General features: G+C 46.8%; 1 protein-coding gene, 2 long non-coding RNA genes and 2 pseudogenes across 3 annotated transcripts in view; 3 read left to right on the top strand and 2 right to left on the bottom strand.

Annotated features, from left to right (window-relative positions):
- The window catches only part of DLX3 (distal-less homeobox 3), a 3378-nt gene extending 2570 nt beyond the window's left edge, over window positions 1–808 (bottom strand). Inside the window, exon 1 of the mRNA XM_037807879.1 lies at window positions 484–808. Within this exon, the coding sequence (XP_037663807.1) occupies window positions 484–808 (325 nt within the window). The remainder of the gene's footprint in view (window positions 1–483) is intronic.
- Window positions 809–7729: 6921 nt separating this feature from the next.
- LOC119514739 lies at window positions 7730–10270 on the top strand (annotated as a pseudogene).
- A 7219-nt stretch (window positions 10271–17489) lies between these two features.
- Window positions 17490–18298, top strand: LOC119514343 (annotated as a pseudogene).
- Window positions 18299–43800: 25502 nt separating this feature from the next.
- On the bottom strand, window positions 43801–50007 carry LOC119514091. The gene is made up of 3 exons (XR_005212749.1): window positions 49817–50007; window positions 47336–47595; window positions 43801–44732 (listed from the first exon to the last, which is right to left on the bottom strand). It is a non-coding gene; the product is annotated as an uncharacterized LOC119514091 (long non-coding RNA).
- Window positions 50008–63294: 13287 nt separating this feature from the next.
- LOC119513516 lies at window positions 63295–70872 on the top strand. The gene is made up of 3 exons (XR_005212653.1): window positions 63295–63372; window positions 70275–70344; window positions 70545–70872. It is a non-coding gene; the product is annotated as an uncharacterized LOC119513516 (long non-coding RNA).
- The last annotated feature ends 796 nt before the right edge of the window (window positions 70873–71668 follow it).

The following is a 71668-nucleotide window of genomic DNA, read 5'->3' as shown; positions in this document are numbered from 1 at the left end:
TTTTTCAGTGCCCCCATTTCTCAGTCGCTGCCTCCCTCCCTTTACCTGTAACCTCACCATGCCTCTCTCCATCGGACCCCTCATAACCCTCTCTAGCCCAGATCCAAGGTGGGTCCCTGCGGCCTCCAGTTCCTGTTGCCCACCCCCAAGCCCTCTGCAACACGAGTGAGGACTGCCTGCTGAAGTGCCAGCAAAGTCACCTCGATTAGGAGGTTCCCTGACACTGTCCAGCCCTCTCCTTCCTCGCCCAGCTCACCCTGATCCGCACCCGAGATCGGGTACACTGCTTCCCAAATGCACCCGGTCTGGAATCTGAAAGATCCTCTGTCCCTTCTAGGCTCATCTAGCCCACCGTCTTTAACTCCGAGCGGTAAATCTCTTATCTTCAAGTCTTCCCTAGACTTCAGCTGCGATTCCCTGTCTTCCCCTCCCGCAGGAACCTTCCAGTATCACCCACACTCCCCGCGACCCCGTGGTCCTAACCTGGATCCTGGGCGGGCAGCGGCTGCTCCCGGTACGCGCCGTATTGCCGGTAGGAGGCTCCATAGGTATATTCCGACTTGGGCGAGTAAGCGCCCGAGCCTGCAAGCCCGTTGAGATTGAACTGGTGGTGGTAGGTGTAGGGGTTCACGGTCTGGCCGTAGGGCTGGCCAGAGTAGTAGTCGTGCTGCGGAGCGCTGTAGTAGCCCAGGTCCGTGACGGAAGACTCGGGCAGGGTGGGCGAGTCTTTGGAGCCCGCGTGGCAGCTAAGCGAGCTGGAGATGTCCGTGAGGATGCTGCTAAGCTTGCGATCGAAGGAGCCACTCATCCTGGCGGACTACGCACCTCCCCCAGGCTGGCCTCGGCCGAGTAGAGCCGAAGCCGGCGAGAGAGCAGGGAGCGGCGGGGGAGACGAGGCGGGGGTGTGTGTCCGGAGAGCGACGGGAGGGTCTGGCAGCCTCTCAGGGAAGGGGGAGGCTGAAGGGCGCTCAGATCATCGCCGGCCGTCGGTCGTTTGCTGCGTGCCTCTCCTCGCGTCCCAAGCCACAGTCAAATGCTGCCAGCTCCGCCCGGCCAGCCGGTTATAGACTCAATAGTGGAGTCGGAGAGGGAGGCTCCAGCGCGCTGATTGGCTGCAAGTCTTGCCTTGGAGGCAAAACATGCTCTTGCGCTCTCTCTCTTTTCTTGTCTCTCTCCCCCATTCTTTGTTGCTACCTAAGACACACACACACACACCCCTCGCTCTTCCTTCTGTCGCTCCCTCCCCCAGTCCAGATAACCCCCTAGTGTCTCCATAGAGGGGGCTTGGGGGCGGATGGCTCTGCAGAGCCCCCAGGGTTCCTCAGTCTGCCTCCCTGGCTGGGACGGGGTGGGGGTGAGGGGCTCAGGTGCGAAGGGGGAGAAAGGGAATTTGCCCACTGGGTGTTTGTGGAGGGAGGTGGTCCAAGGTGGTATGTGTGTGTTGTGCAAATGACAGGCAGATGAGCATGCCCAGGGCCCCATTTAGCCATTAGGACAGTAAACAGGTGCCCGGTGCCCATAATGCTTTTAGGGGCCCATGAAAATGTTCTAATTTCTTTTAAATCAGAAGGAAAAAAAAAACAAAAAACACAAACTTTTAGGTCAAATAAAATGTTTGAATATAAAATGTTAATATATTGTCTTAATACCAATGCAGCCGTAAAATATAATTTTAAAACTTTTTTTTTTTTTTAATGGAAGAAGGGGCCCACAAAGCAAAAGTGCCTGGAGCACATTAATTCGGCCCTGGGAGGATCCTGTTGGAGGGAGTCTGGGGGGACACTGTGTGGGTTTAGGGGCATATGGGGAGATACCAGAGCCAGCCCCACAACTATGTGTGTGCAGTTTCAGAGATTGCCCAGGCTTGCTGCAGTGAGTGGGGCACCTAGGGCCCCAGTGAGGTTGGGTGGGACACAGGCTGATGGTCTGACTGTGTGCTTCAGTAAGTTTGGGGGCAGATTCTGTGCCTTGTGGGACTGTGCTGGATGAGTGTGGGTATTTTTAGGGATCGGATGTATGGGCCGATTGTCTTTGGGATGTGAGACGTGAGGATTTCATGTTTCACAGTATACACCGATGTACGTGTGTTGGAGCATATGCATGAGTGAGACGGTGCAGGGGGGATGTGGGGCGGTGTGAGTGGACGGCCGAGAGAGTGACCCGACTCTGTGCCAGTGTGTAGCTGGATGCAGATGTTATGAAGCTCTTAACACCTTCCCACCCTCCAGTAGCTGGGAGCCCTGACGCTCCATTGAACCCCCTTCCCCCAAGAAAGTCCCGAAGAAGAGCCTCCTCTCCCTGAGGACCCCCAGCTCCTAGTCCTGTCCCATCCACAGACGGGATTCCTAAGTTATCCCCCTGCTCGCGTGACTCAGCCCGTCTCTTCGCTCCACCTCCAATGCTGCTCTCCCTTTTTCTTTGGGAGCGCTCCTGCAAATCTCAGGTACTAGCTCTCAGTGCTGCACAGAGTCCGGGCCCCCTCCATTCCCCTGTCCCTACCTAGCGGGCGAGCGCGTCCGAGGAAGGCGCAGTGCCAGCACGCCACCTTGTGGTCACTCGGGGGCTCGGCAGCGCCCCCCAGGCCGACGTCTCGCCGAGCCCGGGGGAGGAGTCCTCGCCGTAACCCCCTTTAGGCAGAGAAGTGCGCAGGGGGCTCTGTGCCCCTTTCCACAGGCAGACCCCCGGGACGGGCTGCCAGGGCTTCAAAGGGTGTTCCGAGCTGCAGTCGGAGGAGAGAGAGGGCCGCAGGCCGCTGGCCGGGGGGCAAGAGGGCTCGCTGGGTTTGGGCGGCGGCGGCCGCGTGGGAAAGGTGGGGGCGGGGGCGAGCGAGGGGAGCGCTATCTGTCTGTCTATCTCCGCGTCCCCCAAGCGCCTATCGCCCGCCGCTCCGAGCCCGTGGCGGGGCGAGTTGCCACCCGTTCTAGGTGCCCTCTGTTCTGCTGCCAAGAGGGCGCCAAGAGAGCCCGCGGCGGTGGGGGCAGGAAGGGCACTGGGTGGGTCCGACTCCCCCTCCCGGAAGGGGGGCGGGGTGGTGGGCACGACCCGCTTCGGAGCCCCCATCTCCCCACAAAGACGACCTCGGGTAAGCCCCTTCTCTGGGGTCTATTAATTCATGCATGTGCAGAGACCAGCAAGGGGCAGATGACTGCCCTCCCGAGAATCCTCACTCTCCTCCCTCCTCCTCCCCATTCCCCCCGGAGACTCCTGAGTAAAGTGAATGAGCACTGGACTGGGAGTCCAGAGTGCTGAACCTTGAAAGGGTGGTGGTGGTGCTGGGTTATATTAGGATAATTTCTACCCTCTGTTCTGCTCTGAAATTTGAAGCGCCCTAGAAATGGAATGAAATTGCCGCATTAGGGACTTAAGTGAGCAATGAAACAAGTGTTTGGTAATGGGAGGTTGAGCGTCTTGCCCCCACTGCACTGCCTGCCCCAAGACATTGGGGACCTCGTCCACCCAGTTCACTGCTATCTTCCAGATGTTCGGGACTGGTCCCTGCACACACAGCCTCAGTGCTTGAGACACGTTCACCGAGTGAATAAATGAAACTCCCTAAGACTGGGGAGGCACTGAATCACCTGGGCACTGCTCTGGTGGACCCCTGGCAGGCTGGGGGCTCGGCTGGCAGGATCAGGAAAAGGGAAGACAGGGAGCAGGCACGAGCATCACTCTGCCCCACTCGGGGTGGGAATAGGAGTGGCTTCCCAGATGGGGCTGTGAGTGGCCTTGAAGGGGCCCGTTGGGCCAGCAGGACTGGAGCCACCAGCCCCTGGGCGGGCACCTGCAGGATCAGGGTGGCGAGGTTGCTGAAGGATGCAGTGGGACCAGTGCCACCCACTGCACCTGGCCTGGACCAACAAGATGAACAGGTGTCAGCCTGGCCAGATTTCTGCCCCTAGTGGAGGCCTGTGTCGGGGGCTTCTAGAAGGCTGGTGGCAGGGATAAAGGGTCTGTGCTGGCAAATGCCCAGGTCAGGGTCCATGGCCCACCTCTCCTCGCCACTGAGGAAAGGAATCCTGTTGAAGCAAAGTGTTCCTTGGAGCCCGGGTACCAGGCCACCAGGGATTCACAGAGCTGGGCGGAGGGGAGGAGCTCAGGAAAAGGAGAGGTGAGCGGGTGGGGCCTGGCTTTCTCTGTTGCCTGGGGAACTGGCGCCATCTAGTGGTCACCGTAAGGAGGCCGGGGTTCAGCTCCACTGGGGAGATCCAGGAAGTGGGGGTCCCCACCCTGGCTGGTCAACATGTCCAGAATGAAATTACCTTTATTTATTTCAGGAGCCCTATCAGCACTAAATATTTACTTGTCATTATGTTTCTCATTTGCAAATCAAAAGGTGTCCTCTAAAATGCCTTCAAGCTCAGATGTTCTGTAATTCTAAATTCTAGGACTCTAGTCTCTCAAGGGGAAGTACCCTCTACACACTCACCAACTCTTTTGGAGATGCACTCCAAGCCTCTAGTGCTTTGGAGCCTGGGCATCCTTCTGGAGTCCATTCACTCAAGAAATCTTTCCTGAACCTTTACTATGTGCCAGACCCTATGCGAGGTGTTGGGGAATTGGTGATGAATGAGACAGACACAATGGCCTCTCTGTGGAGCCCAGGTCCAGCGGGGGAATGGACCTGCAAGTGGCCAGTGATAAGTGATATGTGCTGGGATGCTGTGACAGCCCAAGGGGCCTGACCCTTTCACAGACGCAGGAGCATATCTGAACTGAGACATGAAGGATGTGTGAGACTTGGCCAGAAAAAGCAGGGATGAGGGGAAGAGGAGGGGTCCTAGGCAAAGGAAATCCCATGCAAAGGCTCATACCTGGAGCATAGCATTGGGAGAGGGTTGGCTAAAGGGGAAGCTGGGGTGTAATCAGGGCCCCGGAGCAGGAGAATGGGCTTTATCTAGAGGCTTCGGGGAACCATTGAAAGATTATAAGCTAGGGAGAAACATGACCAGATTTTAGAAGGATCCCTCTAGCTTCTCTGTGGGAATAAGATTGGAGGCTGGAATGCCAGAGAGGAGGCTTCTCTGCAACCCAAGCAAGAGGGGAAATACGTTCTGGGTTAAGAAAGAGGCGGTGGGGGTGAAGAGAAGTGGGTGGATTCGAGAGATAGTAAGGAGGTCAGAATGTCAGCACTTGAGAAGGAATGGGATGTGAGTGGGGGGCGGGAATGGCCCCAGGCTTCTGATTTGGGCAACTGAATGGAAGGTTGGGACCATTCTGAGAGAACAGCAGAGGGAGGGATGCTTGATGGGGAAGAGGATGCATCCATTTTTAAAAAAACTTTTCTTCGGAGTATAACGTACATGCAGAAAAGGACAAAAATCCAGCTCAATGGATTTGCGCAAACCAAGCACAACCATATAACCAACACCCAGTTAAGAAACAGAACTTTACCAGCACTCAGGAACCCCCTCACGCTCCATTCCAGTTACTACTCTCTGCTAAGTAAACTCTGCCTTGACACCTAGCACCATATTTTTGAATATTTTTAACTTTTATAGAAATGGAATTATGCATTCTAGCATCTTTTGCTCAACATTGTTTGTGAAATCTATCCATATTTTTGTGTACATTGTTGATTGTTTTCATTGCTGTAGGCAAATATTCTATCATGAGCATACATCACCATTTATTTCACTGTGCTATTGTTGAGAGGTATTTGGGTAGTTTTCAGTTTAAGAGCAGTGCTGCTGTGAACACCCTCGTCCATGTCTTTTGGTGCATGTATGGACACTTTGCTGTTGGGTGCCTGAGTGGAATTGGGGGCCCAGGGTGTGCACATGTTCAGTTTTAGAAGATCCTGCCAAAAAAAGCTCTCCAAGGTGAGCTTTGATCATGTTGAGCTTGAGTGTCTTGGAGACTGCCAGGAGGAGCTGTCCAGCAGGTGGTTGGCTACATGGATCTGAAAAATCAGTAAAGAATCTAGGATGAGAAATGGAAATTGGGAGTCTTTGGCTTCATTTGGTAACTGAAACCCTGGGTGTGGATGAAATTGTCCAGGAAGGGAGGGAGGGACCAGACAGGTGAAGGAGGGCCCCAGGGCAGTATCCGGGAGAGACTAGTTGGAGAGGTGGGAGGCAAAGCAGAAGGAGGGGGTCCTGAGGTGGAGGAGGATGTTTCAAGGAGGAGGGAAAGTTCAACAGGGTCAAATGCTGCTGTGCCTGTAAGGTCCAGGTAAGATGAGGACTGAGATGTGCCCACAGGATCGTCTCAAGGAGGCCCTTAATGAAATCAGGAAGAGCGGGTTCATGGAGAGGTTGCTGGGAGGCTGTTTACAGCCACTGAGGAGCGAGTAGGAGGCGAAGAAGTGAAGAGAACAAGTGCAGGCAACTCTGTGGTGAGGTTTGGCTCTGAGAGGGGGGGAGGAAGGCAGAGAGGGCGGTCGCTGGGGGGTATTTGGCATATTAGAAAGAGGTGTAAAGGGGTTTTAAATAGGAGCAAGCTTGTTTAGATGTCAATTACAGCAGCCAGTAGAGGGGGGTTAATCAAGAGTGCTATCCTTGAGTAGGTGGGAGGGGAAACGATCTGGAATCTAGTCGAAGGATCAAGTTTAGAGCAGACCCTCTCTCCCATTGTGTCAGGATGGAATGATAAGAACTGGCGTTCCTTGAGCACTGTTTGATGTATTCTACATTTATGAGTTCACTCTCCACCACCCACCCCCAACAACCCTAGGATTTGGACCCTCCATTTCCACTTTTTGGCAGATGTGAAAACTGAAACCCAGAGAAGATAAGCAAAGGCTGGATTCAAGATTTGAACCCAGCAGTCTGACTCGTCACCTCCATGGGATGGGCAGTGTGCCAGTTTGGATGTATTATGTCCTCCAAAATGCCATTATCTTTGATGCAATCTTGTGTGGGCAGACGTTTTTGGTATTGATTAGATTGGAATTCTTTGATTGAGTGTTCCATGGAGATGTGCCCCACCCAACTGTAGGTGATAACTCTGATTAGATAATTTCCATGGAGGCGTGGCCCCGCCCATTCAGCATAGGCCTTGATTAGTTCACTGGAGCCCTATAAAGCTCAGACAGAAGGAGTGAGCTTGCTACAGCCAAGAGGGACACTTTGAAGAATGCACAGAAGCTGAGAGAGTATCTGCAGATGAGAGACAGTTTGAAGATGGCCGTTGGAAGCAGACTCTTGCTCTGGAGAAGCTAAGAGAGGACAAATGCCCCAAGAACAACTGAGAGTGACATTTTGAAGAGGAGCTGTGGCCTAGAGAGGAACATCCTGGGAGAAAGCCATTTTGAAACCAGAACTTGGAGCAGATGCCAGCCACGTGCCTTCCAGCTAACAGAGGTTTTCCGGACACCTTTGGACATCCTCCAGTGAAGGTACCCGATTGTTGATGCATTACCTTGGACACTTTACAGCCTTAAGACTGCAACTGTATAAGCAAATAATCCCCATTTTATAAAAGCCAATACATTTCTCGTGTTTTGCATCCCGGCAACATCAGCAAACCAGAACAGGCAGTATGCTGGCAGTTTGGGTGGTCAGAAGGAAATCCGATAGATTTCAGTATTGGACACATGGGTTGCTATGCATTTCAGAGTAAAAAGAAATATTAAAACTATTTGGGGGTTCCTGTCTAATGGAGTCTATATGTATGAGTGTGAGTGGAAAGTAGGTGGGATGTTAATAACTGAGAAGAAGAGAGGTGGTGGGACCAGAGGTTTAAGGAAAGTGGAAAAAGAAGAGCAAGACTAAAGTGTAGCCGTGGGACCATGAGGAAGGCTGATGAGGAGACAGAACTGGTGTCGGAGACTTCTGGTTGTAGGACATGATGAGGGTGTAGCAACCCCAGGCAGCCCGGTGAGGGCGACTCCAGGCGGGCAGGCTGCTCCCCAGCTGGGCCCAGCACCCTGCTGTGTGAGGACAGTTGGTTTGACCATGATGGGGGAAGGTTCCTTGAGAGGCAAGGGGGGAGCAGATGTTAGTGTAAGCGTTGTTCAAGTAGTTTCCAAGGGGATTCTAAGCTGAGTAGAGAAGGAAGCGAAGAGGGGCGCGCTTGGTGGAGAAGAAAGGAGAGATCCAGGCTAGAGGTCCCAAGGTCAGAGAGAGGCCGTAAGGGAATCACAGAGGGCTGTTTGGGGTCAGCAAGCAGGAGGGTGGAATTTTAGATTTCAGGTGGTGACCAGGTGATTGATGTGGCCAGAAGTGGATTTACGGTGAAGCTAACAAAACTTAAGCTTCAGGGCTTCTGGTCAACCAAGATAACAGTGTAAATTGCTCCAGGATGCCATTCCCCCACAGAATATTTGAACAATTAACAAAAAACTGGAAGTGCCATCTTCCCCAAACTCGAGAATATAGTTAAAGGGTTGCAGTAAGTGGGCAAGTGCCAAGTTGAGGAAACACAGCTTTAAAAAAATGGTAGGAGAAGCTCACAGCATCTTTGCTGGCCTCTCCCCCAACCTCTCCTGTTGCGTGGGACAACACTCGCAGTGTTTGTCCCTGGCCCTGTTCCAGAGGGAGCAGAGTAACCCCTGTGCACATACTGTGGTGCCTGTATGTCGGTGTCAATCTATTAGGTGGCAGCTTGAAAGGCTGACCCAGGAAACTCATCTCTGGCTGGCCGGCTCTGAACTTGCCCTGCAGGCAGAAGCAGCTTGTGGACGGCTAAAGCAGTATAAAAAAAATATTAAGTCAACGTGGCCTGGGCAAAGGATTAACTGCTTTAAGTTTAATGAGCACCTGGGAGGGGGAGAAAATCTATTTTCTAGGGAGTAGAGGGGGTATTCAAATTCCAGTAAACAGAAGAATTCCTAAGGCCTTGAACATGCACAAGTACAAGATGCAGGCTCAGAAAAGAGGGAGAGGACTCTGCATTTCACATTTGCTTCAGGCTGATCTTCTTGATAGGAAGGCCAAACTCAGAAGGACAGCATCAGCCAATGAAGAGCCAATTTGCAAAGACTGTGATAGGTGTTTTTTGTGTTAGTTGGTTTTTTTTTTTGTTAGCTCCTGGCACTCAAGGAAATCCCTGGCATATCACTAGCTGAAGACAAACTTAAACAGGTAGCTCAGGAACGGAATCCCAGAGTTAACACTTTAAAATATTAAAATGTACACTGTGCAACAAAGGATTATGAGACAAACACAAGACAGGAACAGGATAAAACTCCAGAAGCTATCAACAAAGAAGGCCAGACTTTGGACATACTGGACAAAGACATTTAAAAAAATGATCCTCCACAGGGCGTTTCCTCCCAGGTGGAAGCCCGGGGAGCGCATCCCTGGTGAGTGCGGATCACGCATTTTCTGCCCCCCAAGCTGTTTGTGAACTCACGGGGAGTAGGCCAGTCCAGGGCTCCCCAATCCTCTTGAGCTCTCAGTGGCGCCTGGCCTCAGAAGAGCTGCAAAAGACACAGACAGGGCCTGGTGACTGGGCTGTCTGTCCTTCCGTTCCTTGCCACTCTAGGGCTGGCTCCAGAAACCAGACATCAGCAAGGGTTGGCATCTGGGGTATGAGATCCATCCAAGAGGCCAACAGGGGGGCTGAGTTCTGAACCAGGTGGTGACAGTTGAGCTTCCTTCCCTCAAGGATCTCAGCCACAGCGCTAGGACGGGGAACGGTGCCCTCTGCGCTCATGTGGAAACGGTGCAGAAAACAGGTGTCTTTCAGATCAAGGACCGTGGGCTGACTGAGTTCTCTTCAGAGCTGCAGAAGCTGACGAGCAATCTCAGGACATCGACTTATCCAAAAACAAGATCGAGAACCTACCGCCTATGCTGATACGGAAGTTTACTCTGCTGAAGATCCTCTCCCTGAACAACAACAAACTGACTGTGCTACCTGATGAGTTATGCAATCTGAAAAAACTAGAGATGCTAAGCCTAAACAACAATCGCCTGACGGAGCTGCCATCTACCTTTGGGCAACTCTCTGCCCTCAAGACCCTGAGACTCTCTGGGAACCAACTCCGGACACTACCACCCCAACTTTGTAGCCTATGGCACCTGGATGCCATGGATCTCTCTAAGAACTAGATTTGGAGTATACCTGACATAGTGGGAGAGCTTCAGGTCATCGAATTCAACCTCAATCAGAACTAGATATCTCAGATCTCAGTGAAGATATCTTGCTGTCCTCACCTCAAAGTTCTTCTCCTGGAAGTATGCTTCCACAGAGTATCCTCATTGATTTCCAGATCTGTCTGCTTGCTGTGGAAAGCAATCTTTTTGAGATAAAGAACCTTTGAGAACTGGAAGGCTATGATAAGTACATGGAGAGGTTTACGGCTACCAAGAAGAAGCTTGCATGATGCTCTCCAGAAGTATGGGAAGTTTACATGACACCTACTTGAATCCTCTGTTGGAATCTGGCTGAATCAAAGTTTCCTGTCATTGTCAAGGATATCTGCAATAAGGAGGCAATACTCCAGGAGAGATTTTACTCAATGATCTTTTTCCTTTTCAGGGCACACCTCAAAGTGATAGGAAGAGCTAGGAAGAGTCCTCCATTTTGAACCACGGATAGAGCACTGGACAATCCTGATTTTTAAAACCATCATTAGTTTGGCTTTAAGAAACCAGTTGCCAGTTGCTTTTTATATGGTGAGGGGTTGCTGCCTGGTAACAATAATAGTTTCACACTACAGCTTTCAATTTCATGTTTAGTTTCAATGTGTGAGCATCCATAAAGTCAACTGCCATCCCACCTCTGTGTTAATACTTCATATTTTTATGAAATTCAAATAGTTGTGAGAGGCTGCTGTGGTTAATCAAAGGATTTGTGATTTTATTCCAGTTCATCAGTTCAACTGCAGTGTTTGTCTTGGAGTTTAGGATGTATATGACTGTCTTGATTAAAAGTGTGCTTTGTCAGAGAAGCACCAAAACAACACTAAAAGATGATCCCTAGGGATTGCAGTAGCAAATTCTTTATTATTGCAAGAGCCTAACTATCAAGATGTCTCTGAAGAGCTAAAACCATATATGCAACACTTGTAAGATAAAAGGAATTTTAATAATCAAGATTTTCCTGCAGCTTTGTTACAAATGATGTCTTATTTCTGGTAACCCTTTTCCTATTTTGTATTTATAACTCTACTGATCAAATTACCTACAAGAAACCATTGTGACAACATTTTAAAACAACCTATGTTTATCAAGTTTTTTCTCTGGCTGAGAAAATATGCTAAATAAAGAATTTTTAATGAAAAAAAATGATCCTTAATATGCTCAAGGGGATAAAGGAAAACACAGAGAAAGGATAAAGGAAAACACAGGAAAACAATGAATGATCAATATGAGAATCTTAATAAAAAGATAGGAATTCTGAAAAGGGACTATAGAGAAATACTGGAGTTGAAAACCAGAATAACTGAGATGAAAAATCCCCTAGAGGTTTTCAACAACAGTTTGGAGCTAGCAGAAGAAAGAATCAGTGAACTCAAAGACAAAACAATTGAGATGACTCAGGTTGAGGAGCAAAAAGAAAAACGAATGAAAAGAAGTGAACAGAGCCTAAGAGACCTGTGGGACACCATCAAGTGTACCAATATATGCATTATAGCAGTCCCAGAAGGAGAAGAAAGAGAGAATGGCACAGAGAGGAATATTCAAAGAAATAATGGCAGAAAACTTCCCACATTTAATGAAAGACAGCATAGGCAGTTTCAAGAATCCCAACAAATCTCAAGCAGGATAACTCAAAGGCAACCATGCTCAGATACATAGTAGTCAAACTGTCAAATGCCAAAGGCAGTATTTCAGTTTGCTAAAGCTGCCAAAATGCAATGTACCAGAAATGGTTTTTACAGTGGGGACTTATTAATTATAATTTGCAGTTCTGAGGTTGTGAAACTGTCCAACTCAAGGCATCAACTCTCCAACCCAGATGCCAGTAACTCTGAAGTCAGGTTACTGGCATCTGGGGCTCCTCTGTCACATGGTAAGGCACATGGTGATGTCTGCGGGTCCTTTTCTCCTGGGTTTCATTGCTTTCAGCTTCTGGCTTCAGTGGCTCCCTCTCTCTGCTTCTCTGGTGCTCTTCTTTGTGAGCTTCTTTTAATTTCATCTCTTCACTTTTATATGTATTTTATCCTCTTAAAAAGGCCCCCAGTAAGGAGATTAAGACTGAGCTTGAATGAGGTGGGTCACATCTTAATTGAAATAACATAATCAAAACATCCCACCTACAAGAGGTCTGCACCCACAGGAATGGATTGAAAGAACATGGCCTTTTCTGGAGGTACATAACAGCTTCAAACTACCACAGACAGAGTAATGAACGCTGCAGGAGAAAAGCAATGTGTTATGTACAAGGGAGTCTAAATAAGATTAAGTGCCAATTTCTCATCAGAAACCATGGAGGCAAGAGGGCAGTAGGACAAAATATTTAAAGTGCTGAAGGAAAACATTTGCAACCAAGAATTTTATACCCAGTGAGAGTGTCTTTCAAAAAATGAGGGAGAGATTAAGACATTCCCGGAAAAACAAAAGCTGAGGGAGTTGATCATTAGACCTGCCCTGCAAGCAATGCTAAAGAAAGTTCTTCAGATTGAAAGGAATGGGCACTAGACATTGGATTGAAGCAGCATAAAGAAATAAGGCCTCTTAAAGGTGAACATATGGATAATCACAAATGCCAGTACTATTGTATTGTATTTTTTGGTATGTAACTCCACTTATTACTTCTTATGGTTCTAAAATGCAAATGCATAAAAAGTAATGATAAGTCTATGGTTTTGGATAGACAATGTATAAAGACATAATTTGTAACAAGTACAGCAAAAAGGTGGGAAGATGGACGGGTATAGGCACAATGTGTATGGATGCTGTTGAAGTTAAGTTGTTATCAAATCAAATGTGACTGTTACAGATTTAGGATGTTAAATTTAAGCCCCATGGTAACCGCAAAGAAAGTACATGAAAAATGTATACAGAAAGAAATGAGAAGGGATTTAAAAAAATCAGATAAATAGTAGGCATTAACAAGAAGAATTGAGGGACCATGTCAGGAAAGTGAAAAGACAACCTATAGAGTGGGAGAAAATATTTGTAAATTATATATCTGATAAGGGATTTTATCTAGACTATAAAAAGAATTCTTACAACTCAATAATAGAAGACAAATAACACAATTTAAAAATGGGCAAAGGGACTCCCGCTATGTGGGACCTGACTCCCAGGGTTGTGAATCTCCCTGGCATTGTGGGACATGACTCCTGGGGATGAGCCTGGACCTGGCATTGTGGGATTGAGAAAATCTTCTTGACCAAAAGGGGGAAGTGAAATGAAACAAAATTTCAGTGGCTGAGAGATTTCAAATGGAGTCAAGAGGTCACTCTGGAGTGCATTTTTATGCCCTATATAGATATCCCTTTCCAGTTTTTAGTGTATTGGAATAACTAGAAGGAAATACCTGAAACTGTTGAATTGTAATCCAGTAGCCTTGATTCTTGAAGACGATTGTATAACTATATAACTTACACAGTGTGACAGTGTGATTGTGAAAACCTTGTGGCTCACATTCCCTTTATCCAGTGCATGGACAGATGAGTAGAAATATGGGGACAAAAAGTAAATGAATAATAGGGAGGGATGGGAAGGGTTGAGATGTTTTGGGTCTTCTTTTTTACTTTAAGTTTTATTCTTATTCTTTTTTCATGTGGTAATGAAAATGTTTAAAAATTGGGAGGATCTAAGATGGCGGCATAGAGAGGAGTGGAAGCTAAGTAGTCCCCCTGGAACAACTAAAAAAGACCAGAAACAACTAGTAAATAATCCGGAATAACTACAGGGGGACAGACGTGACCGTCCACTCATCATACACCAACCTGAATTGGGAGGAATGCCAGAGATCACAGCATAAAATCTGTAAGTAAAAACTGCAGATCCAAATCGGGGGACCCCTCCCCCACAGCCCGAGCTACAAAGCCTCATGGTGCCAGAGAGAAGCTTTCTCCCAGCAAGCGAATATAGCTCAGCTGAGCTCCAACTGGGGTTTTAAGTAGCGAGTGTGAACTGCTCACTACAGGTACGCATCCCCAAAAAACAGACAGAGGCTTTGGGTGACGACTGACCTTGGAGAGCCGGAGGGTCGCCTCGGACTAGCTCTGTTCCTTTTTTGACCCAGTGGAGAAAGCCTCAGCCATTTTCAGTTCCCAGTTCTGTGACCTAGACAAGGGCATAGCACAGGCAGAGAGAGACCACTGAAATGCTAATGACCTCCCCCTAGGGGGTCTATCTTCTCTAAGAGGAAAGGGGTGGGGCCAGCTCTACTACCTGCCTTCCATTCAGAACTTACACCAGTCAAGAATTATAGGCTAACAGGCGCCATCTGCTGGGCAGAAAAGCACAGTGACCGGAGGCATCAGAGGGTGTACCAATTTTCTAAGACACACCCTCAGGGAAACTGGATACTGAATATTTCTTCCTTCTGGGACCTGAGCCCATTCTGGTCTGGGGAGGCCTGATTGGGGTAACCAAGGAAACCATGCCTAGACAACAGAAAACCACAACCTACACCAAGAAAAATGAGGTTATGGCCCGGTCAGGGGAACAAACTTGTACTTCAACTGTGATGCAGGAATTGAAACAACCAATAATAACTGAATTCAAAAAGTTTAGGGAAGATATGGCAAAAGAGATGAACCATACAATGAAAACACAGGACATACATAAGGTAGGAATTGAAAGCTCAAAAAACCAACTGGCGAATCTATGGAAATGAAAGGCACAACACAAGAGATGAAAGACACACTGGAAACATACAACAGCAGATCTCAAGAAGCAGAAGAAAACACTCAGGAACTGGAGAACAAGGCACCTGAAAGCCTGCACACCAAAGAACAGATAGAGAAAAGAATGGAAAAATATGAGCATCATCTCTGGGAACTTAAAGACAAAATGAAAAGCAATAATTTATGTGTCATTGGTGTCCCAGAAGGAGAAGAGAAGGGAAAAAGGGCAGAAGCAATAATAGAGGAAATAATTAATGAAAATTTTCCATCTCTTATGAAAGACATAAAATTATGGATCCAAGAAGCACAGCGTATCCCAAACAGAATAGATCTGAATAGGCCTACGCCAAGACACTTAATAATCAGATTATCAAACATCAAAGATAAAGAGAGAATCCTGAAAGCAGCAAGAGAGAAATGATCTATCACATACAAAGGAAGCTTGATAAGACCATGTGTGGATTTCTTAATAGAAACCATGGAGGCAAGAAGGAAGTGGGGTGATATATTTAAGATACGGAAAGAGAAAAACCACGAACCAAGAATCCTATATCCGGCAAAACCATCCTTCAGATATGAGGGAAAGCTTAAAATATTCTCTGACAAACAGACAATGACTGAGTTTGTGAACAAGATGCCTGCTCTACAGGAAACACTAAAGGAAGCACTGCAGACAGAAAGGAAAAGACAGGAGTGAGAGGTTTGGAAAACAATTTTGGGAGATAGTAGCACAGCAACCTAAGTACGCTGAACAAAGATGACTGTGAATATGATTGAAAGAGGAAGGCTGGGATCATGTGGGACACCAGAACAAAAGACAGACGATAAAGACTGGGACTGTGTAACTCAGGGAAACCTAGGGTGCTCAACAATTGTGATAAAAGGTACAAATATGTTTTTACATGAGGTAGAACAAATGAATATCAACATTGCAAGGTGTTAAAAATAGGGTGGGATTGGGGGGGGGAAATATAATCAATGCAAACTAGAGGCTAGAATTAACAGAAACATTGTATTATGCTTCCTTTAATGTAACAAAAGCAATATAGCAAAGCTAAATGCATGGTGGGGGTGGGGGGTGGAATAGGGGAAGGGTATGGGACTCCAGGCATCAGTGATGTTGTCTCACTCTTTACTTTAGGTTAATGCTATCTTTCCTTTTGTCACCTTCTAGCTATCAAGTTTTTGTTTGTTTGTTTTTCTCTCTTTCTCTTGCCTTTTTCTTTTGCCTCTCTGCCTTCTTTGACTCTTCCTCCGTCTTTGTGGAAATGTCTTCATATAGAGAGTGGCGATGGTGCTCATTACACAAATACGTGACTATACGGGGAACCAACGACTGTTTACTTAGAATGTATAGTGTTTGAACAAAACCATCTTAAAAGAAATGGGTTGATGAAGAAAACTTGAGGGCACTATATTGAGTAAAATAAGACAGACACATAAAGGCAAATAATGCAGGGTCTCACTGGTATGAACTAATTATAATATGTAAACTCATAGACATGAAATATAAGTTACCAGGATATAGACATGAAATATAAGTTACCAGGATATAGAATGAGGCTTAAGTATGGGGAGCGGTTGCTTATTATGAGCAGAATGTTCAACTAGGGTGAACTTAAATATTTGGAAATGGACAGGGGTGATGGTAGCACATTGTGAGAATAACCAACAGTTCTGAATGGCGTGTGAAGGTGGTGGAAAGGGGAAACTCAGAGTCATGCATGTCACCAGAAGGAAAGTTGGAGGTTAAAAGGTGGGAATGTATAAAACAGTGAATCTTGTGGTGGACAATGTCCATTATTAACTATACAAATATTAGAAATCTCTCTCACGAACTAGAACAAATGTATGTCACTGTAACTAGAGGTTAATAATAGAGAGACGTATCTTTCATCAACAGTAACAAATGTACTATACCAAAACTATGAATCAATAATGGAGGGGGGAGCGTGGTTAGGGGTATGGGAGGATGTGAGTTTCCTTTTTTTTGTCTTTGTTTCTTTTCTGGAGTAGTGAAAATGTTCTAAAAATTGAAAAAAAAAATGTTCTAAAAATGTTCTAAAAATTGAAAAAAAAATAATTGTGTTGATGGATGCACAGCTGTATGGTGGTGATGTGGGCAATTGATTGTACACTTTGGATCTTTGGATAGCTGTATGGTATCTGAACAATCTCAATAAAAAAATTAAAAAAAAATTTTAAAAGCTTTAAATAAACAGCAGTCATCTTGGACAATACAAAAAAAATTAATTGTTGTGATGCATGCACAACTATGTAATGGTACTGTGAACAAGTGATTGTATGCTTTGGATAGATTGTATGGTATGTGAATATATCTCAATAAAATTGAATTAAAAATTTAAAAAAAGAAAAAAATGGGCAAAGGGAGAGGGGGAGGAGGAGGACGAGGAGAAAGGCGCAGGGGTGGGAGCTGTTGCTGGAGCTGCCACTGCAAAAGTTCTCCCCGTCCCCCCTTCCCCTCCTCCCAAGGCCCCTAGAAAGCTGGGAGCTGCCGCTGCCTGCACTCAGTGACCACATGATTAGGCACTTGCTGGCAGATAGAGGGAGGAATCAGCAGCTTGGAAATTCAACTAAGTGATCTGGCGGGGTGGGCATTTTCCTGACATACCTTATAGAGGAATTTGATGGCACAAGTGATTAAGGGGATAATTGTGGCGTTTTGAAGCCTATGAAAGGTGGCAACTCAACCATGATTTCTTTTTTAACTCTACAGCATTTCTGTCCTTGAAGTCTTGTTTTTTATCTTAGTCTCAGGCAGTGATACTTAAGCATGAACATTGATGACAACTGGAAGGATTGTTCATTAAATGTGGTGGCACAGACCAAATACAGTCTTCCAGGGCAATGGTTGTAGTGGGTGGAGTGTCTGGCCAGTCTGCCGTGTCTGGGGAACTGCAGGAATCAGTGCTTCAAGGTTGGAGAATGCCTCACCAGGAGATCCTTGCGGCAGATGAAGTGTTACAAGAAAGTGAAATGTGACAGCAAGACATCATATCACATGACGAACTCATGGTCCATGAGGAGACAGTGACGAATGATGAAGAGCAGATGGAAACACATGAAAGACCTCCTCAAAGACCCCAGTATGCACTAAATGCCCCTATAAGTGTAAAGCAGGAAATTACTTTTACTGATGTAACTGAGCCACTGATGAGAGGGAAAAAAAAAAAAATCAGAGAGCCGGTAGACTTACAGAGAAAGAAGTGGAAACAATGTTCTCCTGCAAAAATCCTTACAATCAATGAGGATGGATCACTTGGTTTGAAAACCCTTAAATCTTCTGTTTGTGAGCACTGCAGTACTGCCTTTAGAATGAACCATCACAGAGACATGCCTTCACTCAGACAGTGGGAAAACCATCTTAACGTAGTCGATGTGACATGCGTTTCTTACAGGAGTGCCTGCTAAAGAGACACGAGAAGAGTCACGCTGGTGAGAAACCATTTTGCTGTGATGAATGTGGTATGTGATTTATTAAAAAGTATCATATGGAAAGACATAAGAGAGCTCATAGTGGAGAAAAACCTTACCAGCTTGAATACTGTTTACAGTATTTTTCCAGAACATATTGTGTACTGAAACATAAACGTATGTGCCATGAAAATCATGACAAGAAACTAAACAGATATGCCATCAACGTTGGCTTTCTGACATCTGAGGAAGATTCTGGCTTTTCTACATCATCAAAAGATAACTCACTGCCGGAAAAGAAAAGGCAGAAAACAGAAAAAAAATGAGCTGGGATGAACAAAGAGAGTGCTATGGACAAATCTGACTTGAAAAAAAGACAAAAATGATTACTTGCCTCTTTATTCTTTAAGTACTAAAGTAAAAGATGAGTATACGGTAGCAGAATATGCTATTGAAATGCCACCTTCTTCTGCTGGGGGATCACATTTAGAAGATGCATCAGGAGAAATACACCCACCTAAGTTGGTTCGCAAAATCAATTAATAGGAAGAGGAGTCTAAAACAGCCACTGGAACAAAATCAAACAATTTCACCTTTATCCACATATGAAGAGAGCAAAGTTTCAAAATATGCTTTTGAACTTGTGCATAAACAAGCTTTACTGGCCTCAGAAGGCAATGCTGACATGGATCAGGTTGATAATTTGCAAGAGGGGCCCAGTAAAACTGTGCATCATAGTACTAATTACGATGATGCCATGCAATTGGAAATGAAGCGGCATCTTCAAGAAGCAAGTAACAACAGCAAGGAGCATGTGCTGAATGTGGGTACCATAGCTTCTCAGGCTTCTGTAACACAAGCAGCTGTGGCTAGGTCATTGATTAAAGTACCACAGCATCCATATTAGAGTCACAGGCTCTGAATGTGGGAATTAAGAGTAATCATGACAAAAATGTCGTTCCAGATGAGGTACTGCAGGCTCTGTTGGATCCTTATTCCCATGAAGCTAATGGACAGCACGGGATATCATTCAGTGTTGCTGACATTGAGGTGACTTCTAGCATATCAATAAATTCTTCAGAAGTATCTGAGGTCACCCAGAGAATGTTGGATCAAGCTCCCAAGCATCCTCATCAGGTAAAGCCAACATGTTGTAGGAATACTCAAAGTTTCTACAGCAGGCTTGGGACAGAACTAGCCAAAATGGTGCCTATTTGAATAGCCCGAGCCTTAACTTTGTGACTGATAACCAGAACCTTCCAAATCAGCCGGCATTCTCCTCCATAGACAAGCAAGTCTATGAAGCCATGCCCATCAATAGCTTTCGATCAGGAGTAAATTCTCCGCTAAGAACAGCTCCAGGTAAGTCCTACTTTGGACTAATAGTTGGTGATTCACAACACTCATTTCCCTTTTCAGGTGATGAGACAAACCAAGCTTCGACACAGGACTTTTTGGATCAGTGACTTCTCGGAAGAAAGCTGAGGCTCAGTCTGTCCACCAAGCTTACCAAATGAGCTCCTTTGAACAGCCTTTCCGTGCTCCGTATCATGGATCGAGAGCTGGAATAGCTGCTCAGTCTAGCACTGCCAATGGACAGGTGAACTGGGGACTAGGGACAAGTGCTGAATTTCCAGAATTTCCCTTGGTGAATGTAAGTGATAATAGATCCAGAATGACAGCTTCACCTGATGCCACAACTGTCCAGACTTTTGGCTAAAAAAAAAAAAAAAAAAAAAAAAATGTGTAACTAATACTGTCACTTTAGAACAGATTAATCAAGAGTGGGGATACTCTGTATAAGAGGGAGTACTGTACAGATTTAAGAGCAACGAGTTGTAACAAGTTAAGCTGATATGAATAGCAAGGTTAATCCAATAACTGCATTTTGTTTGGTTAGTCAGCATTTTTTGAACAGCCTTACATGCCTTTTGAAAGGCCTTACCTTTACAGAAGCAATGCATTGCTTGTTTTAGATCAGAAACTTGCTGTTTTTCCTATATCATATTAAAAAGGAAAAGAAAAAAGACTTTCACTCAATTGTTTCCTAATTGATACCATTGTAGTAATTGTGTGAAATTTGCTCATACTGTTTCTGTGTTTTTCAGCATGGTCGTTGCACTTGAGCAGGGAATCAGTATATTTTACAGAGTGAACTTAAAAGTTTAAATGTCAAGAGATTATGGCTTAAATAAATTAGTGTGTCCTATAGGGGGAAAAAGAGATCAAGAAACCACCTTTTAAAAAGAATAATATGCCATATACCCTTGATTTTCACTTTGCATTATATTGACATGGTTTTTGTTTTTGGAAGAAAAAAAGTAATAAAAATCTGATAGTCTAAGACTCCGCTATTTAAAACCTAATTATTTAAAAAATATGCATATTTTTTACATTTGTTGTAATTAATTTATTTCTATATTTTGTTTCACATAGAGAGAAGTAGCTGTAAATAATAAATGTTTTCATACTACTCATCAAGAGGAAGTGTTGTAAGACACTTCCTCTTGATTCAACTAATCCAGGAACTTAAAGTGGAGCAACAGTTAATGCTATATCACGTAACTATTCTTTAAACCTTACTTTCCCAATAAATCATCATTATGATATTTACTGAGTTCTCCAAATTTTCTATTTTTTTTGTTCCTGTTTTTCATCAGCAAACCAGATGCTACTACTACTGCTATTACTGCCTTCACTACCAGCAGCAGCTAACATTTACCTAGTACTCAGTACATACCAGGAACTATTCTAAGCTGTGTACAGGTATTAACTATTTAATCCTCACAACAACTCTATAAGATAGGTACTATTATTATCTTCCAATTTATAGATGGAGAAGCTGAGGCAAAGAGTGATCAAGTAATTTGCCCATGATCACCAGCTGAGTGGCAGAGAGTGGATTTGAAGCTAAGTAGTCTGGTTCCAGAGTCTGTGCTCTTAACAATTACACTAAACTTTCTCCAGATGCAATCAAGACTGAAAGAACAGCAAATTAAATTGAAATAATCTGCTTATTGGTTCATTTATAGGTGTAATCTCCAAGTAGTCGCTCTGATTTGGTAAGTAGCTTGATCTTCAGAATAGTAGTTCAGAAATAAGGGAGGTGTAAATACAAAATAGAAAGTATTAAAAACCATTAAATAAGTATTTTGAAGGAAGAAGAAAGAGAAACCAATATGACTGCAAGATCTTGATAAACCAAGATCTAAAAAAGAACATGTACTATCTATAGAAATAGGAGCATATAATCAATCAAGGACAAAGACAAAAGTTCTACAATAACAATGCCTGAAAGAAGGTGAAGTCATTAAGATATGAAAATCTTAAATAAGTGATGAGAGGAAAAAAGTAAGTTTTTCATAAGTCATAAGTAAGTTTAAGTTCACAGAGTTGGGAAGACTTATAAAAAGAACAAAAATAACCCATCCATACAGAACAGTGTCTCTGCGCTAAAAATCCCGTTTACCCTTCTCCCTGAAACTCTGGCAAAACTGAACTTTTTCACTATCTCTATGGTTTTGCCTTTCCCAGAACGCCATACTGTTGGAGTATTACTTATGAACTCTTTTTGAACTAGCTTATTTCACTTTAAGTTTCCTCAAAGTCTTTTTTGTTTTAATGGTAGTTAAAAATAATGCTGCTATAAACGTTTATGTCCAGATTTTTATGTGCACATAAGTTTTCAACTCCTTTGGGTAAAACCCGAGGAGCGTGATTGCTGGATCATATGGTAACCCTATGTTTCGCTTTGTAAGAAGGTGCCTAACTATCTTCCAAAGTAGCTGAACCATTTTGCATTCCCACCAGCATGAATGAGAGTTCCTGTTGCTCTACATCCTTGCCATCATTTGGTGTTGTCAATGTTTTGGATTTTAGCCATTCTAATAGGTGTGTAGTGGTAACTTGTGTTTTAATTTGCAATTCCCTAATGATGTAGGATGTTAAGCAAATTTTCATATGCTTATTTGCCGTCTGTATTTCTCCTTTGGTGAGGTGTCTATTCAGATCTTTTGCCCTTTTTTTAATTGGGTTTTAAGAATTTTTTTTTGTATGTTTTAGATACAAGTCCTTTACCAGATGTGTTTTGCTAATATTTTCTCCTAGCCTGTGGCTTGTCTTTTCATTCTCAATGCCTTTCTCAGAGCAGAAGTTTTTATAATTAAGTCTAACTTATCAAAAAATTTTTTTTCATGGATCATGCTTTCAGTGTTACATCTAAAAACTCATCACCAAACCCAAGGTTACCTAGATTTTCTCCTATGTTATCTTCTAGAAGTTCTATACTATTGTGTTTTACATTTAGGTCTGTGATCCATTTTGACTTAATTTTTGTGAAAAGTGTAAGGTCTGTGTATAAGTTTTTTTTAGAATGAACTTTATGCTTCTAGCTATCAAAGCCTAAATTTAGCCACTTCATCTTCTTCATCCTTGGACAGACCTTTTCGGTTTCAAATTGTGCTTCTTCCTGACAGCATCCTCTGCAGTTAGGATCCCCCTGAAGCAGGTTGAACTGTCCAAGAAGATCACAGGCGCTGCAGAGCAAGCTTCTGGAGAAGCCTAACTCTCTGCATGCTTCCAATGAAAACCCTGCCCCAAATGCACATACCACTAGAAGCACCATCGCTACCAGTAACCTCAGTCCAAACGCTGGCCCAAACCAGCCACTTGGCCCAGACGCCATTGCCACCATCTTCCATAGGGCTCTCAAATATGCATATTTTTGCCAAAATACACAACTGTTGAAGCATTTCTCTATGGAAGTATGCATATCAGTGTCAGTTTTCTTTGTACAGTTTTTAAAGATTTTTCATGTGCAGGTATAAAGGTTTTGAAGTTTAAGTAAAAAAAATTCTGAAGATTACATTCCCAAGAACACAATGCTTACACAAAATGTATATTCCACATTTTAAAGCTTAATTTTATTTTACTGTACATGTATACTTCATTTAACATGGAGCACTTAGAATCTATTTGGTATTTTTGATTTCTCAGCATAAAAAGTTTAGATTTTTAGGTTTGGTACAGTTGTGTCATAATCATCTCATAATTGACAATTTTAATTTGGGGTAATAAAAGGTAATTGGGGTAACTTGCAGCTATAAAACCTGGTTTAATCCTTCTCTTTTTAGAATCCTGATAACTTGAATAATTAACAGTATCCAGAGAAACTAAATAAATGGGCATTTTAATTGCTTATTTTATTTTGAGTTACTTTTTAATGAACACTGCTCACTACAAACCAAAAGTGTTTACTAATTCTAGTAACTACAATTTCTTTTTCAGCTATATGAGTGATCAGAAACTTTTTGTTGCCTTTGAAAATCTTAAATAAACTACAGACTTTATCCTTTGAAAAAAAATGGGCAAAGGCTCTGAATAGACATTTCTCCAAAGAAGATGTACAAACGGTCAATAAGCACATGAAAATATGATGAATGTTATTAGCCATTAGGGAAAGGCAAGTCAAAACCACAATGAGATACCACTTCATACTCACTAGGATGGCTATAATTATTAAAAAAAAAAAAAACCTAAAATAACAAGTTCTGGTGAGGATACAGCAAAATAGGGACACTTATACATTGACAGTGGGAATGTAAAATGATACAGCTGCTGTGGGAAATAGTTTAGCAGTTTCTTAAACAACTAAACTTACGCATAACATACCATAGGACCCAACAATCTCAGTCCTGGGCATTTATCCCAAAGAAATGAAACTTATGTCTTCCCAAAAGCCTGGACATGATTGTTCTTAGCAGCTTTATTTGTAGTAGCCCAAAACTGGAAACAACCAAAATGTCCTACAATAGATAAAAAGATAAACAAACTGTGGTTCATCCACACCACAGAACTCTACTCAGCAATAAAAAGAAATCAACTACTAATACACATGACAACTTGGATGTGTCTCGAGGGCATTAAGCTGATGGGGGAAAAAAAGCCAATCTCAAAAGGTCACATACTATGTGATTCCATGTATATTATGTTCTCAGAATTACACAAAGATAAAGATGGAGAACAGATTAGTGGTTGCCAGGGGTTAGGGATGGTGGGTGTTCCAGTTTGCTAATGCTGCTGTTAATACAAAATACCAGAATTGGATTGGCTTTTATAAAGGGGGCTTATCTGGTTACAAATTTTTAGTCTTAAGACCATAAAAGTGTCCAAACTAAGGCATCAACAAGAGGATACCTTCACTGAAGAATGGCATCTGGAACACCTCTGTCCACTGGGAAGGCACATGGCTGTTGTCTGCTGGTCCTTTGCTCCTGGGTTGCATTTCAGCTCCTCTGTCTCGGCTCCTGTGTGTCCTGGCTTCTTTCTCACAGGGCATTTCTCTCTAAGAGACTGGGGGTCCTCGCTTAGCTTCTCCAGGGCAAACTCTGAGCTTCATCTCTTAGCTTAGCATCTCCAAACATCCTTCTGTCTGCATCTCCAACCATCTCCAAGCATCAGGGACTGTGTTGGCTCTTAGCTCCTCTTAAGTACTCCAGTGAACCAATCAAGACCCACCCAGAATGGGTAGGGCCACACTTCCATGGAAATAATTTAATCAGAATTCTCATCCACAATTGAGTGGATCACATCTCCATGGAATCATTCAATCTAAAGGTTACACTCTAATCAAGACTAATAAGTTTGGCCCCCCAAGAGTGCATTAAAGAACTTGGTGGAGTAGGTAAGGTGGAAACAGCTTCTCCTCTGTGAAAAAAACTAGAGAGAGGGGCCAGAGGACACCCAGGACTGCAGTATCAGGGTGTGACCCACCATAGAGGGTCCCCCACGGTACCTGAGGGGACACTGACAAAAATGCAAGTGAGATGGCAGTTCCAGGGACTCAGTGAGTGTGTTCCTATTGGACCACCTCCTGGCCAGCAGCAATAAAACCACTGCCAGAAAAGGGAGTGAGCAGTGGCTATCCACTCCTGTGCACTTACTTTGACAGTTTGTGGGGGGTGATCCTCCACAACCAGATGGTGGGGAGCTCCTGAGAGAGAACTCGGTGGGCAGTGTTTGCTTTTCTCCCAAGGAAGTCCGGGGGGTGCAGTGGTGAGAAGCGGGGAAGGGAGAGGTGCCATACTGATGACCAGCAGCCCTTCCCACACTCCAGAGACTCATGGGTGCACAGCAGGCAGGGAGCAGGCAGGCAGGACCCATGTTCCATCACTGGGGTTCCCTTGAGTAGATTCCCTGCCTACCTGCTCAGGGCCCGCATTGCAGCCCCAAGGCGAGCAGTCCCCAGTGCACACTGAGAACCAGTGCACTGATTGTTCTCCAGCTGGTTTGGACTCTGCCCACCATATAGGAGAAGTTTGGCTTGACAGTGCCACCTGCTGGTAGGATTGGGAATCTGCACTCCAGCAAGCGGTAGCTTTACCAAATTATATATAAATGCTCAAATAATCCTGCATTTCCAAAAATAACCTTATCAAGATAAGCAAATGCTCTGAAGCCAACGGAAAATTACAGAGCACTCGAAGAATCCTGAAGATATGGACAAGCCAAAGGAACAAATTAAAAAGCTGGAAGAGACACAAAATTTGAAGCAATTAAAGAAGTACAAACAAATCTCCAAAACAACTTCAATGAGATGGCTAAAGACATAAAGGAAATCAAGAAGACTCTACAAAAACGTAAAGAAGAATTTGAGAGTGAATTAAAAAATAGCAGAACTTATGGAAATAAAAGACACTGTGGATCAAATTAAAAATATGCTAGAGACACACAATAACAGATTTGAAGAGGCAGAAGAAAGGATAAGTGAACTTGAGGACAGAGTAATAGAATGTGAGCACACAAAAGAACAAATAGGAAAAAAATCAAAAAATTTGAAATGTATCTCAGAGAAATGATGGATAAAATGAAGTGAACCAATAAAAGAATCATTGGTGTCCCATAAGGAGAAGGGCAGGGTAAAGGGTTAGGAAGAGTTTTTCAAGACATAGTTGAGGAAAACTTCCCAACCCTTCTAAATGACATAAATATACAAATTAAAGATGCCCAATGAACCCTAAATAAACTAAATCCAAATAAACCTACTCCAAGACATACACTGATTAGATGGTCAAATCCAATCAGCCGAAGAGGGGAAACTTCTGAAAGCAGCAAGAGAGAAGTGACTCACCACATACAAGGGAAACAACAAAGACTAATGTGCTGGTTTGAATGTATTATGTCCCCCAGAAAAAGCCATATTCTTTGAGGCAATCTTGTGGGGCAGACAGAATAGTGGGGATTAAGTTGGAATGTTTGGATTAGGTTGTTTGCATGGAGATGTGCCCCACCCAGCTGTGGAGGTGACTCTGGTGGGATACTCCCATGGAGGTGTGGCCCCACCCATTCGGGGTGGGCCTTGATCAGTGGAGCCACTCAAGGGGCTGGCTCAAGGAGAGGAAACGGAGTGCAGCTGTGAGTGACGTTTTGAAGAAGAGCAAGCTTGCTAGAGAAGAATGTCCTGGGAGAAAGCCATTTTGAAACCAGAACTTTGGAGCAGATGCCAGCCACGTGCCTTCCCAGCTAACAGAGGTTTTCTGGACGCCATTGGCCATCCTCCAGTGAAGGTACCCGATTACTGATGTGTTACTTTGGATACTTTATGGCCTTAAGACTGTAACTGTATAGCCAAATAAACCCCCTTTTTATAAAAGCCAATCCATCTCTGGTGTTTTGCATTCTGCAGCATTAGCAAACTAAGACAGATTTTGGTACCAGAGAAGTGGGGTGATTTTGCTGCTGAGTTTGCAAATACCAAACATGTTGGAACAGCTTTTTAAATGGATAAGGGGGAATTTCTGGAAGAGTTGTGAGGAGCTTGATAGAAAAGGCCAAAACTGCTTTAAAGAGACTGTTTGTGGAAATATGGACTCTAAAGATACTTCTGATGAGGCCTTGAACAGAGATGATCAATGTGTTGTTGCAAACTGGAAGAAAGGTGATCCTTGTTTTAAAGTGGCAGAGAATTTGGCAAAATTGAGTCCTGGTGTCAGATGGAAGGAAGAATCTGGAAGCAACAACCTGGAATACTTAGCTGAGGAGATCTCCAGACTACATGTGGAGGATGTATCCTGGCTTCTCCTTGCAGCTTATGGCAAAATGCGAGCAGAGAGAGATAAACTTAGAACTGAACTCTTGGGTTCAAAGAAACCAGAAGTTGATGGCTTGGAAAATTACAGGCTTCCAGGGGGTGGAATCCCAGAAGCTACAGCCCAACATGAGGATGTAACCAAACATGGAACCCAGCCGCCATTTCAGTACAAGCCAAGATTGGAAAAGGAGTTAAGCAGAAAGGATTTGTGGAAAGTCCTATTGTCTGATGGCTTTGACCCCTGCATGCTTCATGCAAAGCCAACAGAATTTTTGCGAGATCTTTATAGACAGAGCCATTGCCGGTCTGGACTGGAGGAGACAGACAAGGAAAAAATTAAAGGAAAAATCTCTTCAAAGACAGAGCCTTGGAGGTTGAGGTCTGGAGTCAGGAGGTCTCGGGCTGGGAGAGCGGAGCAGCCCACATGCATGGAAAGGGTGAGTTTGCCCTGGAGGTCGAGGGCGGGCTTTCCGCCTCGATGCTCTGGAAGAGTTTTGCCACCTCAGGTCCCAAAGAGGGTGGAGCACATTTCCAGGGAATTGAGGAGAGCCTGGCTGCCACCCCACTGTTCTGAAGGGGTTGAGCGTGTGCCCCGGAGATGGAAGGGAATCCGGGAGCTGCCCCGAGGTTTGAGGAGGGTGGAGCCGAGAAGGTGGTCTCCCCAATGTGTGGAAGTGTTGGAGCACTCACCCAAGCGTTTGGAGAGGAAAGGGCTGCCAGAAAGGCCCTTAGGAAGGGTTAGACTCCCGCTCTCTCAAGCCCCAAGGATGCAACGTTATTCTGTAAATGACTCTCAGACTTTGAAATCTAATGGAGTTTGTCCTGCGGGTTTTAAGAAATGTTTTGGTCCTGTTAACCCTGTTTTCCTTCCTGTTTTTCCTTATGGCAATGGGAATGTTTATCCTATCAATGTCCCTCCTTTGTATATTGGGAGCACATAACTTGTTCTAAGTTCACAGATGCAAAGCTAAAGGAAAAGTATGCCTTAGGACTGACCACGCCTATATTTGATTTTGATGGAATCTTGTTCTTAACTATTGTTACTGAAATGATTTAAGTTTCTGTGGTATTGTGGGATGAATGTATTTTGTATTTGGAAAGAATATGTTTCTCTGGGGTCCAGGGGGTGGAATGTGCTGGTTTGAATGTATTATGTCCCCCAGAAAAAGCCATATTCTTTGAGGCAATCTTGTGGGGCAGACAGAATAGTGGGGATTAAGTTGGAATGTTTGGATTAGGTTGTTTGCATGGAGATGTGCCCCACCCAGCTGTGGAGGTGACTCTGGTGGGATACTCCCATGGAGGTGTGGCCCCACCCATTCGGGGTGGGCCTTGATCAGTGGAGCCATATAAATGAGCTGGCTCAAGGAGAGGAAACGGAGTGCAGCTGTGAGTGACGTTTTGAAGAAGAGCAAGCTTGCTAGAGAAGAATGTCCTGGGAGAAAGCCATTTTGAAACCAGAACTTTGGAGCAGACGCCAGCCACGTGCCTTCCCAGCTAACAGAGGTTTTCCGGATGCCATTGGCCATCCTCCAGTGAAGGTACCCGATTACTGATGTGTTACTTTGGATACTTTATGGCCTTAAGACTGTAACTGTATAGCAAAATAAACCCCCTTTTTATAAAAGCCAATCCATCTCTGGTGTTTTGCATTCTGCAGCATTAGCAAACTAGAACAACTAAGTACTGACTTCCCAGCGGGCACCATGGAGGTGAGAAGACAGTGGTATGGCATAGTTAAGTTTCTGAAAGAGAAAAATTGCCAACCAAGAATTCTTTATCCAGCAAAGCTCTCCTTCAAAATTGACAAATGCTGAGAGAATTTGTTAACAAGAGACCTCCCCTTCAAGAAACACTAAAAGTTGCTCTAAAGATGAGAAAAAAAGAATGGAGAGAGAGGTCTGGAGAAGAGCACAGAAATGAAGATTATTCATAAGGGTAACTTAAAGGGAAAAAAAGAGAGAGAGAGGAAATAAAATCTAACAACTAAAAACCAAAGGATAAGATGGCTGATTCAAGAACTCCCTTCACAGCAATAACTTTGAATGTGAATGGATTAAACTCTCCAATTAAAAGATACAGATGGTATAATGGATTAAAAAGTAAGATCCATCAATATGCTGTTTACAAGAGACTCACCTTATACCCTGCGACACAAAGAGACTGAAAGTGAAAGGATGGAAGAAAATATTCTACACAAACTACAACCGAAAGAAAGCTGGGGTAGCTATACTACTATGGACAAAACAGACTTTAAATGCAAAGATGTCGTAAGAGACAAAGAAGGACACTATATATTAATAAAAGGGACAATTCACCAAGAAAAAATGACAATCATTAATGCTTATGCACCCAATCAAGGATCTCCAAAATACATGAGACAAATATTAGCTAAACTGAAGGGAGCAATAGGCATGTCCACAATGATGGTGGGAGACTTCAATACACCACTCTCTCCTATAGATAGAACAACCAGACAGAGGACCAATAAAGAAATTGAGAAGCTAAACAATATGATAAATGAACTAGACTTAACAGACATATATAGATTATTATATCCCAAAGTCCCAGGATTTACATTCTTCTCTAGTGTCTATGGAACTTTCTCCAGGATATATCATATGCTGGAGCACAAAACAATTCTTAATAAATTTAAAAAGATTGAAATTATTCAAAGCATGTTCTCTTACCATAATGGAATGCAACTAGAAATCAATAACCAAGAAAGAACCAGATCTTTCACAAATACATGGAGGTTAATCAACACACTCCTAAACAAAGAAGAGATTGCAAGAGAAATTGGTAAATATCTAGAGATGAAAGAAAATGAGAACACAACATATCAAAACCTGTGGGATACAGCAACGGTGGTGCTGAGAGGGAAATTTATAGCTCTAAATGTATATATCAAAAAGCAAGAAAAAGCTAAAACCAAAGACCTAACTGAACAACTGAAGAGGATAGAGAATGATCAGAAAACCAACCCTAGAGCAAGTAGAAGAAAAGAAATAAAGATTAAAGCAGAAATAAATGAACTGGAGAACCAAACCAAACCAAACCAAACAAACAAACAAAAAAACAATAGAGAGAATAGATAACACCAAAAGTTGGTTCTTTGAAAAGATCAACAAGATTAACAGACCCTTAGCTAGACTGACAAAGTCAGAAAGAGAAAAGATCCAAATAAACAGAATCAGAAATGAGAAGGGGATAATTACTATGGATCTCAAAAAAATAAAAAAAAACATAAAAGGATACTATGAATAACTGTATGCCAATAAGCTAGACAATTTAGAAGAAGTGGACAATTTCCTAGAAACACATTAACAACCTAGACTGACCCAAGAAGAAATAGAAGACCTCAACAAACAAATCACAAGCAAAGAGATCCAATAAGTCATCAAAAATCTACATACAAAAAAAAGCCCAGGTCCAGATGACTTCACATGGGAATTTTACCAACTTTCTGAAAAGAATTGATACCAATCCTGCTCAAACTCTTTGAAAAAATTGAATAAAAAGGAACACTACCTAACTCATTTTATGAAGCTAATATCACTCTGATAGCAAAACCAGACAAAGACATTATGAAAAAGGAAAACTATAGGCCAATCTCCCTAATGGATATAGGTGCAAAAATCCTAAACAAAATATTTGCAAATAGCATCCAAAGTCACATTAAGAGAATTATATACCATGACCAAGTGGGGTTCATTCCTGGCATGCAAGGATGGTTCAACATAAGAAAATCAATTAATGTAATTCAACACATTAACAAATTGAAAAGGGAAAATCAAATGATCATCTCAATAGATGCTGAAAAAGCATTTGACAAAATTCAACATGACTTTTTTTTTCATTTTTATTGAGATTGTTCAGATACCATACAATTATCCAAAGATCCAAAGTGTACAATCTCTTGCCCCTGGGTACCCTCATACAGCTGTGCATCCATCACACTTAATTTTTGTTCAATTTTTAGAAACTTTTCATTACTCCAGACAAGAAATAAAGTGAAAGATGAAAAAAGAAAAAAAGAAAAGGAAACTCTAATCCTCCCCTATCCCTAACCAACCCCCCTCAATTGTTGACTCATAGTATTGGTATAGTACATTTGTTACTGTTTATGAAAAAATGTTGAAATACTACTAACTGTAGTATATAGTTTGCAATAGGTATATAGTTCTTCCCTATATGCCCCTCTATTATTAACTTCTAATTGTATTGTCATACATTTGTTTTGGTCCATGGAAGCGATTTCTAGTATTTGTACAGTTGATCATGGACATTGCCCGCCATAGGATTCAGTTTTATACATTCCCATCTTTTGACCTCCAACTTTCCTTCTGGTGACATATATGACTCTGAGCTTCCCCTTTCCACCTCATTCATGCACCATTCGGCACTGTTAGTTATTCTCACATCTTGCTACCAACACCCCTGTTCATTTCCAAACATTTAAGTTCATCCTAATTGAACATTCTGCTCATACTAAGCAACCACTCCCCATTCTTAAGCCTCATCCTATATCTTGGTACCTTATATTTCATGTCTATGAGTTTACATATTATAATTAGTTCCTATCAGTGAGACCCTGCAATAATTGTCCTTATGTGTCTGGCTTATTTCACTCAGTATATTGCCCTCGAGGTTTTGTCATCAACCCATTTTTTTTTTAATATGGTTTTGTTCACTCACCATACATTCCATCCCAAGTAAATAATCGGTGGTTCTCTGCATGGTCATACATTTATGTGTTCACCACCTTCACCACTATCTATATAAGAGCATCTACATTTCTTCCACAAGGCAGGAGGGAGAGTCAAAGAAGGCAGAGAGGCAAAAGAAAGAGGAAAAAAAATGGTAGCTAGGAAGCAGCAAAAGGAAAAACAACCCTAAATCAAAGTAGAATAAAGAATCAGACAACACCACCAACGTCAAGTGTCCAACATGCCTCCCCCATCCCCTCCTCTTATCTGCATTCACCTTGGTATATCACCTTTGTTACATTAAAGGAAGCATAATACAATGATTCTATTAGTTACAGTCTCTAGTTTATGCTGATTGCATCCCTCCCCCAATGCCTCCCCATTTTTAACACCTTGCAAGGTTGACATTTGCTTGTTCTCCCTCGTAAAAGAACATATTTGTACATTTTATCACAATTGTTGAATACTCTAGATTTCACCAAGTTACACAGTCCCAGTCTTTCCTCCTTTCTTCTGGTGTCTCACATGCTCCCCACCTTCCTCTCTCAACCGTATTCATAGTTACCTTTGTTCAGTGTACTTACATTGTTGTGCTACCATCTCCCAAAACTGTGTTCCAAACCATGCACTCCTGTCTTCTATCACCCTGTAGTGCTCCCTTTAGAATTTCCTGTAGGGCAGGTGTCTTGTTCACAAAGTCTCTCATTGTCTGTTTGTCAGAAAATATTTTGAGCTCTCCCTCATAATTGAAGGACAGCTTTGCTGAATATAGGATTCTTGGTTGGCGGTTTTTCTCTTTCAGTATCTTAAATATATCACACCACTTCTTTCTTGCCTCCATGGTTTCTGCTGAGAGATCCACACATAGTCTTATTAAGCTTCCTTTGTATGTAATGGACCGCTTTTCTCTTGCTGCTTTCAGGATTCTCTTTGTCTTTGACATTTGATAATCTGATTATTAAGTGTCTTGGCGTAGGCCTATTCATATCTCTTCTGTTTGGAGTACGCTGCGCTTCTTGGATCTGTAATTTTATGTCTTTCATAAGACATGGGAAATTTTCATTAATTATTTCCTCTATTATTGCTTCTGCCCCCTTTCCCTTTTCTTCTCCTTCTGGGACACCAATGATACGTACATTATTGTACTTTGTTTCATCCTTGAGTTCCCGGAGAATTTGCTCATATTTTTTCATTCTTTTCTCCATCTGCTCCTTTGCGTGTAGGCTTTCAGGTGTTTTGTTCTCCAGTTCCTGACTGTTTTCTTCTGCCTCTTCAGATCTGCTGTTGTATGTTTCCGTTGTGTCTTTCATCTCTTGTGTTGTGCCTTTCATTTCCATAGATTCTACTAGTTGTTTTTTTGAACTTTTGATTTCTGCCGTGTATATGCCCAGTGTTTCCTTTACAGTCTCTATCTCTTTTGCAATATCTTCTCTAAACTTTTGAATTGATTTAGCATTAGTTGTTTAAATTCCTGTATCTCAGTTGAAGTGTACGTTTGTTCCTTTGACTGGGCCATAACTTTGTTTTTCTTAGTGTAGGTTGTAATTCTCTGTCGTCTAGGCATGGTTTCCTTGGTTATCCAAATCGGGTTTTCCCAGACCAGAACAGGCTCAGGTCCCAGAGGGAAGAAATATTCAGTATCTGGTTTCCCTGCGGGTGTGTCTTAGAAAATTGCTCCACCTTTTGATGCCTCGGGTCACTGTGCTTTTCTGCCCAGCAGGTGGCGCCTGTTAGCCTATAATTCTTGACTGGTGTGAGGAGGTATGGCCGTGTTCCCCCAGGCTCTGGGGTCTGGTTCTGAATGGAAAGGGCCCCACCCCTTTCTTCCTAGAGAAGACAGACCCCCCAGGTGGAGGTCATTAGCATTTCAGTGGTCTCAGTCTCTGCTTGTGCTGTCTCCACCTTTCCCCGAGTCACAGCCCTGGAAACTGAAAATGACTGGGGCTTTGTCCACTGAGCCAAAAAAGAAACAGATAGTCCCCTTCAGACCCATTCCAAGGCGACCCTCCAGCTCTCCAAGGTCAGTTGTTACCCAAAGCCTCTGTCTGTTTCTTGGGGATGCGTACCTGTAGTGAGCAGTTCACACTCTCTACTTAAAACCCCAGTTGGAGCTCAGCTGAGCTATATTCGCTTGCTGGGAGAGAGCTTCTCTCTGGCACCACAAGGCTTTGCAGCTCGGGCTATGGGGGAGGGGGTCTCGTGACTTGGATCTGCAGGTTTTACTTACAGATTTTATGCTGTGTTCTTGGGCATTCCTCCCAATTCAGGTTGGTGTATGATGAGTGGATGGTCTCGTTTGTCCCCCCGCAGTTATTCTGGATTATTTACTAGTTGTTTCTGGTTTTTTGTAGTTGTTCCAGGGGGACTACTTAGCTTCCACTCCTCTCTATGCTGCCATCTTGCCGCAAAATCAACAACATGACTTTTTGATAAAACACTTCAAAGGACAGGAATCAAGGGATCCTTCCTCAATATGATAAAGGGCAAATATGAAAAACCCACAGCCAGCATAGTACTCAATGGTGAGAGGCTGAAAGCCTTCCCCCTAAGATTAGGAACGAGACAAGGATGCTATTATTCAATGTTATGCTAGAAGTTCTAGCCAGAGCAATTCACCAAGACAAAGATATAAAAATACACAAATTGGAAAGGAAGAAGTGAAACTGTCATTATTTGCAGATGACATGATCTCATATTTAGAAATCTTGGGAATTCAACAACAAAGCTATTTGAGCTAATAAAAAAATTCAGCAGAGTGGTGGGATATAAGATTATGCACATAAGTCAGTAATGTTCCTATACACTAGAAATGACCTAACTGAAGAGGCAATCAAAAAAAAAATTCTATTCACAATAGCAAATAAAAAACCAAGTACCCAGGAATAAACTTAAGCAGGTACATAAAAGACCTCTACACAGAAAATTACAAAATTTTACTAAAAAAAATTAAAAAGGACCTAAATAGGTGGGAAAATATCCCATGTTCATGGATAGGAAGACTAAACATTGTTAAGATGTCAATTCTACGCTAACTGACCTACAGATTCAACAAAATTCCAATCAAAGTTCCAACAACCTACTTTGCAGACTTGGAAAAGTTAGTTATCAAATTTATTTGGAAGGGAAAGGGGCATCAAATTGCCAAAAACATCCTAAAAAAGAACAAAGTGGGAGGACTTACACTTCCAGACTTTGAAGCCTACTATAAAGCTACAGTGGTCAAAACAGCATGGCATTGGCATAAAGATAGACCTATTGATCAGTGGAATCAAATTGAGAATTCAGAAATAGACCCCCAGATATATGGTTGCCTGATTTTTAAAATTCATTTTATTGAGATATATTCACATACCATGCATTCATGCAAAACAAAGTGTACATTCAATTGTTTACAGTACCATCATATAGTTGTGCATTCATCACCAAAATTAATTTTTGACTTTTCCATTACCACACACACAAAAATAATAAGAATAAAAATTAAGGTGAAAAAGAACAATTAAAGTAAAAAAGAACACTGGGTGCCCTTTTTTTTTTCCTTCCCCTGTTTTTCTACTCATCCATCCATAAACTAGACAAAGGAGAGTGTGGTCCATATGGCTTTCCCAATCACATTGTCACCCCTCATAAGCTACATTTTTATACAGTTGTCTTCCAGATTCATGGGTTCTGGGTTATAGTTTGATAGTTTCAGGTATTCACTTCTAGCTATTCCAGTTCATTACAACCTAAAAAGGGTTGTCTATATTGTGCGTAAGAGTGCCCACCAGAGTGACCTCTCGGCTCCTTTTGGAATCTCTCTGCCACTGAAACTTAATATTTCCTTTCACATCCCCCTTTTGGTCAAGAAGATGTTCTCCATCCCACAATGCCAGGTCTAGATTACTCTTTGGGAATCATAGTCCACGTTGCCAGGGAGATTCACTCCCCTGGGTGTCAGATCCCACATAGGGGGGAGGGCAGTGATTTCACCTGCCAAGTTGGCTTAGCTAGAGAGAGAGGGCCACATCTGAGCAACAAAGAGGCATTTGGGAGGAGGCTCTTAAGCACAATTTTAGGCAGGCCTAGCTTCTCCTTTGCAGCAACAGTCTTCCCAAGGGCAAGTCCCATGGTAGGGGGCTCAGCCCATCAAACCACCAGTCCCCTATGTCTGTGAGCACATCAGCAACCATCAAGGTGGGGAAGTTCAACACCCCTACATTCTCCACCAGCTCAAGGGGGCTCTGCATATTTTTTTCATTTTTTTTTAAATAACTCTTGTTTTAAAAAATCAACTATATAAAAAATTAAAAAAAAACATAAAAAAAAAAACATTTCAAACAAACCGTAACAAGGGAGTAAGAAAAAGACAATAACCTAAGATAACTACTTTACTTCCAATATGTTCCTACTCTACCCCAAGAAAATAACCTAATATAGCAACATTTCTGTGAACTTGTTCCTACCATACCCATCAGAAATGAACAGACCATAGTCATTCCTGAGCATTCCCAGAACATTAAATCTACCCACGATAGTTTATCTGTTCTTGGGTTATCATTCCCCGTTCCTTAATAAACTATCACTAGTTCCCCTACATTCTACATTATAAACCATTTGTTTTACATTTTTCAATGTTCACATTAGTGGTAGCATATTTCTCTTTTTGTGCCTGGCTTATTTCACTCAGCATTATGTCTTCAAGTTTCATCTATGTTGTCATATGTTTCACGACATCATTCCTTCTTACAACCATGTAGCATTCCATCATGTGTATATGCCACATTTTATTTATCCACTCATCTGTTGAAGGACATTTGGGTTGTTTCCATCTCTTGGCAATTGTTAATAATGCTGCTATGAACATCGGCGTGCAGATATCTGTTCGAGTCACTGCTTTCTGATCTTCCGGGTATATACCTAGAAGTGCAATCGCTGGATCGAACGGTAACTCTATATCTAGTTTTCTAAGGAACTGCCAGACTGACTTCCAGAGTGGCTGAATCATTATACAGTCCCACCAACAATGAAAAAGAGTTCCAATTTCTCCACATCCCCTCCAGCATTTGTAGTTTCCTGTTTGTTTAATGTCAGCCTTTCTAATTGTTGTGAGATGGTATTTCATTGTGGTCTTAATTTGCATCCCTCTAATAGCTAGTGAAGCTGAACATTTGTCCCCTTTTCCCATAATGTGGACACCCCTTTTCAACATGAACAAGTTAGGGTGGTCACTGCCTAGACATCTCAAAAGATCAAGAAAATGATTAAACTAGAGGAAGGGGTAGCAACAGACAAGATGAATTTAACAACGGATATGAATACTGAATTTCTATATAGTTTTCTTTTACTTAGTTGCTAGGTCATTAGAATAGCTAGAAGGAAAGAATTGAAATGGTGGAACTGTAACCAATAGCATCCTTTGAAATTTGTTCTATAGCTACTTGTTACATTGTAATTTGAAAGCTATCACCTTTTTGTATATATGTTATACTTGACAATAAGGAAATAACTGAAACTATGGTACTGTAACTTATAACAACTTTGGAAATTTCCTATATAACTACTTGTTAAATTATACTTTGAAAGATACTACATTTTGGTATATGTGTTATATTTCACAATGGAGAAGTGACTTTAACTGTGAAACTGTGACACACGATATTCTTTGAAATTTGCTCTCTAACTGCTTGTTAAATTGCACTTGGAGTGTTATCACTTCTATGTATATATGTAATATTCTACAATAAAAAAAAAAAAACAAAAAAAAAGAACATGGCTTTTCTGGGGGACATAATATATCCAAACTGGCACAGTGGGGTAAGGAGGACAGATGGGACTATAAAGGGTAGCAGAGGGAGGGCTTTGGCATGACAGACTAGTTCTGCATCTTGACTGTGGTGGGGTTTGCGTGAATCTGCACATGTGATAAAATGACCTAGAACTATACACACATATGGCACCAACATCAGTGTCCTAGTTTGGATATTGTATGACAGTTATGTAAGATGTAACCATTGAGGGAAACTGGGTGAAGAGTACACTGGATCTTTCTGTACAATCTTCACAACTTCCTGTGAATCTATAATTATTTTCAAAATAAAAAGCTTAAGAGATGAAGCCCCTCTGCTCATCTGGTTCTCTGCTGTTGGGTAACAATCCACCCCAAAACGTAATGGCTTTCAACAACAACCATTTATTATTTCTCACTCTTTTCTGGGTTGACTGGATGTTTCTTCTGTTGGTCTCCCTTGGTGACTTGGGGTTTGTCATGTAGCTCCTGTCAGAGGGAGGCTGGGCTGGTCCGTGCAAGATGGCTTCATGCCTGGCACCTTGGCAGGCTGGCAGAAAGGTCTGGGTTCAACTGCAAACCTGGGGTTGGCTGGGCCCCCCTCTGTTCGCTGTAGTCTCTGGGCCTCTGTCTCTGTATGTGGCCTCTCCACGTGGTCTTTCCATCTGCAGCAGAGTGGCTGGATTCCTCAATGAGCCCAAAGGAGATGCTGCCAGCCCTTCTTAAGGCTGAGATCCGGGACTGTCCCAGTGTCACTTCCGTCTCGTTCTCTCGGTTGGGACAAGTCACACAGCCAGCCCAGGCTCTGCGTGGGAGGGGATGACACACGGGAATCCCAGGAGGCTGGTTCCTAAAACATATGGCAACATGAATGATCCTTGAAGATATAATGCTGAGTGAAATAATTCAGACACAAGACAGAGAAATATTGTATGTTACCACTTGTATGAACTCTTTGAACAATGTAAAATCAATGTCTTATAATGTAGAATATTGGGGACCCGCCCACCCATCCATGGGACCTGACATACTTGGGCCTCCTTTTCTATGCAAATGTTATGATTTTCCTAAAAGGTCTGTCTAGCTGGTTTCTCACTGTTACAAATAATATCAACCAGGAGTAGAAATATGGAAGTAAATTAGAAATAAAAGGCAAAATACTGTCAATAACCCTGTTCTAGTTTGCTAATGCTGCCAGAATGCAAAACACCAGAAATGGATTGGCTTTTATAAAAGGGGTTTTATTTGGTTACACAGTTACAGTCTTAAGGCCGTAAAGTGTCCAAGGTAACACATCAGCAATTGAGTACCTTCACTGGAGGATGGCCCATGGTGTCCGGAAAACCTCTGTTAGCTGGGAAGGCACGTGGCTGGCATCTACTCCAAAGTTCTGGTTTCAAAATGGCTTTCTCCCAGGACGTTCCTCTCTAGGCTGCAGTTCCTCAAAAATGTCACTCTTAGTTGCACTTGGGATATTTGTCCTCTCTCAGCTTCTCCAGAGCGAGAGTCTGCTTTCAATGGCCGTCTTCAAACTGTCTCTCATCTGCAGCTCCTGTGCTTTCTTCAGAGTGTCCCTCTTGGCTGTAGCTCCTCTTCAAAACATCACTCACAGCTGCACTGAGTTCCTTCTGTTATGTCAGCTCATTTATATGGCTCCAGTGACTCAACTTAGACCCATCCTGAATGGGCGGAGCAACAACTCCATGGAAATTATCCAATCAGAGTCATCACCCACAGCTGGGTGGGGCACAGTCCAAAGAAGCACTCAAAGAATTACAATCTAATCAACACTGATAACTTCTGCCCACACAAGATTACATCAAAGATAATGGTGTTTGGGGGACACAATATATTCAAACTGGCACAAACCCCTTACTCCAATTCTGAAGGACTGAAAAAAAAAAAATGCTTCATATGAATAAGTGTCTGCAAAACCGACCACCTAATGCACCAATACTTAAACAAACAAACAATGCTACATCATAAATTGGAAAAAAATTTTTTTGATCTAAATATTCTGTGGCCATAGTTTCATGTGTATTTATTAGGACTTTTTCAGTTACGAGTTCCGGAAACCCTACTCACACAGGCAGAGTAGGGGTGAGGGAGGGTGGACCAGCCATCCTGGCATCCCTGGGACTGTTCCAGTTTTAGTGAAAAGTCTGGTTTTCAGCAACGGCTGAGGAAGGTGGCATAGATGACCCACCTTTGCAGTCGCTGAGGCTGCTTTCTCCCCTGGCCCTGTGTTGCCACCGGTGAAATATGGCTCACAGTGTGGATGGCGTTGTTGCCTCACTCTGAGGTTGATCGTGACTTTCCACAGTCTGCCTTTGACTTTGCCTGTGGATTAACTGCTGTGCTTTGCATTGAGATAGGGCTAGTTTCATTTCTAACATTGCGAATATCATGACTATGTTTTTAAAGGATTGAGATATAGAGAATGAGAATGAATGAGAATGATTGCCAGTTCTTACAACACAGTGCCCATAAAATCACCAACAAGGCGGGCTGCATGTGCCATTTTAATGACCAAAGAACGCTGACAACTGGGTCAGGGAAGTAAATAACCAAAACAGAGGGTTGCTTAATGTGCAGAAAATAACTTGGGAGCAGGCCTGGTGGAGAAGGGGAAGTAAAATTGATTGAATCTCACAAGTCTGGGATGAGACAGCCAGGAACTTCTAAATCAATTAAAATTTTTGTTCACCTCCCCAAAAGACAGCAATACTCAGTCAAAAATAGCAGCTGTTGAATGAGCTTGGCCACACCACAGGAATGAACACACATCATCATATTGTTCCATTGATTGCTTTGTGAAACTGAGTAAAGTTACATTTCCTGACTCAGCGGGTACAACTACAATGTCCTCTGGGAGAACGATGCATTTATAATAGATGCGTTGGCCCTGACACTTTGGAGTTGATTTTGTCAGGTCTAGCCAAATGATCCTGCTCCCTGCAGCACATCATGTGATCCATCAAATCAGGGCAACAACAACAAAAAATGCTCCCCCTAGCTCTGTTACTTCAATTTGAAAAATGGAGTTTTAAATGGTCAGCTTGATTTCTGTGAAGATTTTAACAATCCTCTGAAAACATTAAAAAAAAAAAAGATTGTTGCTATCTTATTCAGATGTCAACTGGACTTTGCTCATCCAGCAGGCAGGGAAAATGTAAATTTAAGCAAATTTCATTCAGCTTACAAACTTTTACCAAAAAAAATGAAAAGATCTTACCTGCTAAATGTTCTGCACACTATGAACATCATGCTGTTTATATAGGGGTGTGATTTGCTTACTTGCCTTATCAAGCCTTTCATAATGAACGTTTTGGGTCACTTTTTAGTTTCCTCAAAATATATGGACACACTTAATGAGACTTTTTTTTTACTTTATAGAAATGGAATGCGACACCCTCCTTAGACATGTATGTGCCTGCAAGACGCTGTCATTGCCGCTGCCCATAGAAAAGATGTTAAAATATGGGCCAGCGAGAAAACCATATTTTCAAAGGGCAAGATAAGAAGAATGTCCTTTTCTTATCTTGTGAGAAGGAGAAAGGGATTAAGTAAAACAGAATTTTATATGCTGTTTTTCCAAAACTGATGATCTTTGAAGAGGCCGAAAGGAGTCAAGAAAAGGATAAGCTGACTGCATCTGAGATGTTGGATATTACGGGTAGGTTGTGACAAAAACACATATGGAAAAAAAAAATGATACACATTTCGGAAATTAATACTGCTTCAGAACTCAAAAAAAAAAAAAAAAAAAAGTCACCAGACTGTAGCGCCCAGTGCTGGCTGCTGGTGATCCTTGGGGTTCCCTGGCTTTCCTGTCCTGTGGCGATGTCCTCTCCTGTCTCTTCCAGGTTCCCTTGACTTCCGGCTTCCCGCTCTTTTCTGTGGCTTTCTCTGACACTGGCCTCTGGTTTCTTTCTCTTTACGAGGCCTCCAGGAAATCTGGATTAAGACCATCCTCATTCAGGTGGGCCACAGTTTTTTTTTTTTTTTTTTGTTTTGTTTTTGCCTGTGAAAGATTTTAATGGATTCTTTTTTTTTATTATTAAATTCAGTTTTATTGAAATACATTCACACACTATACAATCATCCATGATATACAATCCACTGTCCACAGTATGATAACATAGTTATGCGTTCATCACCGCAATCTATCTCTGAACATTTTCCTTACATCAGAAAGAACCAGAACAAGAATAAAAAATAAAAGTGAAAAAAGAACACCCAAATCATCCCCTCATCCCACCCCATTTGTCCTTTAGTTTTTATCCCCATTCCTCCACTCATCCATACACTAGATAAAGGGGGTGTGATCCACAAGGTCTTCACAATCACACTGTCACCCCTTGTAATCTACATTATTATATAATTGTCTTCAGGAGTCCAGACTGCTGGGTTGGAGTTTGGTAGTTTCAGGTATTCACTTCTAGCTATTCCAATACATTAAAGCCTAAGAGGTGTTATCTATATAGTGCATAAGAATGTCCACCAGAGTGACCTCTCGACTCCATTTGGAATCTCTCAGCCACTGAAACTATTTTGTCTCATTTTGCATCCCCCTTTTGGTCAAGAAGATACTCTCAGTCCCACGATGCCGGGTCCACATTGATCCCCGGGAGTCATACTCTGCGTTGCCAGGGAGATTTACACCCCTGAGAGTTGGGTCCCACGTAGGGGGGAGGGCAGCGAGTTCACCTGTTGAGATGGCTCAGTTAGAGAGAGAGAGGGCCACATCTGAGCACAGGTGGGCCACAGTTTAACCAAAGTAACACCTTCAAGAGGTACTATTTACAATGGTTCACACCTGCAGGAATGCACATCAAGATTAAGAACATGGGTTTGTTGGGTTATGTAATGCAACCTACCACGGAATCCAACTTTGATTTCACAAGTTCAAATGCCCTCTGTGCTTTAAAACCATTTTCCCCGAGGAAGAGGGGTTAAATGCATGCTGCCAAGCGATGTGCTGGCAAGAATTTTAAATCATGGACGTTTTGGAGAAGGACAATCTGTATGAGGAATTTACAGATGCAGAGGACCCACTGATAATCACCTGGCCCCCCAAAGAAAGCCTGTAGCTACAAAGTGGACAGACGTCTTTGAAGAGCTGTAAACCGACTTCTAATCTAAAAACCTGCTGTTGTTAGTAGGTAAAACCCTGAGCATCCCGGGCTCACATCACATTGCGCTGACACCAGGAACCACCATGTCGTGGGTTTGATGAGCACAGAGCCCCAAGTCAAAGGGAGCTTTATGTTTCACTGCCTGCAGCTTTACCACTATGGGCAAGAAAAGAAAGATATCCTAAAGGCTTAGGACAGGTCAGAGAAGCATTATTGGAACAGGAAACAGAAACAGTAAAATTATCCTATTGTGTCATAGCACAGAAAGAAACATGTCTCAGATTTTTTAAATTAAAATATAGGTAATATCTGTGTTCTAGTTTGCTAGTGCTGCTGGAATGCAAAACACCAGAGATGGATTGGCTTTTATAAAAGGGGGTTTATTTGGTTACACAGTTACAGTCTTAAGGCCATAAAGTGTCCAAGGTAACACAACAGCAATCAGGTGCCTTCACCGGAAGATGGCCAGTGGCGTCCGGAAAACCTCTGTTAGCTGGGAAGGCACATGGCTGGCGTCTGCTCTGGAGTTCTGGTTTCAAAATGGCTTTCTCCCAGCATGTTCCTCTTTAGGCTACAGTTCCTCAAAAATGTCACTTTTAGTTGCACTTGGGGTATTTGTCCTTTCTTAGCTTCTCCAGAGCAATAGTCTGTTTCCAACGGCCATCTTCAAAATATCTCTCATCTGCAGCCTCTGTGCTTTCTTCAAAGTGCCCCTCTTGGCTGTAGCTCCTCTGCAAAACATCACTCAGAGCTGCACTGAGCTCCCTCTGTCTTCAGCTCATTTATATGGCTCCAGACACTCAACTTAGACCCACCCCGAATGGGCGGAGCAACACCTCCATGGAAATCATCCAATCAGAGTCATCACCCCCAGCTGGGTGGGGCGCATCTCCACAGAAACACTCAAAGAATTACAGTCTAATCAATACTGATAACGTCTGTCCACACAAGATTACATCAAAGATAACGGTGTTTGGGGGACACAATATATTCAAACTGGCACAATCTGTTTAATTTGTCCTATTGTATTTTAAATACTCCTTTTAAAAAGTTTTACTTTTAACTATACCAAGAATATATGATAATATAGCCTACAGAATTTCAATACCTGATAGAGTTTAAAGAAGAGTTAAGTCGTGTATCAGAGGACAGAAAGAGACACTATACAAATATTGTCATATTTTTCTCACACATTGTTCAAGTGATCCTGCTATTCATTACTACTAGTTGCCTCTTTTAACTGGTTCTATCATTGTTTTGTTTAAATAATAGCATTTACAAATGAGAAAAATCTTTAATACATAAAGCATGTACCTAATCTGTATACATAATTAATACAGAACAATATAAAATTTCAATAAACACCTCTTTTTATATTACAGTAATAACAGAGGTTGGCTGGGTTAAAAAGTTGGGCTCCCAAGGGTGAGGGGAGTCGCTGGCTGGAAGTCAGGGCCAGGGCAGGAGTCGCTTCGAGAGCTCAGATGGTCTCCGTCTCCGGGGCTCTCTGCCTCCGCCTGCTTTCCTGCTCCTTGCCCCCCGCGGAGCCTACGATGTCCTCGCCCAGCAGTCCCAGCGGGGAACGTGCTTCTCCAGACCCAGCCCTGGGAAGGAGGCTCGTCCTGTCCCTTGGAACCCAGGCCTGTCCCTGAGCCAATGACCACGGCCAAAGGGATCGGCCCAGCTTGGGTCACGTACTGCCCCAGAGGGAGGGAGGCTGGGGGGAGCCGGCCCCTCAGACACAGGCTCAGAGACGGAAGTGGACTCCTAAAGGGAAACTGAGAAGCTGTTACCAGAAGAGGCGATAGAGGCAGTGCAGGCAGACACGCGATCAGCCATCCATTACCCCTTTGGTGGGGTGCCAAAGTGCTTTCTGTTAAATGGTTTCTGGCCAAATCCCCTGGAGTAAAAAAAAAACAGAAAACAAAAAACATGCATCCGTTTTATCACTTAGCATATTACACTGAAATGATCTATTTATGTGTCTCTCTTACCGACTGGACAGTGAGTTTCTCAAGGACAGGGTGTGTCTGATTCCTGCCCTGGCCGCAGTGCCTTGCATTCAGCCAGGTGCATAACAGATGCTCAATAAACAGCCCTGGGATCTCACTCTTGCCTCTCTGCTTGTGTTTTGCTTCACAGGCTCCTTGGCCTCTTGCACTCCTGAGGCTCTCAGACCTGTAGCTCTGGCATAGACCTTTCTCCTGAGCCCAGAGCTGTGTATCCTCCTGTCTTCTGGACACCATAACTTAGATGGTCCACAGATGGCTCAGACTCCACCTGTTGGAAATTGAACTTGCTGTCCTCACCCCCAAACATTTCTCCTCCACCACTCCCTTTCTCAAGGACGGCACCATCATTCTTTCAATCACTCTGCTCTCAGCTGCCACGAGCAGTCAGTCCCCACCTGTCACTGACCCTGCCATCTGCACAACTCTCAAGGCCCCCGTCCTCCTGTCCCGACTGCCCTGCCCCGGCCCTGGCCTCGGCACCTCTCTCCCAGGCCCCCTCCAGTCTGTTCTGTCTTCCGTAGCAGAGTGACACCTTTGAAATGCAGGTCTGCCGGTGGCAGGCCCCAGCTCGAAGCCCTCTTGGGCCTCCTGAAACCCTAGCGGTCAAGCCCGAACCAACAGCCCTAAGAGGCCCTTCCGCCTGGGCCCAGCCCTGCTGAGAGCCCCCCTTTCCCCAGGCCTGCCTTGGAGCACACGGCCCCTAGGTGCCTAGCCCCTGCTTCAGTTGGCTAACCCCTTCTTGTCCTGGCGTGCTGTTACCGGTGGAATTGTGTTACCTAAAAAGATGGGCTGATGTCCTAATCCCCAGGATTTATGAATGTGCTCTAATTTGGAAGTGGAGTCTCTGCAGATGAAATCAAGTTAAAGCGAGGTCCTGCTGGAGCAGGTGGGCCCTGGTCCGATATGGCTGTGTCCATAGAGGAAGGGGAAAAGAGACAGACACGCAGACACGGGAAAGAGAGCCAGGTGAAGATGGAGGCAGGGGCGGGCTGCTGCCACAAGCCAAGGCACCCCGGGGCCACCGGCAGGTGGAAGAGGTGGTGAAGGAATCTCCCCTGGAGGCTTCAGAGGGAGCGTGGCCCTGCCCCCCATCCCCTCCACCCCGTGGCTGCCGTTCTCCCAGGCCCCCTGCCTCCAATCTGGGTTTGTCACACTCGTCCCCTCAGCCCCATGGTGAGCCTCACCTTCCCCAGCCCTGCTCTGCCCGCCTGGCTTTCTGTCCTGCCCCTTGCCCCCTACCTGTCCCACTCGGGGTCAAGCCCTCCTGAATCATGTCATCTGCAGCAATCCTGAGAGATGTCAGATAAGAAAACAGAGGCCAGGGGAGGTCAGGTGTCAGAGTCAGCCTAAGGCACCAAGGGAAACCTGTCATTGCAGAGTCGGAAGGGAAGGGTGGTGTGGATGGCTGGGGCCCAGGAGGGCAGCCCTGTGTCTAACCCCCAGGAGCTCCCAGTTAGAGAGACCAAGAAACCCCCAAGTAGACAGACACAGAATGGTGTGTGTCCGGGGAAATCAGGGGAGCCTGCCCAGAGGGGTGAGGCCCCAGGAGCGTGAACAACTTTCCGCTGGCTGCCACGGGTGAGGGCAGGATGGGGAGGAAAGGGTTTGTTCTCAGCCCTGCAGCAGGGGCAGGCAGCTCTGGCAGGGCAGACTGAAGCCAGGGAACAGCCTTATGGGGACAGGCCCGAGACCTCCACCAGCCCTCACGGGCTCGGGGGGCTAGAATCCAGCAGGGATCAAGGACAGCCTTGTCCCACCCCCATGCTAGGTGAAGGTCAGGGAAGTGATGGAGATGAGGTCACCGACCTCAGTGGCCATCACAGCTCTGAGAAGTGAGCTATGAAGGTGCTGGGGGGCAGAGGGGGAGGGGGACAGCACAGCCCACAGTGGCACTACTGTGAGCCGAGCATGCAGATTTGAGAGATCCTGAAAAACGCTCCGTCCCATCTCTTTTGGGAGTTTCAAGCAGTTTATTCCCATCAGTGCAGAATCCCTAGGGTGGGGAGGCAGAGATTTGGGAGTGACTTCTCTAGGCTGTTCACCTGTCCCTAAGCTTTGCTAACAAGCAACAGGGCCTTACGCCTGCCCTCTCAGGGTTTGTCTCATGGTCAAGGTTCTGGCTAGTGGAGACAGCCCCGCAGGAGCTCACTCTTTTGCCCCCGTTCCTCTCCCTCCCTCACAGTCCTTTCCAGGACTCCATCTCCCAAGGTGCCCCCTCTTTGTGTCCGGCTTCTCATGAGCAATGGTTGACAGGGAGCAGAGGGTGGAGGAGGGCTGGGGAAGAGGGGCCTGGCCTCAGGATATTGTGTCTAAAAGATCATCAGCCCTATGAGACTTGATCCCTTGCCAGCATATCTTTTGGCATTTTATCTTGCAGAAAGCATTTCTACTACTTCTTAACCCGTAGCAAAATTACTTAGCCTTGGTAGATGTCAGAGCAAGAAAAGCAGAAGTTGGAAAGGGATGGGAGGGAGAAGAAAGCCCGGCTCACCACATGAAGCAGAGAAGGCAAGACGAGAATCCCCGGTGGGGCAGGCTTCCACGCTCAAGGTCGTCTCATGTCCACACTCAAGGTCGTCTCATGCCCACACTGGACTAGTTTGCAGCCCAGAGGAGCAGAGGACAAAGCATCCCCTAAACAGCCTTCCTGAAGTCACGCATAACACCTTGGCGGCCGCTTCTACCTGCTGGGAGGCTGGGGAATGAGGTCTTTCATCTGAACACATGGCTGCCCTCAATAAATGTGGAATTCTGTAACCAAGGACAATGGGGAGATGGATGTCGGGGAAGGGCAAACCCAGACTTCATCATACACGGCTTGCTTCTTGACAGACCGAAAGGAAGGGGACATCTGAGAAGCCACATGTCCTGCAGCTGGCCCTGGAGGGTGAAGAGGAGGAAAGGGGGATGAAAGGGGGAAACAGCTAAGAAAACTGGGCCTGTGGGAAGAAGGAAAGAAAAGCCAGGCGTGAAGAGGCAAGGCCACAAAATGTCCGAGGCAGAGGCACGCCTAGCTACACAGAGAGGGCCTGCCATCTGCCCAAAGTCACACAGCGATGTCTCCTGTCTCCCAGTGTCACAGCTGCTGAGCTCACCACAGGCCCTGGCAGGTACCCACGGGCATTCTGCCCTATTGGGTGAACAGCACAGGGGGCTCCGGGCCCCGGAATCACCCTCCGTCCTCTGAGGAGAGGCAGGCCACATGTCCTCACGTGGCTCCAGAGGCAGGAGCACAACCACCCATCCTGGGACCAACCAACCAACTCGATGCGTTTTAGGGGTACGGGGAGAGACTGGGCAGACAGACAGACAGAATTCCAGCCAGCCCAGGGCTTGGCCCCTCCTCAGACTGACCTTCCTGCTGGATGAGGGAGGGGTGTCCTCTCCACTTGAGGACAAGAGAGAGGTGGAGGAGGGAGGCGGAAAGCTCAGGCCCCAGGTAGGGTTTTCCAAGGAGCAAAGGTGAGGAATTCCTTTCCTTGGAGGTTTTGAAAAATAAGAGGAAACTGCTCAGGTGTGTCAGACAAGAAGGTGGCATGGCCTGGAGGCAGGGGGAGGGACAAGATGACCCCTGGATCAGTGCTGGGGGTTTCAGCCCAGGGCCCTGCTGTGCGAAGGAGGGTGAGGCCGGTCCCCGACCGCGGGCTGCAGTTAGCGCAGCGGCCACCAGGTGGCAGACCCGCCCGCTTCCGAAAGATGACAACTCTCAGGGCTAACTCGGATGAATGGCTGCTTGATTGATTTGTTGATTCTCATACGTCATTCATTCACATTTTTAGTCCTCAAATACGTTTGAGTCTCACATCCGGCTGGGTGTGAGAAGAAAACAAAAGGCGTCAAGACTAGTTCTCTTCTGTGGGCGCAACGCGCAGCACCCCCCCTCCCCAGCAGCCCCTCGCCCCAGGCGCGCGTGGGTCCTGGGGACCCGGGGTCTGTGGGTCGGGCCGGCCGCTGGCAGGACCCGCTGCCCGGGTCGGTTCCCACGGCAGCCACGTGGGGTGCTGCCCCCTCCCTTCTGTTCTGCCGCGAGAGCCAGCGGGCAGTGGGCCTGCGAGAGGTTTGGATCGCTGCCCACCCGCGCGGTCTCAGGTCGCCCGCAGCGGGGCTCAGGTGCAGCCGCACGGCGGTCCCTGGGGCTAAGGTTTTCTCCAGCTCTGTTCTTCCTCCAGGCCCGACCTCAAACCACCAGTCCTTCTCCTCCCCCTCCCTCCCTTCGCTCTGCTCTGTTCTGGCAGCCTTTTTCCAAAACGTCCAACCAGAGAGCAGAAAGTGGGTACCTGGAGCCGAGCCCAGGTCCTGGGGCCGAGCCCAGGTCCTGGGGCCTGGGGGTCACAGCACCCCTTCTCCCTTCCTTGCTCCTGCCCCACCCCTGCTCTGGGCTCCCCACCCCCACCCCCAGTGCCCAGTTTCACCCAGAGAGCACTGGTCTCCCAGGTGCCGGAAGCCTCCCTTCCTTGGCAGATTACCCCACCCCCTCCTGTTCAGCCCGGAAGCCCCAGGACCTGGCACCGAGCCACAAGGTAGGGCTGAATCACTGAGTGGTTAGCGAAGGCAGTTATGCAAAGGGCCTGAAGTCTGCAGAGGGAGACCGCAGGGATCCCTGGGAAGGTGGCGTGGGGCAGGGGTTAGCCCGAGGCCAGAGAGCACCCTGGAGAGGGCCCATGTGTCCAAGTAACAGAGCTGAATTGAATAGGAGGGTCTCCTGGTCCCACCTCAACAAGGACCAAAGGAGCCCCAATCTGCTCCTCAGGCACAGGACTCCAATCCCAGCAGGGTGGGGTGGCACCCACGGGGGGTCACTCTTTGGATGGGGTCCACACGAGGCTCCCTCTGCCAGCAGCTGTAGTGCTGACTCCTGGGAGAGTGCCGGCCACTCCTGTGCCTCCGTCCCTTCTCCCCTCTCCTCCTACCCCAGCTTCCCTGGCGACTGGGAACCCCCCACTCAGCCCAGGCCCCGTGCCTTCTGACTCACTGCGCAGCTCAGCTGGAAAGCATCTGGCCTGCTGGCCTTTGCCGCGTGAGGGGCTTCGCTCTCCCGGAACTTCCGCACGGTTCCTCCATTAGGATTGTGTCCATTGAAATCTTCCCCACTCCCTCCTCCCTCAGAAAATCCCTCTGACAAGTGGGGTGGCGAACACCCCAGCCCAGCATGCCATGCCAGCTAGAGTGGGAGTCCTGGTCTTATCAGCTCATCACATTCCGAACATTCCCAGCGGGAAGGCGGGCGTGGGGGTGGGGGGCCGGCCAGAAGGGGAAGAATGCTGCTTGGCTTTAACAGCCTGCATCTGGGTTTGCTCCAGTTTCTCCCCCTTGTCCTCCCAGGGCTCAGACCCCCTCCATGTGCCCCCAGGCCCTCACATTCACACCCCTGCCTGGCTCCTCACCCTTAGAGTCTGTTCTCTCCTTTCTTCCCCTCCATTTCCCTTTCCCTCTCTCAGCCCTCTCCTCTGTGCCACCCCCAGAGTCAGTTATGGGGGGCCAGGGATCCAGGTCAGGGTTCCCCACAGGGCCTTTGTCTCCATCTTCCAGAGCAGCCGCAAGCCCTGGGATCTGGTTGTGGCCTGGCTCTGTGCCATCTTGCTGTGTGTCTTGGGGCCAGGATAGGCCCTCTCTGGCTGTCCACGTCTCCCAGCCCTGGGAGCACTAGGGTTCTGGCGTCAGAGTCCTTGGTCTCTCAGGTGCTCCCAGGCTGATGGTCTGGGTCTTCCCACTGCCCTGGAGAGGTATCTCCCCAAAGCCCCTTCCAAACTGCACAGTACTAGAAGCGAGGACCAGTTCCACGACCCACCTCCCACCTCCACCCGTAACTTTGTCCAAGCCCTGGGCCCCTCTTCCTCTCTTGCTGGGAGAGGGGCTGCCTGCCCACCTTCCTGAGGCAGCATCTGTGGATATTGGGCCCAGGGCTTGGAGAAAGTTGCCCTGTTGCTAACACACGCACATGCACATCCTTCTGCTCTTTGGCCAGCTCCCAACCCCTGCCTACAGCAGCTGAAGGGGGCTTGGGATCCCAGGAAACTTGGGCTCTAATTCTGGCTGTACCACTAGCTTGTTATGTGACCAGGGACTAGTCATTACCCTGCTCTGTTCCTCAGTTTCCCTGAGGAATGGTAGGGATGAGCTGGTGGTTTCATGTTCCAGAATCAAAGGAGAGTTCTCAACAAATCTAGACTAGGCTGAGGTTTCGACCAGGTTTCGAGGAAGATGGGGGACATCATGGAGGTGTCCCCCATTTGGAGGCAACTTGGTTGTGTTTTTTATAAATTGAAGAGCAGGCCACTCCCTGGGGCTCCCCTTCCACAGTGTTCCCCACTCCATTCTCTTATCAGAAAAGTGCAACCCCCAAAATCTCAATAGCAAACATCATGCTTAATGACAAAATATTGAAAGCTTTCCTACTGAGATCAGGAACCAGACAAAGGTCTCATATCACCAGTGCTGTCCAGCCCTGCCACGGAGGTGGCAATATTTCTTGGAATAAGCAAGCAAAAAAGTTGTGAGAATTTTAAAGGAAGAAATAAAACTGCCAATATTTACACATGATGGTACACATAGAAAATCCAAAAAATACATAAACAAACTATTAGAATAAATAAGTGAATTTATCAAGGTAACTAGATACAAGATCAGTATAAAAAAATCAATTGCTTTGCTCTATACTATCAACGAACAATTAGGAAAAGGACTTAAGAGAACTACACTCTTTACACACAATATAAAATACCCAGAAATAAATTAACCAAAAAGGTGCAAGATCACTCACAACACAGAAAACCACAAAACATTATTGGGCAATACTTAAAAAGACCTAAATTGATGGAGAGATATACTATGTTCTTGATTGTAAGACTCTATATTGTAAAGATGTCAATCCTCCCCCAAATCAACCTACAGATTCAATGCAATCCCAATCAAAATCCCAGTAATTTATGTGTGTAAATTAAAATTGACAAGCTGACTCTAAAATTTATAAGGAAAGGCAAAAGATCAAAAATAGCCAAGACTCTCTCTTAAGGAAGAGCAAAGCTGGAGGACTTTCACTCGCAGGTATTAAGACAGCGTAGCAGCAGTGCACGACGGACCACTGAAACAGAGCAGAGAGCCTGAAACATGTCCACACAAATACAGTCATTTGATTTTTGGCAAATGCACCACTGCTGTGCCATACTGGGAGAAGGATGGTGTTTTCAATAAATGGTGCCAGGTCAATTGGATATTCATCTAGACAAAAACTATCTTGACCCCTACTTTACTCCATACACAAAAATAAATTCCAAGTGGATTTTAGATACAACTATAAAAGGTAAAGCAACTAGAAGAAACGTTGAAGAATATCTTCATGACTTTGGGATTGGCAAAGATTTCTTAAGATGCAAAAAGTACCAACCATAAAGGAAGTAAGTTGAAAAGTGGTTCTCCAATAAAATTAATAACTTCTGTTTATCAAAAGTCACCACTAAGAGAGTGAAAAGGCAAGCTACAGAGTTGGAGGAGATATTTGTTATACATATAACTAATAAAGAGCATGTATCCAGAACATATAAACAACTCACACTGATGAATAGGGAAGAGACAGACAACCCAGTGGAAAATGGGTGAGACACTTGGAGGGCATCACAAAGAAGGCTTTCCCAACAGCCTGCAAACATATGTGAAGGTTCTCTGTATCATTAGCCACCAGAAAAATGCAAATTTAAATCAGGATGAGCTAAAATGAAAAAGGCAGACACTACTAAATATTGGCAGAGATATGAAGCAAGTAAAATTCTCCTGCCCAATTTGTAGGAGTGTAAATTGGCACAACCACTTTGGAAAACTTTGACAGCATCAACTATAGCTGAATGTTTGCAGCACCGATGACCCAACAATTCCACGTCTGGGAATGCATCCAATGGAAAAGCACACATATATGCCCCCAAAAAAGTGCACAGGAGTATTCACCCCAACACTATGATCAACACCCCCTCACTGAAAACATCTGGATGTCCATCGGCCTGTAGAATGGCTAAATAAACCATGGCATAGTCATACAGTGATATACTCTACAGCGATAGATATGAGCAAACTATAACTTCAAATAACACAGATGAATCTCACAAGCTTAATGTTGAGAAAAACAGGCCAGACACAAAAGCACACGTTATTGTTTGATTCTGTTGATAGAAATTTCAAAAACAGGCAAAACTTACCTACGATGGTCGAAGTCAGGATGGCAGTTAACTTCAAGGAAGGTAGAAGTTGGGAGGAGGCATGAGGGGGTTTGGGGGGTGTTGGAAATATTTTCTTTCTTGATCTGGGTTCTAGTTACACAGGTGTGTTCATTTTGTAAAAAATCCAATCACTTTTCTGTCTGTAAGTTTCACTTCAATAAAATGTTCACATTAACATAAGATAAAATGGTGCTCCAGAGAGACTCATTAACTCACAGCACTTAGATGGGAAATGAAAAGTCCTAGGTTCTCATTTCTACTTTATTTCTCATTCTGTGAGGCCTTGGACAAGTCACATTCCCTTTCTGGTTCTCAGTTTCCCCATCTGTGTGGAGTGGAAAGGAAAAAAAAAAAAAAAAAACGTTTCATTTATTACTGTGAAAGCTGGTAGCACAATTCCTCCAAAGCGAGCTCTCTTTGGATGCAACAGGAAACCCCTCCCCAGAGCAGGGAGAGAGGGGTGCCTCCTGCTAACAGCCTGGGAGAAGGCTGGGGTTCCCTCAGGAGAGAGTCCCTGCAGAGAGGTGTGGGGAGCGGGAGAGAGGACGGCGGGAGGCCAGGCTGAGATGAAAACATGGCTGGAAGAGGACAGCGCGCTGTACCTGGGAGTTCAGGGATGGAGCGTTTGCCCTCTCCACGCCCTCACCCCTCAGGAACCACCCCGCCTGCAGGAATTAAAAGGAAAGGGGGGCTGCCGTCCACACCTGGGCTGACAAAAGTCAGAGCGAACAGCCTCACAGGTGAGACGCAGAGAGGAAGTGGGGAGTTCAGCAAAAGCCAGAAACCAGGAGAGGGAAGCAGGAGCAAGGGGCAATGTGCCCGGAACCCCTGGCCTCAGTGGGGGTGCTGCCTTCTGGGAAAGGAGCAGGTAAGCTGCTCCTGCGTGGTTCTTTTATCAGAAAGGGAAAGGTGAGCCTAGAAGTTTGGAAGATTCAGGGTTTCTTGTAAAACATACAGGGGAATTTAGCTGCAGTCCAGGGCCCATCCAGCTCGACAGACTTTCCCAAGCCCCTTTCTGCCTGGCACAGGGCTGCAGAAGGTAAGAGCTTCTCGTCCAGACAGGAGCTGACACGTGGAGGACGGCGGCGGACAAAGCCACCATGGCTGGAGGAAGCTGTGGAGGTTCGCCTTGCTGGCGTCCAAGGCCCGCAGGAGCCCCCACCTCCGCTCCCCTGCCCTACGCCTGTCCTTGGGCCAAAGGACTGGAACCCAAGGAAACAAAGGATTAAATATCTGCCCCAGGCCCCGAGGAGAGAGAGGTCAGCTGGTCGTGTGCAGCTGGGTAACACGTGCAGCTTCTTTGAAAGTCAGGGGTCAGCAGGAGCTGAGACTGGAGGCCAGGACGAGAGGGGAGGAGGTTTATCCGGAACATCTCGTTTGCCCCTCACAACTTGGAGCTTGCACTCCTCTGAGGTCTTTGCTCCCGCTGCTTCCCTGCAGTTGTTTGTCCCCAGGTGCATCGCGCAGGGTCTCACCTCTCATGGACATGTCACCGGCCTGACCCCAGTCAATCCGCAGGGACCCGGGGTTCACTTACATTTCGTAGGTGCAGATGCTGAGGGTGTTTGGGAGGCAGGGGCCATGGAGGGCAGGCCAGCGCTTGGGCTCCTGGTGGGGAAGGAGGCTCCAGGCCTGTGTGGGGTGGGGTGAGGGGGCAGCAGGAGCGGCCATAGGCACCCAAGAGAGACGGGAGCTTTTACAAAGGGGGTTTATTAGGTTACCAAATTACAGTCTTAAGGCTATAAAGTATCCAAGGTAAGGCATCAACAATCGGGTCCCTTCACTGGAGAAAGGCTATTGGCATCTGGAAAACTTCTGTTAGCTTGGAAGGCACATGGCTGGTGTCTGCTTGCTCCTGGGTTGCATTTCAAAATGGCGTTCTCCAAAATGTCAGAGTCAGCTTTCAATGGCCATCTTCAAAATGTCTCCCTAAGCTGCAGGACCTCTTCAAGGTATCACTCTCAGTTGCGCTGAGGTCCCTCTGTTTGTGAGCTCTTTTTATAGGACTCCAGTGAACTAGTCAATACCCACCCTGAATGGGCAGGGCTACGTTTCCATGGAAACATTCAATCAAGAGGTCACACCTAATCAAGGTGTCACTCACAGTTGGGTGGGTCACATCTCCATGGAAACAGCATAATCCAAAGATTCCAACTTAATCTAATACATCTGCCCCCACAAGATTGCATTAAAGAATATGGCTTTTTCTGGGCGACATAATATATACAAACTAGCACAGGAGCCCTGTTGAGGGACCCCCTCATCAAGACCCATCTCCAAATGCCTCCTCTTCCAGCCAGTCTTCCCAGATGCCCTCATCAGAGAGGCTTTCCCTGTCCCTACCCCCCAGCCACCCAGAACACTGACCACACTAGGCCCCCCACGCCAACTGGGGCCTGCTCTGTATCTCTCCCCTCCTGACCCTGGCTGACATCCAGTGGCCGGGGACCAGGTGGCCTCCTCTCCATCTGTCCCAAGATGCCCAGCGTGGCTTTGGACAGAGTAGGCATTCTCTGGTGCTTTTTGAGTCAATCCAATCTGAAGATATCTTGAGAGAGGGAGCCGGGAGAGGCAGGACCTTTCAGTGGGGGGCTCAGTTCTCCCATGACAGCCACTTTTCCCATCAAGCACCCTGATTCTGGGGCGGACCTACCCTTGTCACCCAGACTGGGAACCCCCATCTCCAATGGCAGGAATTGGGGAGCTCTCTCAGCTCCCAGCTCCCACCTTCCCCTGTGGTCAGTTACAGCTGGGGGAGCCCAGGTCCAGGGGGAGAGGAGGTGACTTAGGAAAGAAGGGTCCACTCCTTTGTTAGTGCCCTTTGCTCCAGAGGACCTGGAGCCGCTCAGACTGACAGCCCCACCCCTGACTGGGGAGAATGAGGCAGAAGTGGGGCTCCCAGGAGGCAGATGGGGCAGTCGGCGGGGAGAATGGCTTTGTGGGGGGGAAGGGAGCAGGTTGTTTACCTGGTGGGTAAGAGGCTTGGCTGAAATCCAAGTTCAGCTACTTAAACCACACCAAAGGAGAAGGGGTGTTGTTTATTCCTGTGTCCCCACCCCGAAGCCTGCCAGGGCACAGGTGGGGGCTGGAAGGGACAGGCAGGTGGAGGGTCTGGGCTTGAAATGCTCAACAGCCAGTTCTCCCGCCTGGCTCCCCTCCTCCCACCTGCCCTCTCTCAGGTGGGTGGGTGCCTGGATTCCTGTCCCAGCCTGTCTGTGCCAGTGGGTGGTAGTGGGATGACGGAAGCAGGGGAAGGGGAGCAGGAGGGAAGGCTCCAGAAAGAACTAGGGCAGCAGGGGCTGCCTGGGTTGTCTTGGCCCAGAGGGAGAGAAAAGCAGAGGTTTGGGGCCCTGGACACTGCCCAGAAACGGTACCTTAACTTTCTGGGGGTGCACCCCAGCCTCTCCCCACCCACAGGCAACTCTGAGTGTGTGTCTAAGGGCTGCCCAGGGTGTGTGCAGGGAGGCCCCCGGGGCCCAGGGCGGATCCTCCCACCCCTGTCAAGCTTCTTGATTATTTTTTCCTGTCAGCTGTGCCCCCAGGGACTGCCTCCCGCCCAGGATGTAAGGCAGGCAGAAGCTTGTCTGACCCAGCCTGGCCCCCGGGGAAGCCCCATTCTTGGGGGGCTGAATAATCTGAGCCAGGGAGACAAGAGAGGCTGCTCCCATCCCACCCCCATCCCCCGGAGGCCCCTCCCTGCCCCCGGCCTCCCAACTCAGAGCCCTTTGGTTTACAGCCAGGTTCCTGCCAGGCGAGTGGGCTGCCGGGAGGGAGCAGCCCTGGCTACTGTTCTGCACCCCCACCCTCAGTGCCTCCCCCTCCCCGTGTCCAGGGCCCGCTCGCCTGAGTGAGACAAGAGTAATGGACACAACAGGGCCTGACCCGAGGCCCCGGCTCCGGGCCCAGTGCCAGGAACACTCTCCGTAAATATTTGGGGAGTGAATGGTGCCCACCCCTCCCCACACAGCCAACTCTTTCCTGCAGCCACAGAGGAAGGTTTGTGGGAGGAGGCCATGATGGCCATCCCCCTGCCTCCAAGCCAGGACCAGTGCCAAGGATCTGGGGGTCCAGCCACGGGGTCCCCAAGGAGGTTTGGTCACAGCAGGAACACCATCTTCTTCATCACCCTGGGCAGCGCCATCTCAGCCATGCCCCTGCCCCAGACCTGCCAGGAGCTCTCCCAGCCAGAGACCCCAAGCCTTCTCTCTTGGGTACCGAATCCCTTGCAGATGGACATTCTTTCTGCAATCTGGCTTCTTGCCCTTCGGCGACACCCTTGCTTGGTTCTGGGTTGGAACTGAGCCCTGCCTGCCCTTGGGAAAGTTGACCACGGGCCTCACCCTGCTCTGCTGCGCCCCCTTCTGGAGAACTACCCACCTGCTTTCATCCTGTCTCCAGGGGCTCAACCACAGAGGCAGCTGAACATCCTGTCCGGTGGGGCACAGCCCTCCCACCTTCCCTGGATCTGCTCCCTCTGCCCATAGCCTCAGTCCAAGGCAATACTGACATCTTTAAAAAGAATTCTCTGGACAGTTTCCACACCAGGCAGCTGGGGACCTGAGGTAACATGCAGCCACCTGCCGCAGGGGGATGGCTGCAGTGGACTCGGGGTGCTGCTTGCCCCCACTCCCAGGGCCTCCGTGAGACACTGTGGATGCCAGGCTGAGCTGAGCTGAGCTGGGAAGAAAAGGAGGCCTGTGTGCTTTTCCAACCTTGCTCCTTTCTCTACAACTCAATTTCTAACCTAATTTCATGAGGCTCCCTTGCATGCTTTCTTGTGTAATATTGGACCAGTTATTCAAACTCTAAGGCTCAGTTGCCTCATCTGTAAAAATGTGGATAATAATTGTACTGACCTTAATAGGATTATTTAAAGGATCCAATGGGATAATGTGTGCAAGGCATTTAGCCTGGCATAGCTCACAGAGCACATGCCCAGTAAATGTTAACCTTCCCCAAATCCCTCAGCCCTGAGCTCTTGGTGTGCTTTCCATGGCCTGGGGGGAGAGCGCCGGGTGGGGAATGGTGTCCCTGTGGGCCTGACGCAGACCCCACTCCAGCCTGCCTGCTCCCCGCTGCTGCTGCTGCCCCCCTCAGGGTTCTCACGGGCCCCAGATCCTGTGCCTCCATCCTCACCACCCCTGCCAGCCTCACCAGGCTGGTGCCCATCCCACTTCCAGGAAGAGGGACATAAACACATCTGGGACCAATGAGAACCCCTGGCATCCTCTCCGGAAGCACCAGGACGGTCAGGAGCTCCTGTCTGAGTCAGGGAGGGTCTGGGAATTCCTGGGGGTTGGGTCAGGGAGCCCAGGGCAAAATGGGAGGCACCCCTTTCAGGCACTGAGGAGAGAGCAACCTCCTTCTGGGTGCCTGAGAGGGCGGGGGTGCCAGATTGGATATATTATGTCCTGCCAAAAGCCATATACTTTAATGCAATCTTGTGAGGATAGATGTATTAGTGTTGATTAGGTTGGAATCTTTGGATTAGGTTGTTTCCATGGAGATGTGACCCACCCAACTATGGGTAATACCTTTGATTAGATTATTTCCATGGAGGTGTGACCCTGCCCATTCAGCATGGGTCTTGATTTAATCACTGGAATCCTACAAAAGAGCTTATAAACAGAAGGAGCAAAGAGACAGCAGCTGAGAGAGGAGCTGGAACACAACCTGGGATCACCAGATGCCAGCCACGTGCCTTCCCAGCCAACAAAGGTTTTCCAGACACCAATTGGCCTTCCTTCTGTGAAGGTATACTCATGTTGATGCCTTAATTTGGACATTTTCATGGCCTTCAGATTGAATTTGTAACCAAATAAACCACCTCTATAAAAGCCAATCCATTTCTGGTATTTTGCAAAATGGCAGCATTAGCAAGTTGGAACAGCAGGCCAATCCCTCCCCAATGCTGGGTTCAGACCACTGACACCCCCACATCTCCATGGCCTCTGCCCATGCACTCCTTAGCCTCCATCTGTCCGCCCACGACTAACCACCTCACCACACTGGGCCACTAGGCTGTTCTCCTCGCTTCCATTCTCCCTGCTGCAGCTTGGCATCTAAGTGCAGCTCTAGCCAGGTTCGTCTCCTGCTTAGATCTCCAATGGCTCCCCAGTGCTTGCAGTCAAACTTGCCAAATTATGTTCTGTGAAGTATTTTATGAGAGGTTAAGAGAGGCTCCTTTGAAGAAGACGATCCCACGGTCAAACAAGTTTGCTGCATACCGTAATCCCCTCTGGGAGTCTAACCCTGCTTATTAGTACATAAAAGGTCCAGAGAAGTCCTGAAGCAAACATTCCCCTCCTCAACCCAGATATCCCAAACTTTCTAGATGACAGATTCACATACACACTGGTATTTTCTTTTTTATAGCATTATTGAGATATAATTCACATATCATACAACTCATCCATTTACAGTGTACAATTCAATGGGTTTTAGATATTCACAGTTGTGCAACCATCACCACAATCAATTTTAGAATATTTTCGTCATTCCAAAGAAGATCCCATACCCTTTAGCTCTCTCTCCCAACCTCTCCCCTGTGCCCCTCCAGCCCCAGGCAACCACTAATCTACTTTCTGTTTCTATAGATTTGCCAATTCTGGACATTTCAAAGAAATGGAACCATACCATATGTGACTTTTCTTGTGTCTGGCTTCTCTCACTCAGCGTGTTTTCAAGGTTCACATCATAGCAAAAATCAGTTCATTCCTATTTATGGCTGAATTATATTCCATTGTGTAGATATATCCTATAAATCAATGAAATAATATTCCACAGTATGGACATGGATTTCCACTGTTGGCTATTATAAATAGTGCTGCTATGGACATTTGTCCATAGCACAAACTAACATAGCTTTTCGTTTCTCCTAGGGGATGTGCTCAAGAGTGGAATTGCTTGGTCAATAGTAACTGTTTAACTTTTGGGGGAACTGCTAGACTGTTTCCAACAGTGGAGTTCCAATTCTCAACATCCTTGCTACACTTGTCATTTTCTGACTCTTTTATTATAGCCACTCTTGTGGACGTAAAGTAGTATCTCATTGTGGTTTTGATTTGCATTTCCCTGATGATTAACAATGTTGTGCATCTTTTCATGTGCTTATTGCTCATTTGTGCATCTTCTCTGGGGAAATGCCTATTCAGATCCTTTGCCAATTTTTAAATTAGGTTATTTGTCTTCCATTATTGAGTTGTAAGAGTTCTTTATATATATAGTCTAGATACAAATACCTTATCAGATAGATGAGTTCCAAATATTTTCTCCCATCTGTAAGTTGTCTTTTCACTTTCTTGATAGTATCTTCTGAAGCACAAACATTTTTAATTTTGATGAAGTCCACTTTATCTATTTTCTCTTTTGTTGCTTGTGTTTTTGGTGTCATATCTATGACCCCATTGCCAAACCCTGAGTCATGAAGATTTATCCCTATCTTTTTCCTAAAGGTTTATAGTTTTAGCTCTTACCTTGGTCTTTGATCCATTTTTGAGTTCATTTTTGTATATGGTGTGAGGTAGGGGCCCCAAATCATGTGGATATCCAGTCCCTGCCCCCACCTTGTATTTCCCCAGAATGTCTATAGCCTCTCATGGGACTCTGTTGCTCTAGGGAACACCAATTGGGAAACTCCAACCTACAAGATCAGGTCCAAGTTTCTTAGTCTAACTTACAAGGTCTTTCACCAGCTGCCCCCAACTTGCCTTTTCCCAATGAATCTGGCTGGACTGGCCTTAACCTTGCACTGGGTTTTCCTGCCTCCATGCTTTAGCATGTGATGTTCCCACTGCCTCCCCCATCCCTACCACACACACAGAGACACACACACACACACACACATACAACACACACGCAATACACCCATCTTTGCCTGCTGAAATCACTTATTCTCCCAGGAATAATAATTATTACAGAAGCTAACATCTGTTGAGCACTTATTATGTGCCAGATGTTTTCTGAAGCACTTTATTTGTATTATCTCACTTAATTCTCACAGTGACCCTATGAGGTATACACTCTTATTATCCCCACTTTACAGATGAGGAAATCGAAGTTCAACAAGGTTAAGTAACTTGCCCAGGTCACACAGTTGCAAGTGATGAAGGTAAATTTCAGCCCGGGCCCTCTGATTGCAGAGTCCCTGCTCTTAACAAATCTCTACTCTTCCACTAGCCTTTGCATATGATTGCAATTCCTCCCACCATTTCATTTGTACCAAAATGTATTTACTGAGCTCTACTGTGGATTTTGCCAGGACAGAAAAAAGAAAAAAAACAAAAAAAACAAAAACAAAACAGGGAGTGAGTAGAAGAATTAATAGAACTGCATTGTTAGAGCTGGAAGTTACCCAAGTGGCGGTGCATATTCCAGGGTAACTCCCTGATTTGATGGATGGGGAAATGAACCTCTTGCTACTCATCCAGGGCCACAAAGTGGGGGCAGATGCCATCAGGACCACCTCCCCTCCAGCAGTGCTGACACCGCAGTGCATGCTATCTCCGTTCAACACACATTTAAGGAGCATCTCCTCCATGTCAGGCCCCAAGCTTGTCTTGGTGTGAGACAAACGGGGCAAGACCCCTGGACTCTGCCCTGTGCCCCTGGCTCCCATGAGTACGGGCAGGGGGCCTGGCCCCTCCCCCACGCAGGGCCACCCCCTGGATTCCAGCCCACCTTTCTGTGTTCCCGAGGAGGGAGCGGCGGTGGCAGCGGGTGGCCGGGGGTGCAGGGTGGGCCGGGAGGAAGGACTCTGGGTCCAGGTCATTTCCTGGCACCCTTGTTTGCCGCGTGCCCCTGGCTTCTGGTCACTGTTTCCTCCCCGCCCACAGCTTCTCCGCCAAGCGGGCAGCTGGCCTGGGGCTGGAATTCTCCCACCATCCTCAGTCTCAGCAGCCTCTCGGCTGGGCCCATTCCTGGAGCCCAGCAGACCCGGGTTCGAATCCTACTCCCTTGCCAGCTGGTGGCCTTGGGCATGTTACTTTGCCAGCCTGGGCCTTTGTTTCCTTTTCTGGAAAAGGGGGTAATGTGACTGACCTCATATGTTTGTCATGAAGAATAAAGGACAGCATATATATAAAGGGACTGGCACATTGAGACTCCCAATAAAACCCACTATCCCTTTTTCTCAACCTGGCTCTCCCCATTTCCCTCCTCCAGGAAGGTTTCCAGGATGCCTGCTTCCCCTGTATCTCCATCCTTGTGTTGGAGTCTCAGTCTGAGCCCTGGGGAAAGTCCACTGTGCTCCTCTGTGATGGTGGCATCTTCCCCAGGTGCTGGTGCATCCACTAGCTCTTGGGTGTCCATTTCCCTGATGTGGAAACATCCCTGTGCCCACAATAACACGTCCCTGAAGAGACCTGTGGGGAGCATCATGAACCAGAAAAATTTCAGTTTGGTGCACATCATTGAACTCTACTCCAAGCAGAGCACAGTGGCAGGAGCTATGGGCAGGGAGGAGAGGGAGAGGGTCTGAGCTTGCCTTCCTGGAGGTCAAGGATGGCTGTTGAGAGGGACATTTAGCCACTGCCACTACCATTGGCACCATCATCCCAATAAAAACCAACAGCTATTGAGTGTTCACTATGTGCCAGGCATTTTGCAATTCTCATTTACTCTCCATGACAACTCTATGATTTGGGTGCAATTATTCACTCTATTTTACAGATGGAGAAACTGAGGCATAGAGAGGTTCAGTGACTGTCCAAGCTAATAAGCAACATGTGGCTGATGGTGACAAATGCTCTATCAGAGGGAGACATGGGGTTACACAGGAGCAGAAGGTATCAGCTGAGACCTGGGGAGCCTGGGAAGATGGTGGATTCCAGCCAGCCTGGAAGGAGGGGGAGACATCCAAAGACAGGAGCCAGTGGAAGCTGGGGCTGAGCAGGTGGAGAGAACAGCCTGGGTGAAGGTCTCCAGAGAGGAGCGAGCAGGCTTTGGAGACTGGAGAGACATCCCGTGAGCTGGAGCTGGGGTTGGGGGGGGAGGGGGAGAGTATAGACGCAGGCTGGAAGGTCAGCAGTGGGGGGCATGGAGATCCTTGTGCTCAAGGCCAGGAGCTGGGCTTTGGGTTTGGTTCTTCGAGGGATTCGGGGTTGGGCTTTGAACGGGGTCCAGTCAGGAGGGAATAGGAGAGCCTCTCGGGGTCAGTGACGACTGTCTTCAAGGGAAGAGAAGGGAAGGGTGCGGTGTGCTGGGCGTGATGCCAGGTGTTTCCCACAGATGCTCTCAGTTCATCCTCCCAACCAGCCTGCAAGTTGGGCATGATTGTCACCTCTTCGCAAATAAAGAAACCGAGGCTCAGAAATGGCCAGAGGTGAGTGAGAAGCCAGGGTGCATTTTGGATGGGAGACCCACCAATGGCAGGGCCTGGGTCCAGACATGTTTGTGCACTGGTGGGAAGGGGCCTGTGTAGAGCTCTGAGGTCTTCTCAGGGCATCTAGGGGTGCAGAGAGGAGGGTAGGTCCTGCACAGAATGGATTGTGGGGGCCTCTGGGACTGCAGCCAGGTCACCAAGAGCTGGGACAGCAAGAGGGCAGGCAAGCAGGAAGGGCAGAGCTGAGGGTTCAGAGGTACGTGGGAGTCAGGGCTCTAGGGGGCTAGCTTGGGTGGGCTTCCTGTGGGACCTGCTTGACCTTGGGGTCCAGGCTGGTGGGGTCTGACTACCATTAAAGCCATGCCTAGTGCCCAAGGGGAAGGGTCCCTAAGAATTTCCTTTGGCCCATGGATTTGGGGTACCTACAACCTTGGGGCCCCTCCTGGGCTCTGGTTTCCTTGTCTGCCACCATCCCCATTGGGGGCCCTGGGCAGATTGCCAGCCAGACCTGCCTCTCTCTCTACCTAGGGGGCCCTAGAGACCCCCAGACCCACTGGCCATCCTTGTCCCTGCCCTCTCCCTCATCCCCCACATTCCACCAGCCGCCAGCTCCTCCCTGCCCCTCCCAAACATCTCCCAAGTGGATTTCCATCTAAGGCCCCTTGTCCTCTGCTAGACAGACCTCCCCCCTTCTCATCTCATTACCAACCAGAGGAAGATTTGATCCACAAGTGAAGAATGTCAGCTCACACCCTGTGTAACCTTTTGGTGACATTAGCTGGCCAGCAAGCAAATGCCCACTCTCCTGGGCCAGGCACCAATGCAGTCATGAGCCTGTCCCTTATAGCCAGCTGCACTTGGGATTTCTGCCCCACTCCCCAGACCCCTGCATCTCCCTGCCCCCTTGTCCCCTCCAATGCATCTGGCTGTACCCCAAGGCCCCGCTCTGCAGTCCATGGGGCTGTGCTCTTGTTTGCCTTTGAGCTACGCCCCTCAGGGACACTACCCAGAGCAGTTCAGCCATTTATTTGAAGGAGTGGCCTTAACAGCCCCTAGGCCCCATCGACTCCTCCGCTCAGAAGAGTCCCTGACATGCAGGGTCAAGGTGTGGAAGGGGATCTTCAGAGAGAAAACACCAAGACCCTGGGGGCCTGATTTGAAGGAAAGAGCTAGCTGCTAACAGCTAACCAGAGATGGCAGGTGCTCCGCTCGGGGCCTACCTTCACCCCCTGCCCACCCCACCCACTCCCCACTAAAGCATGTTTGTCCCAGCTCCTACCCCAAGCACCCCATGCTCTAGCCCTTTCCTGTCCTCTGCCCTCATGGCTGCCTGGCTCATTTATACCCCAGGGCCCTGCCTTGGCAATGCTGTCACTTCCTGCCCCGTCCCAGCTAAGGAACCCACGAGCTACCCTTGCCAGGTAGGGGTCCTGCATTTTAATAGGAGCCTTCAGGAGACAAGGCCTTCATCCTCCCGAGATTTTCTGTGACTCTGGCAGGACAGGAGAGTGCCATTAGGAGGAGGGGAACTGGTGCTGCCCCCCAGATCAAAGCCACAGTGGTGCCCTGCCTTGCACACCAGACTTGGGGTGTCCTGAGGCTGGAGACTGTGTCCCTACCTCTGAGTGGCAGCCTTCTGGGGGACAGGCCATCTCCCCATCAGTCCTGGCACCCTGAGAGCAGGGCTTGGGCCACCCCTCTCAGGCTGCCCTGTGAGGCTAACCCCTTCACTCTGTTGAAATCTGTTTGCAAACCCACAGAACTGTCCTAATTTCTGAATTCCCCAGGCCCCTGGGGTCAGCAGTGCCTGTGGGCAGAGCTGTGGACACAGAACGGGGCGAGAGACACCTGCGTTTTCTGGATTAGTTCTCTCCCATCACACAGTTAGTGGGGAGGGAGCTGGGGGGTGGGGGGAGGGCTGCACCAGCCTTTACTCTCCCAAACCAGCAGGAACTGTCCCCCCAGGGGTGAGGTCAGCAGAGAGGGGCTGGGGACGGCTGGGCTGGGGGGCTAGGGCTGGAAGAGACTGCGACCTGCCTTACTCAGGGCCCCAGCCCGTCCGGAGCGGGCGGGGAGGAGGAAGTGAGTCAGTGGGTACAGCGAGTCATGCCTCAGAATTCTGACTTTCCTTTTCAACCCACTGAGCCAAGACGTTTGTCCCAACAGGATCCCGGGGAGGGGGAGGGGCAGGAGCGCGGGGATATTAGAGAGACAGAGCCTCTTCCGCGCCTCGGCTGATGCCTTTTTTAGGGCCATGAACAGTAGTATGTGGCCAGCTGAAGTCAGTGGACACACAGGGGTTGAAGACATACCCTGTGTGCAGGCCCGTCCCGGGGGCCAGGAGACACAGGTGTGATCAACAGTGGCCATGACAACCGCCACTCAGAGAGGGACGGGTGGGTCCCAGGTCTGCTGGTTTTCAACAAACCCATGAGCTCGGTAACTTTATCTCTATTTATAGATAAGGGAACTGAGACAATGAGAGGTGAAGAGACTTGTCCAAGGCCACGGTCCTGGTGCTCTAAAATCACCAGACAAGCCCAGGCTAGAAGTTAGCGCGAGGCCTGGAGGGTTCCAGAATGACCGCCTCTGCGTGCGTGTGGGGCTGGGGGGCGAGGCACGGCTTTACTGAGAAAGTGAAAGCCCGTGAAAGGGTTCAAAGAACGAGTGAATATTTTCCAAGTGGACAAGGGGCATTTCAGGCAGAAGGGCCAGCACGGGCCAAGTTTGGGTGACATGGAAAGGCTTGGTGAGTTCGAGGAGCCCTGCTGGGAGCGCACAGAGGCACTGAGACAGAGGATGGGGGGCCGAGGGGAGGTGCTGAGTTCCCTGGGGACAGGTGTGAGAGGACCCTGGGGACGGCCAGCGGCAGGTGGCTGGAGGAGCCTGGGTGGATTTCAACAGCACACGGGGGCGGGGAGTGTCCTGGGAAGCAGGGAGGAGACAGGTGGGAAGAGGGCTGAGACTACCAGCCCAGGGGGAGTGGGGGTGCTGGGAAGGGAAAGTAAGGGAGAAGGACCAGGAGAGGGCGGAGAGGAGTTTAAATATGGAGGGAGAGGTAACAGGGTCACTGGCATTGCCCTAGAGAAGTCAGGGGGCAAAGGATCAAAGACAAGTACCGGGTTTGCCCATCAGAGGAGATTGGTGCCCAAGAGAAGCTTCTGGAGAGATGGAGGGGCTGAAGCCATGAACATTGGTGGGTGAGTGGAAGGCGCCCTTTTAACCCAATGTCAGGGCCCCTAGGGCCCCTACTCCAGGGGAGGGCAGACAGGTGACTCCACTCAGAGGACATGACGACTCAGGTGCGGCCTCCTGGAAGAAGAGGAGGTAGCCAAGATAATTGGCAGGAGGAAGAGCAAACGCCAGAAGCAAGAGAAAGCCTGGTTTCTTGGAGGAATCACAGGATGCTCCAGGGCAGGGGGCGGAACTGGGAGGCGAAGTAGCAAGAGGAGTGGACAGAAAGATGAGCAGGACCGTTCAGAGGAGTGCTTGGTCAAGGAGCAATGGGGAAACTTGAAGGTGTGAAGTAGGCATGTGGGGAGGTGAGATTGTTAGAAAGCCCCTTCTGGCCACTCCGGCAGTGAGCCAGGGCAGGGCAGAAAAGAGGACAAATTGGGACGCTGTCAACAAGGCAGACTCAGTGGTGCAGGGTGATTGGTTAAGGTGGGGGGAGTGAAGGAGAGGAAGTGGTCCAGGCTGCCAGCTGAAGGGCACATCAGGGAGGAGGGCGGCCGGGGAAGCCGGTGGGCATTTTGGGGTTTCCCGAGTCTGTGGTGTCCAAGGAACTTCCAAGTGGGGACATAGATTTAGCCACTGAATCAACAGGGCTGGAGCTGGAGAGGGCATCGATTTGGGTGCTGTCACCATGTGGTCTGAGTTACTGAAAGCCAAATGAGAGAATTAAATATTAGCAAGACACAATGGAGACAGGATTTCCCACTTTGGTATTTTAGTCTTTATTTCTACTTGAGCAAAAAACCGCATTTCATCTATTAGATAGCAGATACATTCCCACATCCATTAGTATTAAGTGACAAAGAAGGCAAAATTTAGCATGATGACTTTGGCTTCTACTGGGGGCAGGTCCAAGCTGGTCGGCGACACGAATTGACCAGGACAGAAGTATGTGGCATGTGGGAGTTGGACATCACCACCTTCCACTCCCTCAGGCACTCCCCTAGGACCTTACTGATCTGCCCCAACCCACTGGGCCAATTGCAGCCATCAGCAAAAGGACAAATATAGAAATATGCACTTCTCACACCCTGGCCCTGAGACGCCTGCTTTGAGGATAGGGCACGACTCTGGAATCAGACAGCCCTGGGAGAGTATCCAGCTAAATGGGAGAAAACACACCACTTTCACCTTGGGCACCTCCTATTTTCAGTTGTGAAGTGGAGGACAGCTCCACCTCTATAGGGTTATTAAAAGATAACATATAGAAAGGGCTGGGCAAACAGCAGGTGCTCAGTCAGTGTTAACTCCCTTACCACTTTCAGAGACAGGCAGTCACACGGGTGAATGCACGTGGATGCAGAAGGGAACCTGAGCACAGACACGTGTTCTGGTGAACATACACGCAGGTGCTGCCACTGCAGCCCACGAGTATCTAGGGATGCAGTAGGGTTGTGTATGAGGGGTGGGGTAGATGAACCCCCCACACATACCTGCCTGGGTCCACAGTAAGAATGACCTCTCCCTAGGAAATATTTAGGCCACCGTGTGGGGTCCCAGGCCAGGCAAGGGGATGGTGAAAAGGGCTGGAAGAACTAGAGAGAGGCAGGGAGTCAGGGAGGGTCTGCTGGCAGGGAAGTCCCCTGATGTTTGGGGCCCCATGCCCCACGCCCTCATGGGGTCACTACCCATTTATCCCCAGAAACTCTTCTCTTTTCCTCCCCCACCCCAGCACCCCTCACCACGCTGATCCCACTGTCCTCATCAAATCAGTGCTCTGGGTCTTTCTCGCCCACTCTCTCCCTCTGTCTGCCCCTGCTCAGCCCACTTCATCCTTTGCCCAAACAATTACAGTGGCAATCCCCCCTCCAACCTCCTGGGCCCATCTTTCCAGGCAATGCCAACTTCACAGGCAGCCAGGGTGGTCTTTCTAACATCCCTCCTTGCCCCCACAAGCACCATCCCTAAAATACAATGCAATGTGGGTTTAGCCTGTTTAAATTTGGAAGCTTTCAGGATGAAGCCTGGCCTCCAGAAAGAGGCCCTTGTTCCGCTTTGGCATCCCTGGGGGTACTCCACTCTGAGCCACACATCATCAGTAAATGTTCCAGGCTGACGGAGATCCGAGGTGCCTGGGACTGGGCTCCCCTTCCCCACCCCCTCATTCCCTCAGCCTCCATCTGGGTCGTGGAGAAAGGAAATCTGATAAACCCATTCACACTTCCCCACCCTCCCTCCCTCGCCAGTACTTTGCACTTTCAATTCAAGTCTCAGATAGAAATGAGTCTTAGTTCAGTAGCAGAGATTTTGTCCACCTCATTTGACAAATATTAGGAGCCTTGGGACACAAAGAATGCCAGAGCTGATGGGGAGATTTTTCTGCAGCCCTTTCATTTCACTGATGGGGAAACTGAGGCCAAGAGCAGGAAAGTAACTCGCCCACAGCGAGAGGGCAGAAGAGAGCCCGCCTTTAATCCACATGGCACCATGATTCCATTCAATCATATTTCTCAGACACTGGTCTTTGCTGATAACCTAAGTGACCCTTCCCATGAGAGGTGAGAGGGAGCCAGGCAGTGTGGCGGGGCTCTGTGAGAGCAAGGTGCAGGAGAAGGCTGGGGCGAACACACTAAACAAACGCAAGCTGCCTTTATAGGATATTGATAATGTCATTGTTCCACTTGGGAGAACTTCACCCCAAACCAGGCCCCAACTCTTCTCCTTTCTTCTCTCCTGGGGCCTCCTCTTGCTAGTCCTTTCTTTCCCAACCCATGTCCAGCTCCTCCTCCTCCAGGAAGCCTTTCTTGACTCTCAATGGCCCTACAACAGACACCACGGTTCATATGTTTGTTGGCATGCTCTTGTTTCTCTGTCTCTGTCTATATTCCTGGGTGGTCCACTCTCCATCAGAAAGAGTTGATAGACAGATCAAGAGCTGATGTGATAAAATCAACTGATGGATGAGATGAGGCTGTGGATGATGTCACTGAAACCAAAGGATTTCAGACCTTTGACATGAAGTTGGGATTTCTCTGTCCGCATCTCTCCAGCCCAGACCCTTCCAGGCTCCACAGCTCCCTCCACTCCTATTCCATCCCCCCAGATCCGTCTAACACTCCCCACATTCCTTAGCTCGGGCCCTCCCCCTACAAGTTGCCCCTGCTCCCACTCCTACATTCCCTCTGGACACTCCCCTAGAGAGGAAAAACCATCTCTCATCCCTTTCCTGCTCCCAGCCCTGGGATCGGACATGCTGGTCATTCCTGTTTGGGATGGCCAACAAGATAACACCTGGCCTGGAGCCAACCTGTCATTCCAGGACTTTTGGTGCTGTTTCAGATGGGACCCCTGCCCACACTGCATGTGAACCCCGGATCCCTGCCCTCCTGGCCCTGACTGTCTCCCCTTCTCCAAGAACAAAGTAGAGGATCCAGCAGCCAGCTGGAAGGAGGGCAAAGATTACATACAGTTCAACGTCCACCCAGGTCAGCTTCTTGTTCCTTAAGCCCAGATATATCCTAATCCTTGGAGATGCTGGGCCACAAAGTGGACCGTGAGAGAAGCTGGCGGCTCTGGAGTCACAGCTCGGGGACAGATGCTGTCATAGGGGTAGGCAGGGATGAGAGTCCTCTCCCCAAACACCACATAGAGAGCTGTTATCACAGCTGCTTTTGTTTAGGCTCGTCCGGCTGTCAGACCAACATCTGCCTGGACTTTGTCTCTTACAGACACAGCTGTGGTCAGTGGCTTCCAGTCCTGGCTCTGTCTCCCGGGACCTGTGTGACCACGGACACTGAGGTAACCTCCCCTCCACCCCCAGCCTCCATTTCCTCATAAGACAAACGAGGATGATAGCCCTGACCTCACAGAGAGCCCGGAGGATGAAATGGGAGTCTGCAGGTGAAATGCTTCACAAGCAGTAAAGTTGGGTGAAGGCCCCTTCCCAGGCTCTGTACCTACTTCTGTATTTACAATTTTTTTTTCTTTTCCTTAACAAGGGCCTCCAAATGGTACAAGCTTCAAGCCCCACCAAACCTGGATCTGCCCGGAGGAGTATTGTCTAAATGGCAACTATTTAGCATAAGTGGTTAAAAGAAATGGTCAAGGGCTAGATCACACAGGATTAGAAGCCTTACTGTGTGACTTTCGCCAAGTTGCTCCACCTCTCTGAGCCTCAAATTCCTCAGTATAAAATGGAGGTAATGGTGGAGATGGTAGCACAACGTTTGAATGTAATTAACAGCACTGAATTATATACTTGAATGTGGTTTAAATGAGAAATTTTAGGTTGCATATAAGTTATTACAATAAAAATTTTTAAAAAATAGGACTGTAAATACAAACAGTGAACTCTAATGTAAACTATGCACTACAGTAATAGTACAATTATAAAACAATATTCTTTCATCAATTTTAACAAAGGTACAACATTAATAAAGGGGTTAATAATGGGGGAGTATATCGGAACTCTATTTTCTGCATGATATTTCTGTAAACCTACAACCTCTTTAAAAAATTTTAATATAAAAAATGGAAGTTAACCCTCAAAGACTGTTGCGAGGATTTTAATTAAATAATCTTTGTAAAGCATAATTCCTGCTGCATAAGTGCTTACTATAGAGTATTTTGCTTCTTATTAGTACTGCAAATTCCCAGAGGTAGGGGTTCTAAACTGAACTTCAAGGGAGAGCACTGAATTAAGAATGCTCCTTTAGCCTAGAAAAAAGCGTGCTCAGGGAAAATGGGTCTTTGTGCCGCAACAAAAGAAATCTGAACTAAACTCGAGAAAATACATAGCGGCCTCTCCAAGTTCCCTTCAGTTTGATTCTGCAGATAACCAGACCTTCGGGCCCCGCCCACCGGCCTCCACCAGGCGCCGCTCGCTACCCACCTGTAGGGGCTCAGCGTCCCCACCCTATCTCCAAAGGCACAGTCCAAACCTGAGTGGGAGGACGCACCTTTGGGATTCTGCTGGGCTGGAACCTGAAAGCAGGAGTGGGCGAGAAACAGGTGCGATCTGTCCCCCGCTGCCCAGCCGTGCAGCGTGTGCTAAGAGGAAGAGACTCATTCTCACAAGGAGTTTACGAGGGATGCCAGGGGACGCAGCCCTTTGGGGAAAAAT

This window comes from Choloepus didactylus, chromosome 18 (genome assembly GCF_015220235.1).
Source record: "Choloepus didactylus isolate mChoDid1 chromosome 18, mChoDid1.pri, whole genome shotgun sequence".
NCBI lineage: Eukaryota > Metazoa > Chordata > Mammalia > Pilosa > Megalonychidae > Choloepus > Choloepus didactylus.
The sequence above is the reverse complement of the archived record's forward strand: the minus strand, read 5'-3'. Positions and strand labels throughout refer to the sequence as shown.